Below are 72089 nucleotides of genomic sequence, written 5' to 3'. Positions count from 1 at the left end.
TCCCATACCTGGCAGCTTGGGGGAAAAACAAAAAAAACAACAAACAAACAAACAAAAAAGCAACTCTGCATGTGTGTGCACCCAAAACCCCAAGATAAGAACGGAGGAGAGAGGATTGTGGCATGACTATCCCCCTGCTAGGGTGCTTTCTCACCCTTTCTCTCTTTCTCTTTCTAGCAAGTGCATGTGCCTTATAGCAAAATTAAAAAAGAAAAAAAATAGTGAAAGAAAAAGGAAGAGAGGGAGTGTAATTAGTGTAATGGCAATGTCGCTGGACTCCCACGTAGTCGACCGCGGTTCAAGTCCTGGACCCGGCGGCTTAAACTCATGCCAGGCACATGTGTGTGCGTGCCCAAAATCCCAAGAGGAGAACAGAGGAGAAGGGATTGCGGTGTGGCCATCCCCCCTGGGGGTTGATTTCTCGCTTTCTATCTCTCTGTCTCTCTCTGTCTGGTGAGCGCACGCGCCCTGTAGCAAAAACCTCTCCAAAAAAAAAGAAAGAAAAAGAAAGAGAGAAAGTAAAAGAAAAGAAAGCAAAAAAGAAGGAATGAAAGAAGAAAGAGAAAGAAAAAAGAAATAAAGAAAGAAAGAAAAGAAAGAAAGAGAAAGGAAAAGAGAAAGAAAAAGAAAAAAAAAAAGAAAAAGAAAGAGAGAGACCATGCTCTGATAGCAGTGTGGAGAAGGGAAGGAAGAACAAGAAGGCTGAAAGAGGGAGAAAAAACCTAAGTAAGAGAAGAGGGGAGGCAAGTGTGCGAGCAAGGCAGAGAGGCAGGAGACCCCACTGTCACCTGAGAGCTGCCCACAGCTGAGGGCTGACATTCACTAGGGTGTCCTGGCAGCCTTTCCAGCAGGGGACGACTCAGGCTTACTTCTGCCTGCCTCTGTCTTCAAGTCCACAGAGCTGCTCATCACCCAGTGACTTCACAGTCATCTGTGTCACAGTTCTCAAGGGTTTTAGCTTCACCGGGACGGACTGCCTGTGTCTGCAGGCTGCAGTATGTGGCTTACTCAGAGTACACACCGCACACAGCACTAGGCGATGACACGTCCTTGAGAGCCAGGAGCAGGCTCCTTGGATAAATTGACAAATATCATTTCTGTAGGGACCTTGACCGTGTTCTGAGCTATGCTCTGGAGGCCCAGATCAAGACTCCTTTCTGTCTATTGAAAAGGCCTAGTAAGGCAGATAGAGCAACTCAGAGCACGTGAAATTGGAAAAAGGAAAAAAAAAAAAGAAAAAGCAACCCTTTAGAGAGTATACATCAGCAAGGTGACCACTTAAAAAGATAACTAAATGTACTGATGAGTATTTTTTTTTAAGTTTTTTTTTTTTTTTTTTTTTTTTTTTTGGTGGCTTTTTGCTGGGGGGCTTGGTTTTTGAGAGGTTTTTGCTATAGGGCGCGTGAGCTTGCTCGAAAGACAGAGACAGAGAGACAGAAAGTGAGAAATCAACCCCCGAGAGGGGATGGCCATGCCGTAATCCTTTCTCCTCCATTCTCCTCTTGGGATCTTGGGCACGCACGCACACGCGCCCAGTGTGAATTTTAAGCTACCGGGTCCGGGACGCGAACCACGATCAACCATGTGGGAGTCCAGCGACATAGCCATTACGCTAACTGCTGGTCCCCTGATGGGTATTTTGAAGGAAGATTTTAGGAGCACCCAATCATTCTCTTAAGAAAATAGTAATAACACGAGATAGTTAACAAAAATAAAAACATAAGAAAAAAATAAGGTTTTTAGTTTTTCTTCTTTTCCTTAATAGGAATAGAATAAGTATGTAACTTTCTAATGGTGTTTTCACAGTTTCATATAAAGCTAAATATGAATCAATTCCAAAATAGAAGTGAGAAGGAACCATTGAATTCTATCTTCCTCCCTCGTAGGATCCTGATTAAATAAGAATTAAGAGTAGAAAACATATGACGATCTTATCATTACGGTTTATTTCATAATATCTGTAAACCTGTAAAGCCCTGGAACTACTGAAAAACTTCTGAAAAATATTGCTTCTTATTAAATGAAGATGGCCATTTCTTTCTCTTCATTTTCTTTCTTTCTTTTTCTTTTTCTTTCTTTCTTTCTTTCTTTCTTTCTTTCTTTCTTTCTTTCTTTCTTTCTTTCTTTCTTTTTTTTTCTGTCTTTCTGTCTTTCTTTCTCTTTCTTTCTTTCTTGTTCTTCCTTTTTCTTTCTCTTTCTTTTTCTCTTTTTTGTCTTTTTCTTTCTTTTCTTTTTCTTTCTTCTTTTCTTTTTCTCTTTCTTTTTATTATTTTTATTTCTCGTTCTTTTTTAATTTTACTATAAAACACATGCACTTGCTAGAGAGAGAAAGAGAAAGTGAGAAATGGTCATTTATTATTCTAAACCACAAGGAACCACAGAATGACTTGTTCAAAATGCACTCCGTGGCTCCCCCTTGAACCTCCTGAATCAGAAACTCTCATCAGGGGAGGGTTTCAGCAATCTGGCTTCACAAGTCCCATGGGTGTTTCTGTTATCCACTGAAGTTTGAGGACCACTGCCCCAAGTCATGTTGACTTTTTTAAGCCTTTGTGTGTGAAAATTGTGCAAGATGGAAAGCCTGTGTCACAAACTAGATTTAGCGCACCTGTAATTTGGGCTTCCACGGGCTCCCTGATGCTGCGTGTGTTAAGAGCTGCAAAGTAGAGGATCAGGCTGACACGTTCTCATGGCAGAATGTTGGCATTTGAACAGTGATTCCCTAGGAAATTTTTCTAGGCACGAAGACAGCATGTGTGAAAAGCAAGAGGTGCCTGCACTGCCGAGCATTGTCCCATTGTCTGAAATCAAGATTTTTTAGGACTTTTTTCTAGGACTTCTCCATTGAGAAGTGGGATACAGGGGAGAGCATTTTAACCTAACATGAAGCAAAGGAATCTAAACCCATAGCACCACTGGCCAACAGCCTTGTGATTGGAAAAGATCTCATGGACTCGTGTTTGCCAAGTTGACGTTGAATATATTTATCAGTCTTTCTTATTTTTGACTTTTATACTTTTTCCATTAATTTGATGTCCATAAAGAGTTTGATCAACCTGAGAATTTCCTTTTCTTCCTCCACCCTGGTAATATCTAATATATTTAGTGTATTTTTAAAAAGCCAGCTCTATCGCCCAGTGGTTAAAGGAGCTGGATCCCATATGGGCAAACGTGGTTCAAATTCTGACCCCACAGCTAGAAACATACTGGGCATGTATGCCTGTGTGCCTAAAATCCCAACAGGATGGACAAATGAAGGAGAATGGATGGTATGATCACACTCCATCAGGGGTGCGTTTTCCTTCTCTCTCTCGGCCTCTGGTGAATGCATACACCCTCTATAAATTAAAAAAAGAAAAATAAGGGGATTGAGGAGCTGGATTCCACATGAAAGACTACTTGGTTGGAGTCCTGGGCCCAGCATCTTGGGAAACACAAAGGGTGCCTGTGTGTGCATGCCCAAATACTAAAGGAGGGAGAGATGGAGGAGAGGGAATTGCAGTGTGACCATGCTCTATGGGGATGCTTTTGTACTTTCCTTCTCTCTGTCTGGCAAGTGCACATGCCCTCTGGTATTTTTTTCTTTTTAGAGGGGAACAAAAATTTACACTTGGAGAGAACAATTGAATTTAACATCCTTTAAACATTGAGATATATTTCATATTGCATTAAATTATCTTTTAAAAATATCAATTCAGTGGATCTTATATTCACAAAATTGTGAGACCATCTCTACTACCCAGTCGTAGGCCTGGAAAATGCAGTGGTTGCCTTCTCTTTATTCCTGTGAAACGTGCTGCTTTTTCTCGGAGTCCTTGTGAGGAAGCTTCAGAGAGCAGAGAAAGTTTGTGTGGACTGTGGTAGCACCTCGGGTTAGAGTCACAGGAAACAGTGAAAAGATACAAAAAAACCCAACAGCATCGGGAGATGGGAACTTAAGTCACGCTTTGCTTTGCTTTTTACATCCCCTGGCATTTGAGCATATTAAGTCCAGTCCAGATGCATAAACTGTTGACCATATTTTCACTTCCCTTTTTGTATAGATCCTCAAAGATTTGGAGAAATTGGAAAAATGCTAATCTCCTACCCTTCGTGGAAACTACAGTGGAAATCAAAAGACCCCAAAGTTCCCTTTTCTTGTAGATGTTAGTTATCATAATCCCCAAGAGAAAATTCCTCCAAAAAAAAAAAAAAAAAAAAAAAAAAAAAAGAATATCTGATACTAAAAACAGCACTGGCTGTCGGGCAAAAAGGCTACAGAGGACCCAGAGCATCCTGTGAAGGGAAGTACCTGGGCACAAGAGTTGGTTCTGCAGGATGAGCAAGGGAGTCCAGTTGTCCTTCCTTCTTCCTGCTTCCTGCTCATCCCACGTCCTCCTGGAAGGTATGCTATGCATCCAGGCTTCCTTCTGTTTGGATTCAGATCTGGTATCCTGCCAAGGCTTATCTGACCAAGTTACTGGAAGCTTTGAGTCCTACACAAGTGAGTTGTAACCTCTTCTCTGAATCCAGATGAAGTAAGCGACTTGGCAGAATTCCACAAACACAGTCAAACTTCTGAGCACTTCCACAGTCCACCTGGAGAATATCCAGCCCGATAAGTGCTGTATATCCACTTGGGTGAACACGGCAAAGGGGTGATCCATTCTGATAAAACACAGAGCATGGGGAGTTTGATATCAACATAGCTAAATATGGGAAGCTGTAAACCATGGCAGACCCTAATGTCTAGCCTCTGAGGCATAATTCAGAGCAATTACTTCCCGTTGTTCGAGCCACACCCTGAGCTTTGTGGTCACCCTAGACATCAGTGAAGGCAGGGTTTCTGAGAGAGCCAGGGCCCCTGGCACCCAGAGCTTTGTTATGAGACCACGCAGAACCTTGCCTGCTGTGAGAGAGCTATGTGAGACACGTTCCATGCTTCTTTTGTGCAGGGAGCAAAAAATGAGAGCACTGAATTTGCACAACGCAGAGATGCTGAGGACACCCTGGGGACAAGAATCCTTCGTCCTCAAGGCAGAGGAGTTTCGAAGAAGCACGAATGACCAAGTTGGCTATCAATACCTGGCTAATAGCAGGGTTACTGCCAATTTCATAGTTTTCAAACTTAATGAAAGAGTAAAAATAACACAAATGAGAGGCTTGTATTTAAAACTCAAATTTATTTATCCTCTTTTGTTAGTTTGTTTTTAATTATCACAGGGCATGTATGCTTGCCAGAGAGAGGGAGAAACCACCCTCCAAGGGTCTGGTTACACCACAATTCCTCTTGCTCTATTTCTTCATCCTGTTAGGACTGAGGGCACACACCTTTCTCAAGCCACCAAGGGCCAGGATTTGATCCACAATTGACTGTGTGGGGTCTTCCTCCCTTCATCATTAGGCTTCAGAGCCGGCCTTGAAATTTATTTATTAGGAGTTTAATATAAGAGCTGGTAAACATTAATTACTTCCAAATTCATTTCTTTTTCTTTCTTTTTTTTTTCTTTCTTTCTTTTTTTTTTTTTTTTTTTCTTTTTTTTTTTTTTTTTTTTTTTTTTTTTTTTTTTTTTTTTTTTTTGAGAGGTTTTTGCTCTAGGGCATGTGCACTTGCCAGAAAGACAGAGAGAGACAGAGACAGAAAGTGAGAAATCACCCCCCAGGGGGAATGGCCACACCACAATCCCTTCTCCTCCATTCTCCTCTCGGGATCTTGAATATGCACACACATGCACCCACGGGTCCGGGACTTGAACCGTGATCAACTACATAGGAGTCCAGCTACATAGCCATTACACTAACTGCTGGTCCCCCAAATTCATATTTTAAAGATAAGATTTATTAAAATTCTGTTCAAAGATACACTTGCTTATATAATTTTTGTTATAGGAGAGAGAAGTCTTTTTCTAAGAAAAGAAAGGTATTTTTTGGACATTTCAGAAGTGTCATTAGGGTTCTCCGTTTATTTGTGCTCTCATTTACTTATCACATGTCTGTACTATGTCCTGCAGGCCTCTCAGATCCTCTGTCCTGTCCTGGTTGGTGGGGTGTGATGACACGTGGCTTTCTGTGTGAGGTGCCCGTGGGCAAGCTAGGAGGGAATCTCAGAGCCACTTCTGGGAAATGCAGGCTGAATCTGAAGTTCTTGTGACGGTCCTGGGGGGCTCGAGGCCTTCTCCTTCTATTTTCTGTCTACTGACTTCTCTCCCTCAAATGATTGACATATTAATTATTGACACCCTATGACAAAAGACAGCCATGATGAATCCATGTTTCTCTCTCAACCCAAGGAACCAATATATTTGGTATAAAAGCTCAATTTTTATTTAGAAGGAAAAATGATTGACTCAAAAAAATCTTTTCCCACAGCTTTACATTCTCAAATAATTTTTTTGAACCCATGAGAAAGGAGAAAATGATTTAAAGACTATTTGGAAAATAGATATGTCTTTTATTAACATCATTTTCAAGTTGTCAAACTTTAGATAAAAGAAGACTCTATTTTGCAACTTTAAGGATATAAGCCCAGACAATAATAAAAATGATGACTGTGGATATTCTCTACAAGGCTGCTAGACTTTGACAGCAGCAAAAACAATATGAACATTACAGTTAACACTTTCTTCTCTCATAAAGCTAAAGTTAAAATATGATTCAGTATCCTTGACTTTCAGTAGCTAACTTTCAACCTATGGTTTATCATATTTATCTATTTATTTATTTTTTGGAGAGGTTTTTGCTATAGGGCACATGTGCTCGCCAGACAGACAGAGAGAGACATAGAGACAGAAAGCGAGAAATCACCCCCCAGGGGGATGGTCACGCTGCAATCCCTTCTCCTCCATTCTCCTCTCGGGGATCTTGGGCACGCACGCACACACGCCTGGCGTGAGTTTTAAGCCACCGGGTCCGGGACACAAACCGTGGTCGACTACGTGGGAGTCCAGCGACATAGCCATTATGCTAACTGCTGGTTCCCATCATATTTATTTATGAAGAAAATGTGTAATGACACCTTTATGCTTTTATACTTAAATTTATGATTATGTGAAAATGTCCATGTCTGCCGAAGGACCACTGGAACTTTTACTATGGAACGAAGGTTCATAATAATAATAATAATAATAATAATAATAATAATGTAAGTGTCTCTCCAGCAGACGCTCTTTTTGCCATCAAAGTGATTCAGGCTGTTTGTACTGCTTGTATTGGATGTTTGTGCTGGAGCTCAGTAGCTCTTGTACAGGGCTGGTCTGTATTTGGATGAATTGTATGAATAGTGTGGGGACATTGCTCTTACTATTTAGCACTATTTTGGGTCATTTTGAATTTGTAATCTCATGGCCTTTGCCTTATGTCTTAAATTTTAAAGTCCACTAAACTTTGGTCCAGCAGGTGGCACAGTGGTTAAGACGCCAGACTCCCAAATGCTTTTACACTTAAATTTATGTTCAAGTCCTGGATTTGGTGGCTTGCTTTCTCACTTTCTCTCTCTCTCTTTTTTTCCTCTGGTGAGTCCACATGCCCTGTAGCTAATTAAAATAATACCAAAAAAAATCTCTAAATCAATCTTGAGGAAATAACAAAAATTACAACTGTTAACAGATTCATCCTGGATACTCCTTTGCATACCTATGTAACCGTGGAAGGCATTTCAGTGAGCCTGTTACCCAGCTCAGGCATGGGCCTGCATTGGGTATTGAGTCTGTGTGAAACCAGCTTTGACATCATGGTACTTTAACCATGAAAAATGTTATTCTGAGTTTCTTCTGAGATTTAATTAATGTAACGAACAATAGCTACATCACAAAAGAAAGGAACTCTTTGAAAAAGTAAAAATTTAATAGGAAACTTTATTAAAGACATCATTTTGATTTGCAACCTTATTATAAAATTTAAAAAATTCATAGTCTACATTTGAATTGTCCATATGTTTCCTTAATAAGTTGCAGTAAAAATAGAATATGGAAAGTATATAGACTCCCATCACTTTTATCCTTAATTTAATTAAACATCTCTGGCTTCGTAAATCATACTATTCCATTAATATTGATTCTGGAGGGCTCAGCAGATGGCGCCGTGGTTACGTTGCTGGAGTCCCACACGGTTGACCACAGTTTGACTCCTAGAGCCAGTGGCTTGAAACTCATGCTGGGGCACATGCTTGTGCGCTCAAGACCCTGGGAGGAGAATGGAAGAGAAGGTACTGTGGTGTGGCCTTTCCCCTTGGGGGGCGAATTCTCACTTTCCCTCTCACTGTCTCTGTCTCTAGAGAGTTCATACTGCATAAGGCAAAAACCTCTAAAAAAATTGATCCTGGAATGTCTGTTTTGTTCTTTGATACTTGTTGAATTTGATTGTTTTTCTAATATGCTTTCTTGTTACTTATGAGAAAATACTTCATTTTAGTTATATTTTAGACATTTTTATCATTTTATATCAATAAAAAGATTACTATGTAGATATTAGCAGGGAAATTTTATGTAGGTAAAATAGAGGAGGGTAATTTAAATAGAAGAGGATAATATAAATAGAAGACATAGTAGACACCCATTCTACACATCTGGTTCTGATCTCCAGGGTTTAGTAGTTGAGGGTGAGATAGGTTTGAGGTGGAGGTAGCCATCTGGTTGACCATGGTCTGCAGTGGGGGAGAAAAGGAAAACAGCACCATTTCATAATAATTCACAACACCTGATTCTTGTTTCTGACTTTACCTCCACCTAGAACAGCAGCAGGATATGCTTCTCTTTGGATTTAGGTTTGTCAAAATATTTTGTGAATAAAGCTGATGGCTTGAAAATTATGCTGGTGACATGTGCATGTGTGTGACCGAGATCTCAAGAGGAGAATATAGGTGAAGAGATGGCAGCATGGCCCTGCCCCCTGCGGTGTTTCTCACTTCTTGCCTTGCCCCCACCATCCCATCTTAAATCCTATAACAACTAAAAATATATATATTATATCTGAAAAACATAAAATATATAATATATAAAGTGTATATACAAATATATAAAAATTATAAATATATTTTTAAATATATGTATTTGTGATTAAATAATTTAATCCCTGTAGCTTTACTTTTCAGAATGTTTCTGTTTTTTTTTTTAATTATGGTGTGTATATGTGTGTGTATGTGTGTGTGTGTGTGTGTGTGTGTGTAAAAATGGATGAAATTCTTTGGGAGTTTATTTTCTTTTATACTTATACCCTCATTCACTTTACTCATATCTAGAAGCCATATAAGTTGAGGTAAGTAGCTTGTCAACATCTGTTTTTTTTTAACCTGAGCTATAAATTTAAATATTTTTTTAAAGAAGCATATAACAATATCAAGACTACTATTGTCCTCAAAGTGATTTTCTCATTTGCTTGTCTGGAGGTGGGGCAACATGGGGAGGGAGAGCTGGAGTTGGGAAGCTCTCAGCAGTCAGATGCCAAAAGCACAGTTAGGTTCTTTATTGCAGAAGTTTAGTGTGGATTTTTCTCATAAAACTCCATTTGTTGGTGGATGTTAAAATAAAAATACCCTTGGGCTAGCCTGTGTTATGGTGGTTAAGTAGCTGGATTTCATATGGCTGAGTATGCAGTTTGAGTCCTGACCTGGGGGCTTGAAAAACACTCTGGGCACATATGCATGCACACCCAAAATCCCAAAAGGAGGGAGAAGAGAATGCAGCATGACCGTTCCCCATAGGGGTGCTTTCTCACTTTCTCTCTCTCTCTCTCTTTCTCTCTCTCTCTCTCTTTTTCTCTCTGTATCTCTTTGGCAAGTACAAATGCCCTCTAGAAAAACTAAATACAAACAAAAATTATGTTTAGTCTAAACCTGTCCTACTTACTTTTTTCTAATGAGCAGATGTTATTATCACTTTTTTTTTTTTTGGAGAGATTTTCACTCTAGGGCACGTGCGCTCGCCAGCCAGACAGAGAGACATAGAGACAGAAAGCGAAAAATCACCCCCCAGGGGGGATGGTCATGCCGCAATCCCTTCTCTTCCATTCTCCTCTTGGGATCTTGGGGACGCACGCACACATGCCCGACATGAGTTTTAAGCCACCAGGTCCAGGACACGAACCGTGGTCTACTACGTGGGAGTCCAGCGACATAGCTAATTGCTGGTTCCCTATCATCACTTTTTAAAGAGAATTCTGTTGTGCCTTGGACACTCAGGTCAACATGCACAATGAATAGTTTTGGAGATGAGAATGTGAAGGAATGATTGGGGACCTAGACTGTAGACACTAATCTTACAGGAGTAATAATGTGAAAACTTCCCACAATTTCAATCTGTGAAAACCCATTATCTTTGATCTTGTGATATTGGTGTTGGTTAACATTCTGGAAAAGGGGCTGGGAACAAAATGGTTCTTTTGAATGACAGTAGCATTAACCATGCATAGAAAGGGGTACTTAAAACCAATCTTATTTTGCTATTTTGGCTATATATACTATATATCTATTTATAAAAGTAATAGGGGGCTTTTGACAAGCATTCACTATCACTTTGTGGACATTTTTTCATATGCAGTTCAAGTTAGACTTTAGGTGAAGGCCCTGTTTAAAGCATTACCTAGCGTTAAAAGAAAAATCAGGCACAAGTTAACCTAACAACCTTTAATTGAGAGATGGGTGCTAGAACTGAGTAACCAGATCCGAGTTACTTCAGAATATTCTGTCCCACCACATGTGTGGCCTAGGTTAATAGCCAGAAAAGAAAGTGACGTACGAAAAACAAGGCAGTGAAGTACCAAAACTGGACGGACTAAAGTTTGCATTTGCCTTATGTGATCATGGCCTGATCATGGGAGCGCATGCTCTTCAAGATTGACCTTCTCTCTCTCTCTTCTTTCTTCCTTTCTCTTTTTTTCTTTTTTCTCCTTCCTTTATCTTTCTTTTCCCTTCTTCTTTCTTTCTTGTCTCTTCTTTCTCTCTTTCTTTCTCTTCTTCCTTTCTTTATTCTCTTCTTCCTTTCTTTATTCTCTTCTTTCTTTCTTTCTCTGTCTTCTTTCTTCCTCCTCTCTCTTTCTCTTTCTCTTTCTTCTTCATTCTTTCATTTCTTTTTTATTTCTCCTCTTTCTTTTTTCCTTTTCTCTTTTTCTTCATTTTCTTTCTTCTTTTCTTTATCTTCCTTTTTCTTTCTTTCTCTCTCTCTTTTCTTCCTTTCTTTATTTTTTTCTTATTTGTAATTTTATCCTATCTTCTTTTATTCAGTCATCTTTAATTGAAAATCTGTAATCTGTTTTATTTTGATAATAATTTTGAGATCTGTTTTTGCTGATACCTTTAAAATATAGCATTGCACTGTGTAAATATATCTTAAGTTTCATAATACATTAGTAGACACTTACATGGTTTGTCTTTTGAGTTGTTATAAACAATGCTTCAATAAGTATGTTGTATACATGTACAAAACTTATGTAGTATAGAGAATGCCTAGGGAATACAAAATGAAGTTAACTTTACTAGGTATTATTGCTTATTTACCTCAGTAGTAGTTCCAACTTACACTCCTACCTACCCACATTTCCCTTTATTCCTATGAATGCTTCAAATTTTGCCCAAGTGGGCTGACCAGTGGCATGGTGGTTAAGGCATCTGGATTCTACATGGCACAATTGCAGTCCTTGATCCAGTGGCTTGAAAAACATGTTAGGCAACTGTGTATGTTTGTGCATGTGTGTGTCTTGGTGTCCAAAGCCCCCAAAGGAGGGAAAGATGGATAAGAAGGGATTGAAGTTTTCCATTTCCCATGAAAGGTGCTTTCTTACTTTCTCTCTCTCTTTGTTTCTCCCCAGCGAGCACACCCTTAAGACAAACACTGTATGTCCCTGCTCAGTATATACCAAATGTCTGCACTCTATGGCAGAAATGAAAAGATCCAAAGACTTAATAGCAGGGAGAACAAGAGTAGGTACCAGAGACTGTGTAGGAGAGGTTGGACAGTAGAAAGTGGGTAGGAGGAGCTCAAGGAAGAAATACTTAAAAGACATAAGGATGTAGAGTTCTCCATTGAAACTGATGTGTATGGTTTAACTTTGATTTGAGTGCCATAGACTGCATGCCTACTTTGAAAAACAATATTATGTGCTGCAGAGATGTACAACCATTAAATGTGGATAAGAAATCCTAAAATAAGAAAAAAAATATGGTAATGAATATTACAATCAAATTCAGGTATCCCTACTTCATTTTAGCATTCTTTCTTTTGTGGTATATACCTTGTTGATATTTATTTATCAGTTTATACAGTAAAGATATATGCAACATGTAAAATGTATATCAAGAACTATGTATTAGTCTTGGGATTCAAGTGTTTAAGAAACATCCCTATTTCAATTTCATGGTTAAGAAGTACATATGGAAACTGAAACAAATGAAATCAAAATTGACACACACCAGGGCCAACAACCACCAGAAATGGGACTTAAGCAGTAGGATTCAGGAAGGTCATTTTCTAGTGCAAGAGATGAAAAAATTAAATAAAACCATAACTGAGGCCATTGCAATAAATTTAATAAATATGTGTATTACACAGAGGTGAGCACAAATGGCTACCTAGGGCTTCAGAGAGAAAGTGAGATTTTTATCTGCTCTTATAAGCATGAAACAAATTTGTCAGGGAGATAAAAATAAATTCAAAGAGGCAAATGCTGTTCAAAATGCTTGGAGTGACCCAAGAGAACAAGACAGAGACTGGAAGTGTGAATGGTCTTGTTATGCAGGAGGAAAGGCTCTGCAAACATCCAATGTAACAACAAGAGATCCCTCAGTACCAGGAGATAAATCAAGCTCTTATGAACTTGGACTGTGGTCAGGAAGGGAATGCTTCAGGAGATGACTCAGAAACACAGCTCACTTATGGTGGAGTGAGGAAGGACTCAGGGATGATGTAGGGTTCTGGCTTGAGCAAGTGGGTCCTGCTAACAGGGACAAACAAAAGAGAGTTTAGAAGCTGCCGTTGCTTTACTGCTGGATATTTTGAATATGTTCACTCCACGTTGCTTGTGGAGCACGTCAGGGAAAGGGTCTAATAAATTTTAGCTAAGTAATAGCTTGACCATTTCTTACGTCCTTATCTCACTATATTATCAACTGCATTTGCTCTTTCATTTTCAACTATGCAGAAGGGACATTTATGTGAGAATGTGATTAAAATATCAAAAAACTAAAGATCCTCTACTATGCTCTTATTGAGTCTGAATGTTCCCTAGAGCTATTGCTATGGAATTAATTTGTGGAAATTGTAAGAGAACCTGTCTTTTTATTAAAGACATTTTTTTAAAAATCGCATTTTTTAATCACTTTTTTTTTTCCCAAAATTCAGGATAAGACTTTGGGGGTGGGGGTCAATTTTCAATAAAACTAATAAAAAGTGATGAATTGATGTACCTATTTCTTGTTTGTTTTTACATTTGAGTTTTAGCAGTATTGCTGACATACAATTTACATATCATATGATTCACTCATTTATGTACACAGTTCAGGTCTACTATGGTAGTGCAGAGGTAAAACAATGCTCTGTAATGTTAAAGCCATGAGGAAAGGTCCGGGTTTACATCCTGAGGTCTCTCTGTGCAGGCTGGGTCTGTGCACGTATGTCTGTGAGCCAGGCTGACGGAGGCTAGGGTGTGTTGAGGTGTGAAGACCCTGTTAGAGTGTCGGTCTCTCCTTCTGTCTCTCTTCATGAAATAAAGAAATAAACTTTAACATATACAAGGTATTGGTTTTTAACACATTCACAAACATGTAATCATCACAAAAATCTAATTTTGCAATATTTTCATCACACCAAAAGAAATTCTGAATTTATCAGTGGTCTACCAGGTTCTTTAATTTTCATTCCAACTATATTCATTACTGTAAGCATTTGTTACATTTCCAAAACATACATTTTAAGAATACAAAAGAAGGTATTTCTTCACTATTTTCAAGCACTTTTATTTTATGACTGTAATTTCTAGATATACCACAAAATCTAATTAAAAGTCAATGACAGGGTCAGCCCATGGTGTGGTGGTTATGGCTGCTGGACTCCACATGGGCAACTATGTGGTTTGAGTCCTGGACCTGGCACTAGAAAAATGCATGTTTGTACAGGCATATGCATGCCAAAAATCTCACAAAGTGGGAGAAGTGAAGTAGAAAAATTGTGATGTGAAAATTCATGTGGGGTACTTTCTCACTTTCTCGCTCTGTCTCTGGTGAGTGCATGCGTCCTCTGGAAAACAAAACAACAACAACAACAAAAACCTATGAAGAAGGTAAATAATAAAAAGATAATAAAATAGTAATAAAATAGCATATCAATAATTTCATTAAATATAAATAGTCTAAACACAAAAATTGTCTAAATAAACTACTGAAATAATTATGTAATATCTATAAGAAACGCATTCCTTGGATCAGTAGATGGCATGGAAACTAAGGTGGCTGGATAGCACATGGCTAATTATGTGGTTCTAGTCCTGGACCTGGCAGTTTGACAAATGAGCTGGGCACATGTGTATGCATGTGCATGTATGTGCAGGCCCCAAATCCTGAGAGGACAATGGAGAAGGGATTGCAGTGTGGACACAACCCCTGGAGGTTGCTTTCTCACTCTCCCTTTCTCTCTCTCTTTGTCTATCTCTTTCTGTCTTCAGCTAGCACATGTTCAAAAGGGAAAGGAATAAAAAAAAATGCCTTGCAAACACTAATCAAATAAAAATTGAAGTAACTATTTTACTACTTGACTAATGAGACTTCAGAGAAAAAAATAGTAGAGGAATGAAGAATAACATTAAATACTTTTCACCGAGAAGGTATAATAATATTACATGTGTAAGGACCAAACAACAGAGACTCAAAATTCCTGATGAAAAAGTGCTTCTTTGATATCTGTTGTTCAAGCTCAAAGAAACAGCCCGTAGAATGGTGGCTACTGGCTAAGGATTGAGAGAAATGGGGAGATACTGGTCAAACAGAACAAAGATACGGTTTAGATAGGAAAGAAAAAAATGTCAAGTATTTAAGGTCATGATCATGTTAGTTTCACTAGATTGCTCCACACTATGTACATCTAACGTAACATCCTGTGTACCTCATGATTATGTCATTTTATGTCATTATAATTTGTAAATACACACACAAACATGTGTGTGTGTGTGTATATATATATCAGAACTAAAGGAAAAAATAAATAAATTCACAAGTATGGTTGGACATATCAATAATGCCCCTCTGTGTAATTGATATAACTATTAGTTTTAAAATCAGAAATTATACAAAGAATTTATTTATTTTTTTTATTTCATTTTCTTTTATACATTCAATCACATTATTATTTGGCTTACAAAATGGATATTTAATAGCACCACCAATGAATGGAATCTAATTGAGATATAGATAACTTTTTAGTAAACAATGGCAGAATATACATTCTTTTCGAGTGCCCAAGATACATTTTATTAAGTCATAAGACAAATTTAAGCATGTTTAAAGTATAAGAAATTATAAAAGGATATTCTCTAACAATAGTGTAAATTTAATTGGACATCAATAACAGAAAACATTAGATTTCATTTCTTCTAGCATCTTTTTTTTCATTTTTGCAGGTACTTCATCAAAAAATTGGAAATTAACCCATATCTAATGAGCCACAAGCCAAGGAAGAAATCTCAAAGAACATACCAAAATATACTGAACTAAATGAAAATAAATGTGCAATGTATCTGAAAAACGTGAAATGCAAGTCAGTGGGGCTGAATAGGAAAGCCTTAGCACTGGCATTAAAACAGGTCTGAGACCAATAACATGACTTACTAGATCCAGAACAAAATAAACCAAAACGAAAACAGAAAAATATATAAAAGCAATCCTCAGTGAAAATGAACACAGGAAAATAAAACTTTGGTCCCTTGAAAAGAGCAGTGGAACTAATAAACCTCTTGCAAGACTGATAAAGAAAGCAAAGAGCACACCCAAGTTATACAATTTGGGATGAAGGAGAGCTATCACCAGTGACATTGCAGACAGATAAAGTAGATAAGACAAAGCTACAACTCTGTGCACATAAAATTGTCAGCTCAGATAAAATGGACAAATTCCCTGAACAATACCAAAGCTCATCCAAGATAGGGCAGATAATCTGAACAGTTTTATCACTATAAAAATTAAATGGTTAGTTTAAAGCTTTCAAAAAATGAACCATCTGGGTTATGATTTCACTTGTGGAGTCTACTAAACTTTAGAGAAAAATAATTACATAAACTTTTGCTGAAAACAGAAAAAATGCTTCCAAATTATCTGAGTCCAGAGTTTCCCTGATACTCAAATCAGGCTGTGACATTACTTTAAAAAAAAAAAAAAGGCATTTGAACGCTAGAAAAACGTTCATTTTTCATAAATCAAGCTACAATACAATATCACCTCACACTTGTTATTGATAGGATGGCTGTTATCCAAAAGAAAAGATAGTGGCGTTGGCAAGGGTGCTGAAAAGGCCTAATACTTCCACACTGTTGGGAGATGTGTAAACTGTAAATTTGCACAGCCGTGATGGAAACCCGTATCGACTTTCTTCAACATATGCAAACAATAGACCCACCATGTGATCTAGCAATCTGTCCTCTGGGTATACATCCAAAAGAAATAAAATCAGTGTCTCAAAGATCTATCTGCACTTCCATTTTTACTAGCATTATTCACGATAGCCAAGATATGGAACCAATCAAAGCGTCATCAATGGATGAGTGAGCAACAAAAAATTATGAGACATATGTACATATAAAGCAGTGGACTATCATTTAACCTTAAAAAAAGAAAATTTGGACAACAACACGGATAAACCTAGAGGACATTATGCTATGTGAAATAAGACAGATGCAGAAAGAAAAAGGCATAATTTCACTTACATGTAGAACCTAGAAAGAGATTGGATGTATAAAAGCAGAGAGAAGGGTACTTACCAGACTGGGCTGGAGGTACGAGTGTGAATGTGGAGATGTTGGTGAAAAGGTATATTTACATTTTTGCTCTGGGCCCCAAGTTATGTGGGGTTTTTTTTGGTTCCTAAGTGCACTAAATCCATAGAATATTATTTGCTCATGTTGAGTACATTTTCTTTTCCTTTTACAGGTATTTTTAAGCTGCTTAGCTGCCTCAACATTGCTAATGTGTTCTAGCTAATATTCTCTTTCAGATTAATTACTCTGAATGAATTACATAGGCTTATAAGATAAACAAGTTTAATGATTTGTAAACTTCGTCCAGACTGCTGTGTGCTTTACTGTTTCCAACTGAATCCATCGCTGTTTTATTTGTTTTTGTTTTCATCACATTTGTGAACACTTCTTCTCTGTGAACAGAGGCGTTTTAAGCCCGTCAGCCTGCAGTCAAGGTTACTTAATTCCCAATTTAAATATGAGCTTGCAGAAGAGTAGTGCTGGTTCTCCAGGTGCCATTCCAGCACCGGTTCCTTGGCAACCAAGATGGATTTGTCTCTGAAGTATGTGAGACAAGATACTAGAGAGAATAAATACTGCCTTAATACTGCCTATCTCTGCCCTGAAGGAGAGGCTGGTTGTGTGCTTACTAATGGTATCCCAGGCCTCTGTGGAACTTGAAACCTAGCACCATTGTTCCTTCAAACTAGAAGAAAATTTGTTACAGGTTGGACCAGCAGCCTACCTGTTATAGGATACCAGAGAGAAACGTTATGTCGAGGGTTCCACAACCAAACTTCCAATCCTGAATTCTGATGAATTACTTTAAAAAAAAATAATTATTAAATTTTATATATTTCATTTTAAAAATGTAAATTCAACCAGAGAGAGACAGAGAGAAAGCAAAAAAGCAAGCTGCCAGGTCCGGGACTTGAACCACAGTGGACCATGTGGGATTCCAAAGCCTTAACCACCATGCCATCTGCTGGCCCCCATACTATTTTTTTAAGTTTATTTTTTCCTGTCTTTCACACGAGAGAGAGAGACAAGAGAAACACTCTCAACAAAATTTCATGCCACGATCCACCCTCAGCCTTCCAGCTAGATAGCATCGTGGGTGCCAGTGGGCACACCCAGCATGTTTAGGTAGACCCAGGATCCAACCCCCCTTACTTTCCCATATGATTCCAGCATTGGGTAGTGGCGCCCCGCTTCCTGTGCCATCATGACTAGAGATACTGTTGTTATTTTATGAGAAGAGGAGAGATGTTCTACCATATGGTATGGGGATACTATCTCTGAGTGTAAGCTATATCATTGGAGAAGGAAGAGAGGTGTGAGAAGAGGAGAGATGTTCTACCATATGGTAACCTCCATAATTTTATATTCACTCCAACTCAAGCAGCTCAATAAACCTATGATGGAAAAAAAACTATAAAAGGGAATTTTCAGGAAAGCACCCTGGCTGCTCTCCTTCCATCCAGGCTGATGCTCTAAACTCTCTCTATTCTGAAATTCTAGAGTTTGCCCTGAGGAGACGGTTGAGGGAAGTGATGGAGACAGATGGTGCTATTCCCAGAGGGAGGACAAGGTTCCTGGTGTTCTGTGATGTGGACGATTATGGGGTCAGGTAAAGAGGAGAAAATTTGCTCCAGCATGGTGCCCTTCTGACAGTCCAGTGGAAATGGAGATCTCTATAGGATCCAACGTGTCCAACGTTGGTTGGACTTTCTCCCAGACCTGACCTGGCAGTCTGCTTACAATGATCTGTATTCTCCAAGAACAGAACTCTTACTCTGTTCTCTGCACTAGATGACTAAGTTCAGATTTTTAGCTGAAAGATGTCAGTGCTTTCCTTTGACTGTATATCTTACATAATTTATTATTTTTTTCTTTTTTTGGAGAACATAATTTATTTTTAACAAATCTCTCAAATCATCTCTTATTATCTTACTAAGCTTTGATTTATGATATAAGATATACGACAATATCTTTTACTCAGCTTCCTAAACTGACTATCAGGTCTTTTTTATGCTAATATGTTTAAAGCTCAGTTTTTGAATAGAGAAAATTTATTAGACATTCTCTAAACAGATGCAATGATTTTCCTACAAAAAGTTAAAACCGTGGGCCTGTATCCACCTTCAGTATTCTGCCCCAGGTAAGGCAGTAGCTCCTCTGGTCAATTGTGGTTAAGTACCTGCATACACACATTTGGGTTCTGTCCTGTCTTGCCAGCAGGACTGCCATAAGAGAGAACAAGGTGCCTTCAGCACAGCCTTGCTGCAAGGATTGTTGTATAGGCTCTCTGAGGTACAGCTCTTGTCCAATGTTGAGGCTGGATAGAAAAGTCCGTCTAAATGTAGAATTCAGTGAGCTCTCACATAAGCAACATCCTCCAATTTAGAATAAATCTATCTTTATAATGTACATATTCATGTATAATCCAATAATGTAAGTTCTATTTTGACCACCATTTTCAATTAAAATAAGTCCAACTTGTTCAGAGCTTGAGAGGATGGGCAAGTAGTAGGAGCCTATGGGACAGCCCGATGTGTGTTTTCAGTTAATATCATCAGTTGAATCCCACACACTCATATGACACACTTCAATGGTTTATTTCTGAGTCAAAGATAATTTGATCTCCAACTGCTCATGTTTTTTCAAAACTATTTAACCTGAAGTATAATTTACATACCTTCCAATAAACTCCAAAGGATGTTTTAAAGCATAATTCATGTTTGAAGTTGGGGACTAGCAGATGGTGTAGTGATTACATTGCTAAGTTTCCACATGGCCAACTATGGTTCAAGTCCTGGACCCGGTGGCTTAGAAAACACTTTGAGTGCACATGCATATGTGCCCAAGATCCCAGGAGGAGAATGGAAGAGAAGGTATTGCAGCATAGCCATCCCCCTGGAGAGTAATTACTCACTTTTCTTCTTACTATCTCACTGTCTCTGTCTTTCTCTGTTTCCAAAGAGCACAAGTGCTCTATGGAAAACAAAACAAAACAAAACAAAAACTAAAAACTCTTAAAAATATTTGAAGGTGAAGCATGGGATAGTGATTACTTCTGTACAATTTCATTATGGAAGGTGCATACCCAGAAGTCTTGTCTTTAGATCCTTCTTGCTTTCAGGGATTCTAGTAGAGAACTTCAATGAAGGACCTACTATCTGTAGACTGGCCATCCCTGGATTTAAGTGTGTGAGTTATCCCTGCTAGGAGGTGCTGCCACATGAAACTTGTCATTATTGACTTTCATTCATCCCAGCATTTCAGAATCAATGTAGGTCTCATCTAAATGCAAAATAGGTGATAGTGTCACAGATTGGTAGAACAAAAATAAAGGAAACAATGACCTTAGGAAAGAATAGGTCATGACAGAAAGCTTTTAATAAATTGTAGAGTCTTGGCAGTACCTTTATTATCAGGATCGACTAGGCACTTGGTGCTACACAGTTATGTTGTTTTTACTCAGAAAGTGTAGCTACAATTTGTTCCCTATGTTTGGGGGACTTCTAGATGTAGAAAAACTCATCTCTAAAACTGAAATAAGTAAAAACCTCTTTTTGTTGAAGGAATCATTCAATGGTAGGAAAAAAAAAAAACATTCCCTGAATTTCATTATTTATGCTAATAAAAATAGACCATCTTTAAGTTAGTCAGGAATACAAAGTGCCACTTAAAAATTTAGGGACCAGACCTGCAGTAGAGTAGTTAAGTCCTGCGCTTTGGAAACTAGATCTCACATGACCTAGCACAGTTTGAATGCAAAGCTCTGCAGCTTGAGGAATCCACTGTGTGTGTGTGTGTGTGTGTGTGTGATGATCATGATGACAAGGAGAAATGGAAGGAAAAAAAGGATTGTGGAATGGCCATGACTAATTAAGGTGTGGTTTTATTATCTCTCTTTCTTTCTCCCTCATGAGCATACAAACCCTCTGGCAATAGTAAATGAAGAAAAGAAATTAAAATAAAGCAAAAATCTATAGTGTTGCTATATTCGTTTTCTGTTGAGATGTAATCCATTACCACAAAACTTACCATAGTATACCTGGATCCTCTATGCTGGGTCTCACCAAGCTGCAATTACGGTATGTCTGGGCTGCATTCTTCTCTGTTGGCTTGATTAAGGAAGAACCCTTGTCAATCTTGTTCATGTTGCCAGAATTCACCTCTTTGGACTGTATGACAGGATCCTGTCTTCCGCTGGTTATTGGCTGGGGGTTGCCCTCAGTTCCCAGAGGTCACTCACAGTTCCGGCCATCTGGCTCTTTCTGTGGGCAGCCACGACATAGCAGTTTACTTCTTTTGGGCCAGCAAGAGAGCTTCTATTTTCTCATAAAAGATCTTAGTTCTTTATTTAAGAACTTTTACCTGACTAAGTAAGGCCCACTCAAGAAAATCTCTTTTTGTCTAATTAAAAAAAAATCAGTTTATGAAATGCATCTGTAAAATCCCATTACTTTTGCCTTAAAATGTAATTTAATGAAGTTAGTGAAATCTATTCTTTTTTTATTTCCCAAATAATCTAACAGAATCAAAGGCATGGCAGCCTACCTACCACATAATAAATCAAAATGCTTAAAATCTGAATGGATAGAACTTAAAACCACTTTGCTGAAACATCAACCTGGTCAGAAAAAAAAAAAAAAAAAGACGTGTAAAATTTTGTTACTTCTAGTCTGTATATGAACAAATAGGTCAACAAAAGAAAAAAAATAACTTTGATTAACTAGTGTTAATTGAAAAAAATAGGTTTGCTAAATATGTTAATTCATTATTTTAACATAAGCCTCACCTTTCATTTTAAAGGTCTCCATAGAATTTAGTGATTTTATCTTTCAGCCCTATGCTAGTTTTGTTTCTTTCCTCTTGCCAGCATGTGTAAAAAGGGAGCCCAACTCCAAGTGCAAATAATGTGGTATTCCTTTGTAACTCAAGTCTTGAAATGTTCTGTAGTGTTAAGCAAAGTCTCCTCTTGCTTGATACTAAATAAACTTTTGAAAGAAAACAAAACAAAACAGAGTTCTTACTCTGTTGGTAAGAACTAAGTCATAGCTTCTGCCACACTTACTGCCAGGGGATCACCCAGGACATGAATTCTGAAGATTCGGGGGGGAGAGTATGCTGCCACATTCTTAACAGTTCACCATATTTGCTATACTTTTTAATGTGGCTATTTGAACGGATTTTAGAAAAGGAAATTAAAATCCTCTAAGTTCATCTCAGTGAAATACAGATTTGATTCTAGGAATTTTACTGATTCCCTGGACAAATATCTGAAATTTTCTTGGAGTAGTGAAAGTATCCCTGAAGGAAGTCACATTTTATTCTAACCAGTGCTCACCAAACCACATTGTAATTTATATTTAGCTCTCAGGAGTGAACATTTCCATCACAAAAGGGTGTTTGTAAAAGGTACTAATACCACCAGCTCTAACTCTTTTATCAGTTATTAAATTGTCTTCCTGACTTCTCTCCATCCTAAGATTTTTCATGCTAGATCCACTGGGGAAGGGAATTGTTTTCCATAGAAATCTATATGGATTTTTTCCTGGGCCAGTTCTGCCTGCAGAGGTGGGTCTCTTCTTCGGCATCTATCTGTAGTACTCCCTTGTGCCTGGCATGAAATTTATGGTTGTTCTGTCAATACCAGTCCAGAACCCATATTCTTCTGCTGTTGTAATGGTCGCCCAACATGGGCTTTTCATAACTTGGTTTAAGATCAGCATGGACAGGTAGAATTGAATAGAATTGTTTATTTTCTCAGAATAAGATGGGATAGTTTTATTTCTAGGACCTGGAAATCAGACAGCTTTTTTTTTTTTCCTTGAGAGAGATTTTTGCTATAGGGTATATGCACTCACTGGAGAAACAGAGAGACAGAAAGTAGGAAATCACCCCTCCCCCAACCTGGGAGAGATGGCCACACTGTAATTCCTTCTCCTCCATTTTCCTCTCTGGATTTTGGGCACACATGCATATGTGCTTGGTGTGAGTTTTAAGCCGCCAGAACTGGGACTTAAACCATGGTCGATTACGTGGGAGTCCAGTGACATAAACATAACGTCATCTACTGCTCTTGGAAATCAAACTTTGATCTGTCCACACAAAATAATAGTCTTGGTAGTAGAAACAGGATACCTAATATCTAGTAGTCAGATTAGTTTTCCACTGAACTGAATGCAAAAGGTCAATTTTTACCTCTGTGATTATGTTTTTCTCCTCTATGTTTTATGACATTTCCACTTTTTAGAGTTAATGATTAAAAATAACAAAAGAACTGCAAAGGTAAAACCATTGTAGTTCATTTGCTAAGAGTGGGCAAGGAAGTTTTCCTCTCTAAGCCTTCATTTTTCCAATTGTAGAAGGGAATATATCACTTATTATTTAAAGAAATATTCTGTACACATTACTATTTATTTATAAATGTTTATTATTTATTACTAATTGTCACTTATTTTCATTATTACTGGGTAAAATAGTAGTCTACATGATTATAGCAAAAATAAATGAGGTAATACATGCAATATGCTCAGTGTCAGGAAGTGCACATAAAAGATAAAGTTAGTAGATATTACCTTTGAATGAGAAAATTAGTTTTGGGCTAATTACTATCAAATTCAGCCTTTAACATAAAAGTTTCTGGATAGTTACCTTGATTAATTTTCCCGCAGAGAACTACTTCTAAAATAGTTCTACCAATTTCCAAAAGATCAATCATCCTTTGTGGTCAACTTTGCATCTTGTTCATTTTGTTTATATTGTGGCATGTTCAAAGCTCTCTAGGAATTCCAGAGTTATAAACTCTTGCTAACATTGAAGAATTTTGGTTTTTGTACTGGCAGAGTTTATAACCAAGAACTTTAATATTATCTATCTTTAGATGTTCTCAGCAAATAATGTGTCCTATACACACACGAAGTACAAATGTTTTTATAAGTGCTGAGGACCTGAACAAAACTTACATTTTCCTCTATATTCTGACTCCCATAGGGGTCTTTTCCAATTGGAAATAATGATCATCTTCTTGAGTTAAAAACAACAGGGTAAAATCTTTGCACTCTGGCACCTCCTTCTACTTACACCTTGAGCACGAACATGGTGGGAACCATAATCAGAGCTTTGGGTCTGGATTAGGGACTCTGGGACAGAAAGCCTTGGTCCTGACCCCAACTAGGTAGGTCTCAATCAAATCTCCTTCTCATTTCGCTGGATACAAGGTCCCACCTGAATTCAGTTTGATTCAGACAGTAATTGGGATTTCAGAGCTCGTGGGGAACAAAGTCCAGCCCGGTACCGTGCTAGTACAAATTCACAGGATTACATTATTGCAAAACTTTTACAAAGGACTTTTTAGTGACAATTGGTAAGCATTTCTTAAATCCTGTAGAACTCATTAACTGCTGTATTGGAGAAGTCTGCTATTTTGAAAATATGTTAACAGTCACTGCAATATTCTGAGCCAATTCCAGTGGAGGTTGCCATCTCTGCACCACTGAGGAACCAGGCACTTCCTGATGCTGTCGGTAACAAACGTGTCCTGCCATTCTCAACTGCAGCCTTGCTTATTCTATATAAATAGGGCTTTTCTGGACATTTTCTCTCCTAAATAATACAAAATTTTAAGAGTCCAAACGTGTCCTGCCATTCTCAACTGCAGCCTTGCTTATTCTATATAAATAGGGCTTTTCTGGACATTCCCTCTCCTAAATAAAACAAAATTTTAAGAGTCAAGTAAAGAAAATCTATAGAGAAATAAAGGAAGTATTGCAATTTATAGTAAGGGGAAATGTATATACTTTTTCTAGTCCCATCAATTATTTTGCTTTCTTTTTCTAAGCTCTTAAGGTTTCAGCCATCTTCTTGGTGATATTCATGGTGCTGCTGTAGGTAGTCAGACAGTTTTGATCAGGTAGTCCCCATGTACAAACAAGGGGACATGTAACATATCAGTCACTGTTACCAAAGGTCACAACTAGACCCCCTGGCACCAGGAGAGGAGAGGCTATCTACTCGTATTGTTTCAACAGTCTGTCATTAAAGGACCTAGAGGTTACTGTCTCCCTGCCTGCACTTCCACATGCACACAGGCACTCTCCAGGGTACTTGGTCAACATCCCACTTCCCACTTATGGTAATAGGCTGATAGCTGCAAAAATCGTCCCTGTGCCCATGCTCACACCTTCCAAGTCCACACTGGGCACGCATGTGGGTTCCCCCATGGACGGTTCGGTTCCCTCACCTGACAGGACATACATAGGCACAATGGAAGTCCGTGGGTACAAACGGAAGAGGTGGTTGCAATGATAGACCTTCCCTCCTGCAGACTCACGACAAGACCCCTCAGTAAGAGAACACCTCACCCCATTCCTGGTGCAGCTGTCATCACACAACTCACCCTCTTGAACACCTTTCAGGTGTGGAGTGTACTTTTCTATTAAAATCTTCTCTTTATATTAAAAATTTCTTTTCATACTTTTCACATGGTTATGGCTTTGTTTGCATCTCAGGGGAGGCCTCTAATCTTAGTGATCTGGACCCCCCAAAACTGGGCATTTAACACAATGCTCCCCAACTCACACCCCAGCATCGTATCACAAATAGATGCTAAAATTATTCTTTGAGACCAAGAAAAACAAAATCACAAACTGTAGTCAAACTAATGCCTAGATAAATATTACTGATCCCTGGCTTGAACCTATAATCAAGTTATTTAAAAAAAACTTTAGCCTCTCACTATACTAGTAACCAGCAGTTTAGATCCCCCAGTCTGAACACACCTGTTATAGGTCACCTATTGTCTTTGGATTTTGTTTTTTAAATTGCAAATTGAGACAAGCTTCAAAGATGTTTTGTAGTTGTATAGTTTCATAGTGGAAAAATGTACATGACCCCAGTGAGCTATTCAACACATACTTATTAAGGATAAACTACTTAAAAGGTTGAAGCAACATAAAAATGAATAAAACATAGCTCCTGGCTTCTAAAGCTTGTAGCAGAGTGGTCTCTGTTGCGACTTATCATTGGAAACCATAGTTATTTTCTCAACTACTGCTCTTAGAATAAATTACTGTTTCCAACTCATTGTTACATAGATGAAATAAATTACTGTTTTGGCTTGCTTTGCCTAGGTTTGCCTATATCCACATTAATAAGTGCCATTTAAGGATGCTATTAATGTAAAATACCAGGCAACATAACCAGATAAGACATTATATTTTAGTGACTGCAAAATCTAAGATTTAGCATATTCCCTCTATTGCTGGAGGACTAATAAATAACCAAAGGGAATTTCTACCTGGAAGACTACATGCTGGAGTAGGAAAACAAGGAAGATCAACCATAAACGAGAAAGATAAACCATAAAGCAATGAATAAAATTTCATGCACAATATGATTTCACAAGGGAAATCTGCTCCACCGTGGGAAAGAAGGCCCAATTACACAAGCCAAACACACACCAAGGAGGAGAACTCCAAATTTGAGAAGTGGACCATAGCATATAGTGAATAGTCTTGCATGAATTTGTATTCTCTCCTTTCCCCTCTCCTATAGGCTGTTTCAGAAATGCCACAGTTTTCATACTGGTAGAGCTGAAGCCATTTTCAGAAGCAGATAAATTCTATTTCCTATACACTGCAAATTCATGCTGCTCACCTGCCCACTCAGGGTTTGGAGTACATTATGGTTTGGGAAATAGTTTGGACCCCAAAGTTTTGTTTTGGAATATGATACCAGGAGGCTGTGAGGCCTGGTGAATGGTAATTGGAACATGGTATCCACATCATGAAGGCGAGACTGTCATAGATAGTTTAACAATGTGCCTTGAGACCCAGTGTGTTCTAGCTCTCATGAGAAGTGAGTAGTTTTCACAAAAATTGGTTACTATAAAAGACAGAGCTGCCTACAGCTCCTGCTCTCACTACACACACCTGCCATCTTCTGTGCTTTCATCAGTGATCTCGTAGGCCAGCCCGATGACAGGCCTGTTTGCCTCTGGACTTTCCAGCCACCAGAACCGTGAGTCGACAGGACTCTCTTTCTTTATAAATCACCTAGCCTCAGGTGTTTCTGTTAGCACAACAAAAATGTGCTAAGATAGAGAGGGGCTGGAGGGGATATTCAGTACTACGTGAAATGTTACAATGTAAATTACTGCTAATGATAATTCCATTTCTTTCTTTTTTTAATCTAAATTTATTTATTTACATTCATTCACTATACATCATTACAACATACAAAATAAAATTTCCCATCTAGAATACACTGTATTTTGGCTCAATCAAGCACATCAACATACGTGTTATCATCAACAAATAATTTTCCATTTCTTGTTTCCTGTATATTTTGTTATTTTTGCCATCCTTGATTCCCTCTCTCTCACCGTCTGCCATCTCCCACCCTCCTCCCACAGTCTCTGGTATCCATGGTTGCCTTCTATGCCTTTCCCTCCATTTTATTTATCCACTAATGAACTTAATTAATCTAAATATTTCCAATAGCAAGCGCAGCTGATATGTACATATCCATGAACACAAGTCTGACTTTAGGCATAAACCTCAGTGAGTAGAATCAACATACTATAAAGTAGCACCTAGCTGGGACTATATAGCTTACTCCAGTCATTAAATATGCAGTTTTTTTTAATTTCAAGAAAAACAGTTTTCGTGTTTTTTTTTCCTCCTGAAACTTTAAAAACAATTAATTAATTTACATTTATCTCCTAATCATCATCACAGCATACACAATGTGGGTTCCCATCCCAAATATACTGCATAGTGGCTTAATCATGTATGTTATCATCAATAATTTTCCATTTCTAGTTTCATATATATGTATATGCATATTTACCCCTATGTCTGACCCTCTGCCCTTTCCCACCCTCTTCTCACACTATCTCTGGTGTCTACAGCTGTCTTCCATTCCTTTTCCCCCCACATCTTATTCATCACACAAAATAAAACAGATGGAACCAGCAGATGGTATAATGATTATGTAACTGAACTCCCATGTTGTCAGTTGCAGTTTGAGTCCCGGACCCAGCAACTGAACTCATGCTGGGCAATGTGCATGTGTGCCCAAAATCCTGAGAGGAGAATGGAGAAGAAGGGATTGCCACATTGCCATCCTCCTGAGGGATGATTTCTTGCTCTCTGTCTCTTTCTGTCTCTCTGGCAAGCATACAAGCCCCATAGCAAAAATCTCTCTCTAAAAAAAATAGAATACAATACAATAAAATAAAGTAAAACTGATAATAGACAATTATATACTTGTTCTTTTGAGGAAAAAGTCTAAACATCGCCTTGGCTGTTAATGACTTAAGAACAAAACAGAAGAGCAATGAGATCAATTTCATGCTGAGATTTTTCAATGTTAAGATGAATGATTGCATTTAATATTTTGTGAACACAATTGTTCATAAACTAACACTTGTAAACATGACTTGTTCTATATCTTGCATTTTGTTTTTTCTCTATATCTGTCCAATTCTTCTGAGATACTACTGAGAAATCAGAATCCATTCATCTCTTATATAAGGAGGACAGTTTACCTATATTCTCTAAGGCTGCCAAAGCAGTGTAAACTCCCAACCAAGGGAATAATATTGGTCGGGATGGTTAAGGATTAACATTGATATTATTGGGACCAGCAGTTGGCGTAATGGCTATGTTGCTGGACACCCATGACCATTGTTTGAGTCCCAGGCCCAGGGGATTAAACTCACTCCAGGTGCGTGTGCGTGCATGCCCAAGATCCCAAGAGGAGAAAGGAAGTGAAGGGATGGCAACATGGCCGTCCCCCCTGGGTGGTGATTTCTTGCTTTCTATCTCTCTGTCTCTCTCTGTCTTTCTGGTGAGTGCACACGCCCTATGGCAAAAATCTCTCCAAAAAAATAAATGATATTATTAATGATAATTGTGAATTATATTGATTTCACAAGATCTTGCTATAATGCAAGCAGTATTTTTTTACAACGTTAAGATCATAGAAGATGTTAAGTAGGTGTCTTTATACTTTGCTGTTGTGCATGATTTTCTCTATTAAGGGGAAGCATAAATTAGCTTTAAGCCTGCTTTCCTGGCAGAGCCATCCTTAGCGTTTTGCAGAAGAGGGTGTTTAGTGAATCCATGTTGAAGTTCACATGCGTCAACAAACCCCTGCTTCTTCATAGATCATGCAGTCTCACGTATTTCTGTTAACAACACAAAAAGCAATTAAGACAGAGAGCAACTGGAGGGAGGAAAGAGTATGTGAAATGTTTACAATCTCAGTTTCTACAAAGCATTTTTCCATTTCTTAAAAAACAAAACTGATAATACTTAATTATATTTGTTCTTTTGAGAAATAACTCTAGGCATTGCATTGGTTGTTAATGACATAACAACACAGATATTTGATACAATCAACTCCATGTGAGATTTTTGCAGCATGGGTGTGCACTTCATCTTCACAATATTAGTTAGTGGACAAAAAATATCACCCTTCTTTTTATTGGTCGAACAATGTAATTTGGAAATTTATAAAATTTAAATAAAGAAGTTGAAATAACAATAAATAATTTAAAGGCTGAAAGATACAATTATATGCAATCTGGAAATAATCCAGTAATTTTTGTTAAGAGTTTTTTGTCTTGGAGAATGAACCTACTTCTCAGTTCAAATATATGCTTTCCTTTCTTAATGTAATTTTTAAAATGTAGATTTGAATTTATGGAACATTTGTGAAGATAGTACACAGGGTTTCTATATGATCATACCCATCTCTTCTATTATTAGCATTTTACATGTTAGGAAGGAATTGTTATAATTCATAGACCAATATTGATTGCTTTGTTAACTGAAGTCTATATAGTGTTTGGGAATTCTTTGTTTTTTAACTAGTGCCCTTTTCTGCTTCAAAATTCCATCCAGAAAACCACGTTCCATTTAGTCACTTCTCAGGCTACCATTTGCTGTGACAGCATCTCAGCCGTTCTCATGACGCTCTGTCAGGATTCTGTCCCATCGCCATGTCTTACCATCATGGATGTTAATCTGGATCAACTGACTGGTCGTGCTCACCTGCAGAGATAGTTTCCTGTACTGCGAAGTCGGCTGCATCCCCTTTGCATACAGTACTCTTCGGATGGAAGTCACTATTTAAAGCCCACATTTAAGGAATGTAGCGTTACGTGCCACCTCCTTGAGGTTGAAGTATCTGCGCACAATATTTGGAATTTACTGCCCAGAAGTTTGCCTCTTCTCCAATGTTATTTTTTTATATAATCATGAATTTATGTCAGTACAAATTCACTGGTATTTAATTTATACTTTGGGTTTTAATACAATACTTTTTAAAAATTCATTTTGTCGCTTAATTGTTCCAGCCTTAGTCGGTGGGAGCTCTTTCAGTTGCCCCTATGTCTCTTTGAAATTAGGACTTAAAAGCCTTACTATTTCAGAAACACATTTCCTAAGGCTAGAACAGTCATACATAGTGGTTCCTCTGATGGACCAGAGCAAAGTCAATTGAAAACATTCTGGGAACCAGCAGTTAGCGTAATAGCTATGTCTCTGGACTCCCACGTAGTTGACCGCAGTTCGTGTCCCAGACCCGGTGGCTTAAAACTCACACCGGGTGCGTGTGCGTGCATGCCCAAGATCCTGAGAGGAGAATGGAGGAGAAGGGATTGTGGCGTGACCATTCCCCCTGGTGGTGATTTCTCGCTTTCTGTCTCTCTGTCTCTCTCTGTCTGGCGAGTGCATGCGCCCTATAGCAAAAAAAAAAAAAAACCTCTCAAAAAAGAAAGCATTCTGGAAAGGACTTACCATTCTATAAAAAAAAAAAACCTCTCAAAAAAGAAAACATTCTGGAAAGGACTTACCATTCTAGGTGACATTAAGAACATTTGTGATACATGGGGAACTAAAAATATCAGTATTAACAGGAGTTTAGAAGAATTTTATTTGACCTCTCTTGATGACATGAGGGGTTCAACACTTCAGTGGAGAAAGTAAATGAAAATACAGTGGAAATAGTGAGAGACCTAGAGTTAAAACAATGAAGTCCAGCACAAGCATGTGACGTGGTAGTTAAAGCACTGAATCCCATGTGGCTGACCAAGTGGATTGAATTCCGGACCTGGTAGCTTGAAAAACAGGCCAGGCACATGTGCAGGCACGCCCACAATCCCGAGAGCAGAGTGGAAGAAAAGGAATTGTGGTGTGGACATCCCCCAGGGAGAGGGAGCATGATTTTTCACTATCCCTCTCTTTCTCCTTTCTCTCTAGCAAGTACAGGCACACTATAGCAAAACAAAACAAAACAAAACAAAACACAAAACAAAACAAACGAGTTTTTAAAAAAAAGGAAGAACAAAACACAAAACAAAACAAACGAGTTTTTTTTAAAAAGGAAAGAAAAAGTGAAATATTACCAAAGATATTACTTAATTGCTCCAATCACATGAAAATTTAACAATTGAGGAATTATTCCCTATGAATAATTAAAGAAAATGGTTTATTGACATGAAATCTACTCCTGAAGACACTGTCTACCTGTAAAATGACAACAAATGATTGAAAGTATTCATAAACTTAGTTGAAACTATGGCAATGTTTGAGAGAACTGACTCTAATTTTGAAGTAAGTCCTACACTGGGTAAAACACTGTCAGACAACGTGGTATGTTGCAGAGAAATCTTCTGTGAAAGGAAGAGTTAATCAGTCCAGCAAACTTTATTGATACCTTATTTTCAAAATTTTCATGGCCACCCAACCTTCAGTAACCATGATCTCAATCAGTCAGCTGTCATTAACACTGAGGCAAGACCGTCCACCAGTGAGAAGGTTGCGACTTGTTGAAGACTCAGATGTTGTTAGAATATTTGGGTGATTGTTTGTACTGTTTTAACAATAATGTAATTAAAAAATTAAGTATGTACAATGCTTTATTTAGACATAACACAATTGTGCACTTAACAGAATATTTAATAGCCTAAGCTTATCTTTATTATGTACTGAAAAAACAAAACCTGCATGATTTGCTTTATTGCAATATTTGCTTTATTGCAGTGGTCTACAACCAAACCTGTGGTATTATCAAGGTAAAGGTAAAGGACTATCTCACTGTTATTTTTCTCTCTGTCTTTTCTTTTAGAGTTCATATGTGTGTGAGAGATGAGAGAAAGAGGAGCATCTTCCACATGGCTCAGCCACACTGTGCTCTCTTTCTCCCTGTGCTGCAGTTGGCCAGATCCTGGACAAGTGTGTGTGCACCTGTTGTGCCTTCAGGCTGGTACTGGAACTATGGCCAGCATGTGGCTTCCACCTCAGCAGTCTGGTAAGTGACTGGCTGTGCCTTATAGGTTGAGCGTCATCACTGTTTTAACTCACATTTCCCTAATTACAAATGATGTTGAACTTCTCTGTGTATGCTTATTTAACATCTGTATATTGTCATTAGTAAGGTGTTGGTTCATGTCTTTACTATGTTTAATGATGTCAATCTTTCTCATTGTTGAATTTTCAAAGTTATTTGTAGATTTGCAGCTCAGGTATCTGTTTTGTGAGCATTTGTTTTACATATATCTATTTTAAATCTTATCTCACAATCTGTAGGCTTATCCTTGTAGTTTTTGAACTTTTTTTTAGATTTTATTTCATTTTTTAATTTATTTATCTCATTATTATCATTATTTATACATTCAATCACTGTACATCATTTGCATCATAGAGAGACTTTAACCCAGCATGATATACACTTCAGTCTAGCTCAGTTGAGAATACCATACACATCATCATCAACAGGTGGTAAAAAGTATCCTATCCCACAGATTTCTTACCTCTCTTTATTTTCCCCCCAAATTTCCTTTCCTATGCTCTTCTTCTCTCCCACTCTCCTTCCACTTTGAAGATATTTTTGCTGAACAGATAGTGTTGATTTTAATGATATCCATCTTACCAAATTTATCATTCATAGTTAGGGTTCTGGTGTCATAGATAAAAACTACTCACCAAGACTAAAGTGACCTAGATTTCCTCCTGCAATTAGAAGTCCTGTAGTTTTATGCTTTTTGATTTTCGATTCATTATGAATTAAATGTTGTGTAATGTGGAAGGTCTGAATCTAGTTCATTTCTTTGCATATATCTGTCAAGAAATTCTCTTTTCTCCTTTGAATTGCCTTTGCAACTTTATCAAAAATCAGTTGACTACATTTGTATAGAGCTATTTATGAGAGCTCTATTTTATTCTTTTGATTTATATGTTTTTTTTTTCCAGTACCATACTATCTTAACTGCCATCTCTATATGTCAAGTCTTAAAACTGGATGTTTTGAGTCCTCCAACATTTTCAGTATCCTGTTTGTTGTGACCTCTAGATTTTCACCTCAACATATATTTTAGAATGAGTTTGTCAAATTGTACAAAATAGCTTGCTAGAAGTTTGATTTGGATCCTACTGAATCCACAGTTCAAATAGAAAATAATATACATCTCAACACTGTAAAATATGTTACCTGAAAACATGAAATATATCTAATTTAGATCTTCTTTTATCTCTTTAGTGTTTTCTAGTTTTCAACACATAGATTTTGCATTTATTCTGTCACAATTACACCTAAGTATTTTTTGCAAACTTGTAAGGAATATTGCTTTTTAAAATATTAGAATAGGGACCAGTGGATAGTGTAATGGTTATGTTGCTGAACTCCCATGTAGTCAACCATAGTTTGAGTCCTGGACCTTGCGACTTAAAATTCATGCATGTTCATGAGTACCCAAAAGCCCAAGGTGGGAATGGAGGAGAATTGCGACTTGGCCATTGCCCTCAAGGAGTGATTTCTTGCTTTCTGTCTCTTTGCCCTTAGGGAGTCATTTTTTGCTTTCTGTCTCTTTGTCTCTTTCTGCCTCTCTGGCAAGCACACTCACCCTATAGCAAAAATCTTCCTAAAAAAATTAAATAATAATAATTATTTAGTAATGGAAATCAATTGGCTTTTGCATATTAAATCCATATCCCATGAACTTTCTAACATTGCTGTGTCTCTATCTCAAAGGAGGTGCCTTGTTTCTCACTGTTAAGTACAATTTTCTGTGTTTGTTTTTTTGTAGTAACTCTTTGTCAAATTGAAGAAGCTCTCCTTTCTCCGGGTGTGCTGACAGTTTTTATCACATATAGACACGACATTTGTTATATGCTTTTACTGTTTCATCTGAATTTTATATTTTTAGAAATTCGTCTACCCTCTTTTGGTGTCTTTATATTATTCTATTAGAGTAATGCTAGAGTTACCAAATCAGGGGGTGTTTCCTCTGTGTTTTTTTTTCTTCTTCTTCTTATTTTTTTTTTTTTAGAAATTGTGTAAAGAATTTTTTTTCTTCTTCTTCTTCTTTTTTTTTTAGAAATTATGCAAAGATTATATTGTGTAACCTATTGCAAAGGCAAAAGTGCTCCTCTGGGGTACTTTTCTTGAATCTTTGAATGGGACACATTATTAGATTTGTTCTTGGAGCAGTTTCTCTTTTAACAGAAAAGGATCTTTCTTGGTTCTCATGATTTTCTGAAAGAATTTAAGGTTACTGGAAGAAAAGAAACATCACATTCTTGTAGGTTCTAGGTAAATATTTGTTTCAGAAAAAAACTCAGACAGATTAGTTTTATCTCCTGTCTGTAGTTTGGCAGAGAAAATAGAAAGCCAGAATTTCTTCCCAGCCGTTGATTTCCTGGCTGAGAGGCAGCAGTGGACACAGATCACGGCATCTTCTCAAGTCAGAATGGGATGAACTGTCGACCTGATTTGTCCAATCCAGCCTCATTGTGTCTATTTCCGACCAACTTGTCCAGTTTAGCATTTGTCCTGGATTTGCCACTCTTTCAAAAATGTGGTGAAGAAGAGTCTGAGAATAACTTGTGATGCTAGGTCCAACTCCCACTTTGCACGCCCAGCTTCTTTTCTCTTTGTTTTCACTTGGCCATGTAGATTATAAGCCTATATGTCCTACAGTGATCCTAAACCTCTTGTAAATAATGTTTTATGTTAAAAGTCAACTGGAAATGAATGGTGGGTAAAAGAACAGAAAAGTTTTTAAAGCGTCTAATGAATCTCAGTACTTGCACACAGAAAGGATTTATCACTACTAAAACAAGGGAGAAACTCAAATTTAGAATAGGAATTCAAGTGTACATAGTTTAATGTTTAAATTAATCATTGCTATTTGAAATACCTCATCTTGTGAGAACGATCTTTGTTAAAGTTCCCATTTTTAATTTAATGTATGAGGGACTTCAGAAGTTCACAGGAAAATGTAATTAAAGTGCGAGTTTATTTTGGTGCACACGACATTGAAACCCTTGCATAGGCTTTTCATAACATACATTTGGCACGACAGTTTTGAAGACCCCCTCATACTCATATTTAGTGCCACCACAGGGTGGTCTTGAAGAAGTGGTGAGTTTTCAGCATCTAGATCTGAAAACAAACAAATAAAACTCTCAAAAGGAACAATAGCGACAAAGATAAATATTCTGGATTACTCAATAGCATCAGCATGGGAATATTTATACATTTCATCTAATCTAACAGTATTTTATTTTGAGAATATTCTCCAGGCAGCAGACAGTACTCTCAGATCAGCAGCTACATGAGCACTTAGAGAAATACAGTATAAGCATGATTGTCTACCAACATCAATTAAAGTTAGCAATAATTTCAAACTTATTGGCCATAAGACTCAATTAGGAAAGTTAAAATTAATATGACCATGTTCTTCTCTCTCATATGACAAGTAAGTGCTGTTTGGCCCTACTACAGTGGGGAGGAGGCAGGGAGCTGCAAATGTCACCTGAGCCACATGGGGAGAGATGGGTTTGGCTCTCAGGTTGACCTGAACACACCAGGCACCATGCACCCGTGATCCTGGCTGGGAGCAGAAGTTTGTGGCATGGTGAGCCACTGACAAGGATGTCTCCTCACCCATGAAAATCAGTCAATCAATCAATCCTCCACCCATTTCTGCTCCCTAGAGAAGAGAAGATGCCAGTCATACGTGCCTTTTCGCAGGAGCTCACTACAGTTGGGGAAAATGGAATCAAAGTGATAAGTAAAGATTCCTAAATGCAAGGAGGTATTGACTCAAACTGAGGTGAGAATAACTGCATTACGGTGAAAATTCCTTGAATAACTTTATTTCCTTCTATTTTTTCTCCAGAATGAATGGTAGAAGGGTTAAAGATGGCAGTGGTGACATTTAAAACAGGACAAGGTCTCTAGTAATGATCATATTAGAATAAACCTATTCCATCTCCTATCTCACTAAATTTAGTATTTATCAGAAGAGATAACTGATGTATCTACCCACATTCTAATGCCAGATATTTCAGTGTCACCCTTTGCGGGCCCATCTTCTTGATCCCACTGCCTTCTGACTTCACTTCCTCCACGTCCTGGCTGTGCTGCTCTCGCATTCCGCCAGCATCACCCTGGCCCACCAACCGCGCTGCTCTCCAGATCAATGCCATTTCCTCTTACCTATTCCTCCATGGACACCCAAAATAACATTAAAGAGCAAAACAACAATCAACCTGATCCATTGATCTCGCTCTCATTTATTTTTATTAAGTGATTTGTTCAGAAATAAAACCCAGCCACATTTGTATCATCTAATTAGCCCTGCTAGCGGTATCTACCAGGTGTTTCAGTGTTAGCGTCCACCACTCAGTCATTGCCTGAATGTGGCCCAGCTGTACCTGTTTCTTTGTTTTTCTGAAAATCCAGCATTACTCCCCATCTTTCCATGTCTCCTGACCTGCCTCGTACCTGCATTGTTCCCGGGCCATGTTTCCCCTAGCTCACTCCTATTCGCCCTTCATGCATTAGGTAATGTCAGTTCCTTCATTGTCCTACACTCGAATTTCTCCCAGACCATCCTGGACTCTGGTAAAAGTTACTATTTTTCTTTATGAAACTAATTATGACTCTTATTAGATCTGTAGTGTACTTATGGTTTTTGTAACTCTTTTAACTCTAAATTTAGGGAAGCGTGAGAGAGGATAAGGGGAGAGACTTTGCCAGATGTGGTGACTGAACACTTGAAGACACCTGTACTACACTGAATTATCAAGATTGTAATTTGGTAATGAAAACTCCCAGTGTTTCAAGCGATGACTGAAGCAGTGTCCACTCAGTTTTCCAGGGAGCTCCCTCCTGCCCTAGTGGTTTCATCACTCCTTGAGTCATCTTTGGCAGTCTCTCTGGATCCTGACATAAGCTGACGGGATCATGAATCTAACTCAAGTAGAAAAATGACTCTGTAGACTGAACACAAATCTATACTCCAGAAGAGGAAGATTATATTCCTTGTTTTGTTATTAATTTTCTCTCTAGTCCTGAGCAAAGCACTAAGCATTTCTATGTTCAACTTTATCCCTTCAGTAAAATGCTGACTTTGCTCCTTAGAGAATTAAAGTATGTAATCCATTTTGTATTTTTTAAAAAACGGTATTGAAATGCTAAGCAATTACTTTCTTATGATGTAATATTGATCTCAATCCAGCTATCTTATTGACTGAACAACATATTAATTATTGATGGAAATTGTCTGTGTGAGATTCAAATTCAATTAAACATTATTCTCATTATCCTCACAGTAATGTCGCATTCATCATCAGGACAGATCATGGTCAGATAATGTGAATGCTCTCCTTGGTGTCTCTGAGTGGATTACTTCACAACTGAAATCAAGCCAAAGAAGAACAGGCTTAGTTTTGTTAGGAAGTACACCACACACTTAAATGCTTCACTAGATTTCTCCTAGTATGTTATGTATATAGCAAAATGTTAAGACATTAAAGTGATTTCTTCCAATTAAACCAAGAAAAACATTGCTCAAGACTGTCCTTCTCCTCCAAATTTTTACAGAGTTTTAAGGAAGTGTCATTACTTAGCCAGTATACTGCATTCTAAGTAGATCCATCTGGTAAACTGGACCACCTGTTTTTGTTAGTACTGTCTTATGTATCCAGCTTTGTCAACAGAAGATACACTGCTAGGACGTCATTGCTGAGATAGAAGAAAGCAAGACAATCTAATGGTTCCATGGATATATAATCAAATTTATGGTAAAAATATGTTTCTGGAGTTGCTCTCTCTTATCCATCATTGCAAATGACTTATTTAAATGTGTAGAAGAATCAGATTTGTCAACTTTGACAGTATGACTTATTCACAAAAATTGTGAAGAGCCACATAGTGGCTTAATAAAAAGGAAGACTAATGATTTGGGATGATCAGGGAATGATGTGGGCTGGCTTGTGTCACAGTGAATTCCTGGTTACTGAGGATATAGGCCTGAGAGTTACTGTCAAATAGAAATACGACATGAGGTAGAAGGTTGAAAAAGTACACTTGGGGCCAGCCCCATAGCCTAGTGGTTAAAGGAAATGGATCCCACATGGCTGATATCAGTTCAAATACCAGCCACAGTAGCTTCATAAACATGCTAGACTCTTGTATGTGTGTGCCCCAAATCCTTATGGGATGGAGAAACAAAGGAGAAGTGGTAGTAGTATGACCATGCCCCATTTGGGGTGCTTTCCCTCACCCTCTCTCTGTGTTACTCTGGTGAGTGTGTGTGCCCTTTGGCAATTTAAAAATGAGAGGAGGAGGAGATCTGATAGCACCTCTATCTTCAAAGTTCCAGACGTGGGTGGTCATGGTCATAAGTTCTGCTCCCAGATAGTATTCAAGCCTAGATCCCCTCCTCTTCTGTGATGTTAGTTATTCACTAGACAGTCCTGGTAAAGGTTCTCTTATGAGGCTAGAGTCAGATATTGCTTGGAGCTGCAGTTATCTGAGGCTTTAAATGGATAAAGGGTCCAATTATAAGAAGGCTGTCTCACGTGGATGGCAAGTTGGTGCTGGCTGTTGCCCAGGAAACCCAGTTCCTCTCAATGTGAACCTCACTGAAATATCTGAGTGTTCTTGTGACATGGTGCTTACCCCAGGGAAAATAATTCCAAGACCAAGGCAGAAGCCATAAGGCTGTTAATAACTCAGTCTCAAAAGTCACATATCACCACTTAAATAAAAGTGGGAGGAACCTGCACAAGGCCGTAAATATTAGCAATCAAGGCTCATTGGAAGACAACTTGGAGACTAGAGTCTGTTGTCTTCCTTCCCATCAGATTTTGTATGCCTGCGTATTCATCCCGCATGTTCTCTTTTTTTTTTCCTAATTTTCTGTTTTTTAAAAATATTACATTTCATTACATATCTTTACAGTGTATAACATTTCTTGTTCCAGCATGGTTACCATGCATATAAGTCAAGACAAAGACATTGTTATACTCATCATCAGCAGCAAATAACTTCATTTTTTTGTCAATTGAACATACATTTTTTTCTTTTTCTTCCCTGTTCCCCTCCCTTTCTCCCTCCACTACCTACCCTTGTATTACCCCTTTCCTTACTATCTCCAGTATCTACTATTGCCTCACCTTCCAAACTGTCAGTGTCTGCTATACAGCACAGGTAGATGGTATACACTGAATGGGGACATACAAAGTCTCTCATGGTCTAACTGGCTTCACTCGGCATTAAGTCTTCCATATCAGTCCACTTAGTGTAACATGCCAGTATTTCATTATTATTTATGGCTGAGTAGTATTCCATAGAGTACATATGCCACATTTTTTAATCCGATCATCTATTTTTGGACATTTTGGTTGATTCCATATCCTAGCAATTGTAAATAATACTACAATAAGCATGGATGTACAAGTGTTTTTCTGACAGAGGGTTTTCCTATCCTTTGGGTAAATACCTAAGAGTGGAATTACTGGGTCATATGGTAGTTCTATTTATAGACTTCTAAGGAATTTCCATATCATTCTCCAAAGTGATTTTGCTAGTTTACATTCCCACCTACAGTGTAGGAGAGTTCCCTAAAGGCTGCTAGTCCCACCATGCTTCAGTTTTTTTAAGGAAGCACAAACATTCAACAATAATGTTTATGAAATACTACTTGTAGTGTTCTTGGTTTTGTCTTTTCAATTTAACTTTCGTGGGCTGACCTCAAGCCCTAGTGGTTAAGAGAAGTAGATTCTGCATGACTGACCAGGTAGTTCACATCCTGGCCACATGAGCTTGAAAAACAAACCAGAAGTATACGTGTGCATACTCAAAATCCCAAGAGGAAGAGAAATGAAAGAGAAGGAATTGCAGTATGACCACACCCAGAAGTACTTTCTCTTTCTTTCTCTGTGCGTTTATCTCTCTCTCATGAGCATATGGAACCCCCTGGCAAAATTAAAAAGAACAAAGAAAAAAAAACTATGATTTCTTTCTGACATGCTGTGTAAGTCTGTGTGTGTTAATGTATACGTGCTTTAGAATATAGTGAGGTGGTGGTAGGTAACTTCCTGGCTTTGTATAGTAGGCACTAAACTTGACTCTCATATTTTGGAGATCTATTCAATTTAATTTTCAGCAATCCACAGGGCAGTAGATCACTCATAGAACTTGAAAGATCCCCTAGACACAAATAAAGTATTTCATTCTGTTCTCACAACCTTGAACAAAGATGTACCCCTGAGTAGTGTGTCCAGGGCATTGAGGAGAAAATGATCACCTCATCTAGTTCTATGATATACTGAATGCTAGTACAGATTTACCTTCTATAATGTAATCTACACTATTCTCCAGGTTAAAAAATGAGTAATCTTTCCTCCAAATCCAGTCTCCTGGTTACATTCTGTCTGCTAAGATCACTTTTATAAATTTGTTTGGGCAAGAGCTTTCGTTAATGATATAATTCCCCATATTAGTTCTACAAAATATTATTTTATTAGAGCATTAATAAGCATTAACCCCTGCATGTCAAACACTTTTGGAAAATTGTTTAAACAAAGCACTTATTAGTTTAGTTAGAAGACTTAATAATTTCATAGCCTTTCAACTTCAAAGAAGCAGCCAGTGATATTCGTGGTTTAGCCTATTCCCTGGACCTCCTTTCTTTGTGAAGCACCTTGTCAATCATTTCCTGTGGAATAAGATGAGAGAAAGATAAGAGAAAGGTTTCCCTAGTGAATGGCACCTGGGAGCCCATACCCTCATGTGGCAAGACCTTCTGCAAGGAGTGGTGGAGAGTGATCAACCCCTGTATAGCTTCCTGCTGTAAAATTGTTGACACTTGTTTCTCTAATGGTTGATGAGGCCCATCCTACTCAAATTAACGCCTTTCAGGTAGAATTTCATTCATAGGAAACTATCCGTGGGGAGAAGAATGGGCCCTGGAAGAGCATACCTGATCATTGTGCACACAGCAGAGACCCTTATGATTCAAGAGGGGTCATTGTTTGGAATCCCATTGTCCATCCCTTCCTCTGTGTTGTGTTTCCTTCTGCTTCCAGCAAACTTGGGAAATACAGAACCAAATCAGTCTTCCTTTGCTTTATGGCGCCAGTTTCTATTATAAACACAGTGACTTTGTTGGCAGAGTATCAGCCATGCTCCGCTCCTCTTCCAAATTCTTTCTGCTGTGTGCTCGAGCTCAGACTGGAAGGGCTATGGAGTACAACTGTTTTATGAGGCCAACGATCCAAGCAAGAGCAAAGGAGATTACCTTCATTTCTATAAATGAGCTGTTGCCATCTATATAACCAGCAGGACATATTTAAATGACAGAGATGAAGGTAGATTGGGTAAAACTTCCTGCATGGGGAGCAGAGCTGCACAGGCAGCTGAAGGACAAAGGGAGAAGCATTCATTGCAGAACCAGGGTCCCAGCAGGGCTATGGACCAGTCTGGCTATTTATTTAAAGAGTCTGTTTTTAAATAAATGATAAATACAAAACACTGAGAAATTTCCTGTAGGAGCCTCAGGCTTAGATTTCACTGAATTTTACAAGAGCTGAAATACTTTTCTTTTAGAATAAAATTTCCAGAGCAAGCGTTAGGTGGTTTACCACAAAGTACATTTTGTCTTGATCAACCTAAATATTGTAAAAGGGCAAAAATTTATGATTGTCATGATCATTTCCCAACTATTTAATGTATGTAGAAAGAGGATTAATTGAAATCAGCAAGTACAAAACTTGGACATTAATATTACAACCTAGGCAATCTTCTGGTTTCAGTTATCATAAAATTGCAGGCAATAAGTTAAAAGAGAAAAATGTAATTAGGACTGACGACGACATGACTTGGATTTTAAAATGACACTTGTACAAATATGCCAACAAGAAATCACACACTTATCAAGAACCACCTGCCACTAAAAACTATATTTAATATATTAAAATTCAAACCATATATAAGAGTCTAAATTTAAATGTTTTTGTGCATGTACTTAAACACCTGAATCGCCCATCACCCCAGCTGTCCCCAAAATCCTCTCTGGAGGTAACCACTTTAAATAAGTTTTAGTTTCCTAAGTCTTTACATGTCTGATATTATGACTTTAAATATCATAAAATGAATTAATATTTTATACTGACATATTTATATAGTTTTACATATTTATGGCAGATTGTTGTCTCCTTAGAACATAAACTATTTTTCATACTGGATAAGAAAGAAAAGGAGAGAGAGAGTCAGAGAGAGGGCATGCCTGTGCATATTATATGTGGATTTAGAACATTTTGAGCATTCCCCAGTGTGCTAGAATACACATACCAAATAAGTTATGAATTACAGTCACTATTCACTCTAATCTTTCTTAAATTAGGAATTTAACACAAAGCTAAACAAATATCCTTATTTGACTGAGAGAGTATGGTCCAGTTTGCAGGAAACCCAGAGCTTTCCTCCTTAAAGAAAATAAAAATATCATAAATCAAGGCCTAGAAGATTTAAAGTTACAAATTCACAAATGTAAATGCCCCACATCTCTGTTTTTTTGTTTTGCTTTTTCCTTTTCTTTTTAGCTGCAATGATGCGTTCTACAGAAATTCAGGATTGACACTGCCCTGTAAAAGCAGCTGCCAAGAATTACACTCTTGCCATCCGGCACCCATCTTGGGGTTAAGAAAATGTCAGGCTGAAAGCTGTCATCCGTTCTGGGTAAGATCACATGCATCCATTTCCTGCTTTACCCGTCAGTTGTTTCAGATGTAGCGGTTGATGGCAGTGCTGTCTGCGCTCTGGAGGATGCCACACACACTCTCAGGCTGGCTCCAGACTCGGCACCCATCCGCAGGCCCAGCAGCTACCCCTACTGTGATTCCAGAGCTCTGAAGAAGGGTGTGTTGCCTGTCCTCGCAGTCTACTGTTTCCTGAAGTCAGGGAATCCCTTACTGCTTTGGTTCTATAATCTTATAATTTACCAAAAGTTATTTTTGTGCAAATTATTTCCTAAAGTTAATGTAAGAACCAGCACTTTTTGTGAGTTTTAGTAGTTTGGTATTTCTCATCCCTTTAAGATCTGATGTTCAATAGGAGCAGAGATGAGACCAGCCAAACCCATGGCTAAAGAGTGTGTCAGAGAGGATGGGGCGAGCGGGTGGAGTGGAGTGAGAGTGGCCACAGGAAGTCACAGGACACACATTTTCCTCCTCAAATCTGCTCATAAACTATTCCAAAAGTTAATCTTCTCATCAGATTTAGAAAGGATTTAGGAGTTGATTTTCCTTCTCAGAAGCACATGTTTGGAGAGATTGGTCTCCAATATTCACCTTAAAGATACTCCTAATGGTATAAAGACAGTGGGCCATCACCTTTCTTGACAAGGCCTTTGGCTTTTTGGACTGAAGCTTGGTATTCTGTTTGTTTAGGGATCCTGGGTTTCTTTTCAGGAGAATCCAGCATATGCAAACAAGGCTGTGGATCAGAAAAAAACTGAAGTTTCTTTTCATTAATTCAGATTTAGAAATAATCAGAAAATGTCCTTCTCTTTTGTATTTAATGCTCTCTGATACTGCTAATGCCAATACTTGATAAAATTCTTCATGGGCAACTTTGATAGAATAATAATTATTATTTTTTTTTTTGAGAGGTTTTTGCTATAGGGCACGTGTGCTCGCCAGACAGACAGAGAGAGACAGAGAGATAGAAAGCAAGAAATCACCCCCCAGGGGAGATGGCCACGCCGCAATCCCTTCTCCTCCATTCTCCTCTCGGGATCTTGGACATGCACACACACACGTCCGGCGTGAGGTTAAGCCACCGGGTCCGGGACGTGAACCGTGGTCGACTACGTGGGAGTCCAGCAACATAGCCATTACGCTAACTGCTGGTTCCCTTGATAGAGTAATTATTATGACTGTTGGTCAGGATCGACATTAAGATGAAATTAAATGGAAAGAACAGAAACCCATTGGTAATTATGGTCTATGTTAAATGCCACTAAATAAATAAATAAATGGAAACAAGCAATATATTTGGTAAGAAATTTATAAAGAGTTTTTATTTACTTTATTTTAATTAACATTTGATCACATTTACCTTTACAATGTAAAACATTGTTTTTTCCAGCATGAATACCATGCATATCAGTCAAGATAAAGACGTTACTATATACATTATCATCAGCAAATAGCTTTTCATTTTTTTCAATTAAATGTACTTTTTTCTTTCTTCCCCATTCTCCTTGCCCCTATGACCCACCTCCATTTTACCGCATCCTTACTTTCTCTAGTATCTACTATGCCCTCCCTGCTTCTATACTTTCAGTCTTTCAGTTTCTGTTATATAGCACAGGTAATCAATACTTACTGAGGACATATGAAGTCTGTCTTTCATAGTCTAACTTGCTTCACTTAGAATTAAGTCTTTTATACTCATTCCTCTTTGTAGCAGGGTCTCACTGCTTTTTATGGCTGAGTAGTATTCCATAGAGTACATATGCCACATTTTTTCCATCCAATCATCTATTTTTTGGACATTAATATTTATTTCATGTCCTAGCAATGGTAAATAATACTACAATAAACATGGATGTGCAAGTGTTTTTCCAACTGAGGGTTTTTCTCTCCTTTGGGTAAATACCTAAGAGTGGAATTACTGGGTAATATGGTAGTTTTATTTGTAAGTTTCTGAGGACTCCCCATATCATTTCCAAAGTGGTTGTACTAATTTGCATTCCCACCAGCAGTATAGTAGAGTTCCCTAAAGGCTTTTATAAAGAACTTATTTATCTTTTTATTTTTTCCAAAAAGAGAGCAAGACAGTATCCTCAACTGTGTCTCAGCGCCATAATCCACCCCTATCCCTCAACCAACCCCAGATTATGGAGAAGGATATCCAACATAAGCAGGGAGGTCTCCAGAGGTACGCAGTGAACCTTACCCTGTAGGACTGCCTTCAAGTGTGGATTTTACCACCGTGCTACTCTCTGGTCTCCCATTTAGTAAGAGATTTTAATCTAAGTAGTTACAAATGACCTGTCCAAATTGTAGAACAATAATAACAATAATAAAAGACACTTGACAACCTCTGGAGACTACCCAGTCACAAGGTCTCTCATCCAACCCTACCTCCTGATTTTTTATATTGGGGGGATTTTATATAAATGTTTTTATTTTCTTAAACTTTCCTAAGTGGAAATTTCGGAGCTATTTTGACTATTTCTTTCTATTTCAATATGAGGCAATATTTTCTATGTTGCCACAGGATTTAATTTAGGTGGGTGTTTTCTTAAATCCATCGAAAGTACTGAGGTGGGGAACAAATTTAATTATTTTCTATTTGGGGAGAAGAGCACATGCTGTAATGGTAATTGGAAATGTTCCAGTTGGAGTGGTCCTTGTGCTCTCTACTGAAGGGATAACATTTTTGATAGCTGTTTTGCTATTGTCTAGAAAAGGCCACCCTCACATGAAACCCAGGCCAGAAGAGGGCTACTGCAACCAGAAAATCCCACCCAGCAGACAGTGGAAGTTCCAGAGGATAAACATTTAGTATCAAAGTCATCATCCTTGAGTTATAATTTCTTACTGCCAATAAATTTATTTATTTTTCTTACTGTTTCTGAAGTTCCATTTCATGCTTATGAAAGTGAACGAGGTGAATTCTATTCTCAACATCTATAAATTTTCCTCAGAGAATTTATATATCTCAAGGGAAAGACTCATAGCAACATTTTAGTTCTGCTTTAAAAAAAAAGAATTCAAGTTTCTATACATAGGATCCACTAAGCATACACTAAGAGGTTACAAATCCCTTATTTGTCAGGTGCTTTATTACATTTATTTGTTCCCCAGCACATTTTCCCAAATAGTAAGCAGAATATCTTTGGGAATTGCAGTTGCAAGTCCCAGAGAATTTGGGAGACAAATGGGTAGGCAGTTGGCCTGAAGACAGGACCGCAAGACATGCCGGAGGAGCTGAGCACAGCATGCATGACCCAGAGAGTTGGAGGTGATCAGCTCATGTAACCACAGGATGCAGACGCCACCGTCAACCCATGATAATCGGGTGAGAGAATGCGAATGAGTGCTAAAAAGCCATTGGTTATACACAATGTCAATCTCCTTGGTTGGTACAGAGAACTTTTAACTAAACTGATTAAACAGGAACCCTGAGTGAAGACAATAGTTACATATTCCTTGAGCTTTAATTTCTTGATATTTTATCTGGGTATATTTTTCTTTAGGAGTAATTCTTCAGAACTTAGGAATGGAGAATGTTGAAGTCATAAGATATATAATTACCTTGGTTGTGGTTTATAATTTAAAGTTAATTAAAATAAATGAATTTTTTTTCTTGTGGAAATAACATTTAACACTTAAAGAATTCCAGTATTTAAGTGTGTGGTGGAAGGTTTGGTACTCAGATTAATATGTGTTTCAAATGGACATAGAACATATTTTACTTAGACCAGTCATCTAGTAATAGATAATATGCAAAGTTTATTATTGTACTGTAAAGTAAGTTCTATAATTCAAAACAAATGTCTGAGTTTTATCCTGGTAGAGATAAAGATCCTCTCGAGGGACAGCAGACTAACAGTGTTGTAAAAGTAGCAATGCTTTTTATGGCTGAGTAGTATTCCATAGAGTACATATGCCACATTTTTTCCATCCAATCATCTATTTTTTGGACATTAATATTTATTTCATGTCCTAGCAATGGTAAATAATACTACAATAAACATGGATGTGCAAGTGTTTTTCCAACTGAGGGTTTTTCTCTCCTTTGGGTAAATACCTAAGAGTGGAATTACTGGGTAATATGGTAGTTTTATTTGTAAGTTTCTGAGGACTCCCCATATCATTTCCAAAGTGGTTGTACTAATTTGCATTCCCACCAGCAGTATAGTAGAGTTCCCTAAAGGCTTTTATAAAGAACTTATTTATCTTTTTATTTTTTCCAAAAAGAGAGCAAGACAGTATCCTCAACTGTGTCTCAGCGCCATAATCCACCCCTATCCCTCAACCAACCCCAGATTATGGAGAAGGATATCCAACATAAGCAGGGAGGTCTCCAGAGGTACGCAGTGAACCTTACCCTGTAGGACTGCCTTCAAGTGTGGATTTTACCACCGTGCTACTCTCTGGTCTCCCATTTAGTAAGAGATTTTAATCTAAGTAGTTACAAATGACCTGTCCAAATTGTAGAACAATAATAACAATAATAAAAGACACTTGACAACCTCTGGAGACTACCCAGTCACAAGGTCTCTCATCCAACCCTACCTCCTGATTTTTTATATTGGGGGGATTTTATATAAATGCTTTTATTTTCTTAAACTTTCCTAAGTGGAAATTTCGGAGCTATTTTGACTATTTCTTTCTATTTCAGTATAATGCAATATTTTCTCTGTTGCCACAGGATTTAATTTAGGTGGGTGTTTTCTTAAATCCATCGAAAGTACTGAGGTGGGGAACAAATTTAATTATTTTCTATTTGGGGAGAAGAGCACATGCTGTAATGGTAATTGGAAATGTTCCAGTTGGAGTGGTCCTTGTGCTCTCTACTGAAGGGATAACATTTTTGATAGCTGTTTTGCTATTGTCTAGAAAAGGCCACCCTCACATGAAACCCAGGCCAGAAGAGGGCTACTGCAACCAGAAAATCCCACCCAGCAGACAGTGGAAGTTCCAGAGGATAAACATTTAGTATCAAAGTCATCATCCTTGAGTTATAATTTCTTACTGCCAATAAATTTATTTATTTTTCTTACTGTTTCTGAAGTTCCATTTCATGCTTATGAAAGTGAACGAGGTGAATTCTATTCTCAACATCTATAAATTTTCCTCAGAGAATTTATATATCTCAAGGGAAAGACTCATAGCAACATTTTAGTGTTGTTCTGCTTTAAAAAAAAAGAATTCAAGTTTCTATACATAGGATCCACTAAGCATACACTAAGAGGTTACAAATCCCTTATTTGTCAGGTGCTTTATTACATTTATTTGTTCCCCAGCACATTTTCCCAAATAGTAAGCAGAATATCTTTGGGAATTGCAGTTGCAAGTCCCAGAGAATTTGGGAGACAAATGGGTAGGCAGTTGGCCTGAAGACAGGACCGCAAGACATGCCGGAGGAGCTGAGCACAGCATGCATGACCCAGAGAGTTGGAGGTGATCAGCTCATGTAACCACAGGATGCAGACGCCACCGTCAACCCATGATAATCGGGTGAGAGAATGCGAATGAGTGCTAAAAAGCCATTGGTTATACACAATGTCAATCTCCTTGGTTGGTACAGAGAACTTTTAACTAAACTGATTAAACAGGAACCCTGAGTGAAGACAATAGTTACATATTCCTTGAGCTTTAATTTCTTGATATTTTATCTGGGTATATTTTTCTTTAGGAGTAATTCTTCAGAACTTAGGAATGGAGAATGTTGAAGTCATAAGATATATAATTACCTTGGTTGTGGTTTATAATTTAAAGTTAATTAAAATAAATGAATTTTTTTTCTTGTGGAAATAACATTTAACACTTAAAGAATTCCAGTATTTAAGTGTGTGGTGGAAGGTTTGGTACTCAGATTAATATGTGTTTCAAATGGACATAGAACATATTTTACTTAGACCAGTCATCTAGTAATAGATAATATGCAAAGTTTATTATTGTACTGTAAAGTAAGTTCTATAATTCAAAACAAATGTCTGAGTTTTATCCTGGTAGAGATAAAGATCCTCTCGAGGGACAGCAGACTAACAGTGTTGTAAAAGTAGCAAGTGGCTCTAAGCCTACCCTGAGGAAGCAGGTCCTTCAGAGCAGGAAATGTCAGGCTGACTTCAGGTAAACCCACATTTGGAAGAGAGCTGCCTGGGAACCTCAGTTCGGCATGACAAAATGAAAGCAGTAACAGGTTGGAAAGGTTTCAGAGACACAAAGAACCTCACAAGAATCTTGAAGGTTAAAGACTTTGCAGAACAGAGTGTGGTTGATGGATTTGCTTCAGAGGAGACAAGCATTACAGGGGTCCCTGGAACCTCACTTATTTATTTATTTATTTAAAATCAACACAGGAGGGGCAGTGACAGGACTCTCCTCCAGAGTCCAAGGATGGTTTCAGGTAGTTCACCATTCCCCTGAAATTGATTGCAAAATTGTGTGTGTGAGTATATATGCATTTTTTCCTATGAGGCAGTCAACAATTTTCATTAACTTCTCAATAAAGCTGAAATCTCAGATTTTGTAAGTCTTAGGACAATGAGCAGAATTTTAAAAATGTTTTTATGCAACAAAATGGAAATGAACATTGGATTCCAACCAAATCTTAGGGATTTGTGTTCAGTAGGTTTAAGTTGGAGCTGGGACCTGCATTTCTTAGAAACTCCTTACAGATGTGGCTTCTTAGTCCATACTCTGTGTGCAGCTCATGCTTCTGGGGTAGTTGGGGAATGCAAGCCATGTTCTCATTGAAGGCGTTTATAGTCTACGTGTGGGCCTGACCCTCCTAGGCAGAGAGTATTTTCAAAGGTACTTAACTCTGCTTACTAAAAAATACTGCCATTCTATCTCACATCTCTGTCTACCTTGAGTACCATGTGAAGGTTCCTGGGCTAGCCTGGAGTCAGGATCCTGGACTACCCTAGAGTGGTGCCCTCCACATGCAGACACCAATGAAAATCTCTGAACACGTTCATCCTCGTGAATCTTTTCCTGTGCCCTAGGATGATCGGTCTCTATAGTTTGTAAATACTCCTCATTTAGGAGTAACTTTTTCTACCTCCATTTGTGATTCTGAAACTCCCCTGTTTTTGTTGCAGCCCTCTCATACTTGGTATTTACTACACTATTCCCAGCACACTTTGGGGGCAGGGTTTAGAGTTCTCCTTGCACTTCTGTGCTCCAGGGTGTGGCTCCATCTCAAGCTTTCTTAATCCCTGTGGCTGTGACCCACTGCTGGGTCCAGCTGATGGTACAGATGTTACAGTGATGGATCCAACATGCCCTCCTGTGCAGTTTGGATACTGGATCCCGCAGCACATGCTGTGGACACGCCTAAATTCCCTAGAGCAGAACGCAGAAGGAATTGTGACTTGGCCATTCCCCCAGGGGGTCACTTCTCATTCTCATTCTCTCTCTCTCTCTCTCTCTCTCTCTCCCTATAGCAAAAGCCAAAATAAAAAAAAATTTAAAAAAGAGAAAATAAAATAAAATAAAATAAATCTCACTACTACTTTTCTCTCCTCACTACTGTGTCCTAGTTATTCCTCCTTAACTGAAAATTTTGGCTCTTGACCCACCAGCTCCCTCCCTATCTTAATTCTGCCATCAACCCTGAATTTCAACACCCACATTGGCACACCACCTTCCATGATGCTCTTAATCCTCCCTGAACTTTTCCAAGTCCCACATCAGTCGTGCATTCCCGGGGTCTGCCATCAGACCTGTGCATCTTCTCTGTATAGCATTCTGCCATTCTACTTGTGTTTCATAGAGCATTTGTCCAATGACCCTTTACTGTAAAATTGTGAACCTAAATATAACTTAAGCTCACTGACTTTTACTTCCTTATCAACCACTTGGTCTCTTCCTTTTTTGTTTCATCATTAAAACATTTTAATTTCAATCAACTCACTTAGTTCACTTTTCTCACCTGTTGGAAAATTCCAAGCCTAAATAAGTTCATCCATATGCCTGGTGGTGCCTTCACTAGAGCAGTAGTTTCACTGAAGAGGATGCACTTTAATTTCATGATCTCTCTCCTTCTACTGAGACCAAGGCTGGTTAAATGTATTTAAATTTGTGCAGTCCTTCCTCTCCAGTCCATCCCATGAGGAGGTCCATTCTGATCACAACTTTGGAGGAAATGCTACCTAATTCAGGAATTCAATATTAGGAAGCCCATTATTATTGCATCTAAGATATCTTCCACAGTGCTCCTCACCCAACCTGGGCCAGGAGCAAGCTGCCTGCAGAGATGGTTGCTCACAATGATGGTTAGTCCACAGAGGTACATGGCAAAGTCCTCACGCACTTTGGTGGGGAGGGTTGCCAATGAAGTCTGATCTCAAAATCCCAGGTTTGCTTGATCAGCAGAGGTTCATACTCCCTACCTCCTACAAGTCATTGCACACATTGCGGCTTGCAATTAATCTAAAATGAGCCCCTTGCAAGTTTGGGTTTTGAGGGCTGGAAGAGTTCCTAGAATATTGAGCATATTATTCTGAGGAACATTATGGTTTCATGGAGGGAGAAATTAAAACTAATGTCATTATGTAGGAAAGCATAAGAGTTTAGAAAGAAATACCAATGGTTTTATATTAAATTGTTTCTATATAAAAGTGACTTAAAGACTGCAGAGAGCATCTGACATGAGAAATAAAAGGGAGGCATAATGCAGGTTAAAATAAGACGTTGGGTGTTTAGATTGCTTTTTTTGTTTTCTTATACAGCAGGTACAAGAAGTACTGAATCACGTGTTGAGAAAATTGCTGTGGAATTTGGTAATAAAGAGGTTTTGTTTCACTGAACTGCTTGGAGCTATTTGAGGCAATTTTTGCTGTAGTTCTTACCTGGAATCTGACTAAGGAGAATGAAGATCTTTGGAGTGCTACTTGGTGGCAGGTTGTGGTATCTCCCGGAAGGTGGTCACATTGCTGGACAGTTGTCCTGGTCAGGTGCTATAGAGATACAGGTTAGTGTGTGACAACTTTATCTCAGAGTGTAGAGACAAGAGCATTGCGGTAAACCATCCCTAGTTGCCCACTTTCCCATTCACCATAGCAGCAACAATAACATTGCTTACTCTATATGCGTTAATAATTAACCAATATTTGACAATCAATCCATTCTAATGACTCCACCTTCCAATTTTGGTGATTATATTGACAATCAATCCATTCTAATGACTCCACCTGCCAATTTTGGTGATTATTTGGTGATTATTCCACAATATACTCATGATTTGTTTTCTACTCTTCAGAAGTGTTTACATAATTTCAAATAAAGCCAGAGTAAACTATTCCAGCTTCTCTTTCAAGCTGACCCTCTGAAATCCCACCAGGAGGCAAATATTTTCTTTAGCAAGCACTACAAAGGACAGCACTGAGCCTAAAACCTTATATTAATTGAAGCCATCCCAGATCTCAGCAGCACCAGCTCCCCAGGTGCAGACTGACCCAAGTAGCCCCCAGCTCTGTGCTCAAGGTTTGGCCCAGGGAAGTGGGAGTCTAATGCCAATGACATTATTAGGCCCTGAGAGTATTTCCTTGAAATGAAGACACTGCCTTTCCCTGTGGTTCTCTAGATGATTCATTCTTTTGCCACTGCCTGAGGATAAACTAAAATGACTTGTGAAAAATGAAAGCAGCAATGTTTTCACTCTTCACTAACCACAGACTTTGACTAAGGATAGGAAAGGCATCCCAGCAGGCTCCCCTGATGAAAAAACCTTTTGAAATAAAGAGAATGCTAAGCAGAATTGCTTGTTTCAAATGTGCACAAATCATTGGTGAAGGTGAAAAAGAAGTTGAGAGCATTCTCATTAATTTCTACAAAGTAACAAAGTGAGAGGACCATTTAAAATGTATTGTAGGGACCAGCAGATGGCATAATGGTTATGTTACTGGACTTCCACATAGCCTATCATGGTTTGAGCCCCAGACCTGACAGCTTAAAACTCATGCTGGATGTGTGTGCATGTATGCCCAAAATCCTGAGAGGAGAATGGATAAAGGATTGCAGTGTGGCCATCCTCCTGGGTAGTGATTTCCTGCTTTCCATCTCTCTGTCTCTCCGGTAAGTATACACACCTTAGGCAAAAATCTCTCTAAAAAATGTATTATATATCCTATTTCATATTGGCCCTTGGTGCCAAAGTCTTTCTGCCCATGGAATATTTGATGTGCTACATTAGAAATAAGTCTGTAAGATACATCTCATTTGTGCTTACAGGGGAACAAATCTCTAAGGGGCAGCAGATTAAGAAGGTTCTATTTGTCTATTGGTTTCAGATCACCTGCATTGTGCAGGGATTTACTGAAACTGTAATGAGAGGAGATTTCCAAGAGAGTTTAAATCATGTGCATGGCTCACCCCAATGTCTGACACTAATGGGGTTCTGACATTTGGGTCCCACATGGATCAGTGAACTTCTCACAGATGCAGATTATGACGCACAGCCCAGAAGGCAGTGCAAGTGCAGCTAGTGCTTCCCAGAAATGCCTCCTCAGAGTGGCCAAGTTAGTGCCGCTTCTCCAATGCCACTTAATTAATAAGAAGAGAAGGAACAAGGCCTTGAATTGATGAGTTAGTAACTTTGTATATTTGTTCAATGATAACCTGGCTCAAGCTTTCACCGCAGAATGGCTCTGATGACAAACATGGTGCCAGTGTCCTCCATGTCTCCAGTTCTCAGTTCCCATCTGGATTCTTGGGAAAGGCGGGGTGTACCTGAGGTCTGTCAGTATCCTCTTCTAGGAGAAGTCTGAAAGTGGTGGTGGGTGCATTTTACTAAAAGGCATAAATACTTGGTTGTCAGAAAAGTCATGTTGTATTTTTCTATACAAAAATGCATCATGACTTTTTTAGGGACCAACAGTTAGTGTAATGGCTATGTCGCTGGACTCCCACGTAGTCGACCGCGGTTCGTGTCCCGGTGGCTTAAAACTCATGCCGGGTGTGTGTGCGTGCATGCCCAAGATCCCAAGAGGAGAATGGAGGAGAAGGGATTGCGGCGTGGCCATCCCCCCTGGAGGGGTGATTTATCACTTTCTGTCTCTCTGTCTCTCTCTGTCTTTCTAGCGAGCACACGCGCCCTATAGCAAAAACCTCTCCAAAAAAAAAAATGCATCATGACTTTTTTGATGACCCTATATCATTTCTTTACTGTTAGTAAATGGCATAAAGATGAGTCTGAGAAAACTCTCTCTCTCTCTCTCTCTCTCTCTCTCACACACACACACACACACACACACACACACACACTACTTATTCTACTGAAAATGAGGAATGTCTTTGGAGCCAGCATGGGTGTGGTTGTTAGGGTTCTGGACTCCCACATAGCTGACTGCATATCTATTCCCAGCTCACTTTCTCTCTCCCCTGTCCCTCCTCGTAGTGAATACATGTGCCCTATAACAAATTAAAATAATAATAATAAATAAATAAATGACTCTTTTATAAAATAAGGAATGCTGTAAAGAGAGGGTTTGGGCTCCATGGCATCCTCATTCGTAGCTGTTGCTGGATCCCCAGCTCTCACAGCATTGCACTGTCCAGCACTATCCATGATGCTGTGATGACCATGGTGGTAGGTAGGACCCTCCCGTCCTGGGGTGGACAGTGCCATGGAAACACAGCTTTCCTTTTAGACAGTGCTCTGGCTCTATTACACTCTATGCCCTAGTTCGTTAAGCTTCAGGCCCATTAACCTTTCTGTATGAGCCCTCAGTAGATTCATTTCCTTCCTGACCACCTGAAGCTCCACTCCCATCTGTTTAGACACATGGTTATCAACATTTTCATGACTCAAGACCCTAACTCTTTGGAGGTGACTCCCTGGCAACACTCCAACCTTAGAGGAGTCCCTTCCCTCTCCTAGCTCTGCTACTACTGACCATTCAGTAAGAAAACCCCATAGCTGGGTATAATAGTGTCATAGGACTATCCCCGCCACTGCAGGTAATTTACTAGGCAGTTTACACCAACTTTCTCACTCTTCCTCAGAGTGAATCTGTATCAGAACATCCATAATTTCCTCAAGTCCTTTATATCTCTATCCCCCTCACTCTCAGCCCAGAGAAGATGCTGAACATCATGTATGTCCTGCACTCAGCCTCACCTACACTTTTCCCTCCTGTCATAATGGGACACATGTATTTCCTTCCACCTCAAGACAGTCCTTCCTTTCAGACTCTCTAGCTCCCATAACCTCTTCCTTCCATAATAGGAATGTAGAGGAATGTAATATTTCTGAAACTTGCCAATAAGTTCTTAGAATACATTATTAATGTTTCTCATACATCTACTAATTTTGTTGAATGACAGTGAAAGCTCTAGGTAAAAGGTCAAGTTTAGCTCACACCAATTATGCCTGAGTGTACCTGTTTTCCTTACATACTCCTTGACTCATTCAGGTGCTGCAGTGTTAAAAAATAAATTTCCCTATCCAGTTAAGGGAATTGGTATTTCATTATTATAAATTTGAACCATTTTCAAATAGTAGATTAATTTTTTTCAACTGCTTATTGACTTTTATGTTATTTTTCTCTTCTGTCTTCATTTCTTTCTAGTCATTATCCTTTTTCCAGAACACTTCCAATTTACATATTGCTATCTATTATATTCTTTTAAGCAGATTAAAGACAAGTAAAATGTTAACAATTGTTCTGTGTTTACTTATGACTGAAGCAGAGCTGAGATCTGGCTATAGATATATATATATACACATATATATATATATATGCGTGTGTGTGTGTGTTACCTCATACTTATCAATATTTGCTCTTATGAGTTAATTTACAATAAATCTTTATTTGTTTCATGAACAAACAAGGTCAACTCTAATATTGGTATAGACTCTTACATGTAACTGCTGAAATCAATATGATTATTTTCTTGTCAACGTTCTTAAGCCTTGTGTTAAATAAAATACATAGGAAACCATTGGTTTGAACTGAGATCCTGCACTAAGTCCAATAGACCAAATCAAAATAGAGTTACTCAGACTAAAGTTTTACCTCATGAAGCCAAGACTAAGCTGCCTATCTGTCTTGCCAAGGAATCAGGAGAAAAGGAGAGATAATAGCTAAATCTCTTAGACCAGTTTTAGCTGGGATGAGAAGAAAGTCACTTTTGCTTTTGCTTTGTTTTAAATTTGTCAGAGGACACATGCACTCACTGGAAAAAAAACACACTCACACACACACACACACACACACACACACAGAGAGGAGAAAAGTGACAACACACCTCCGTGGGGAATTGTCATGCCACAATTCCTTCCCCATTCTCCCTGCTTTCAGAATTTGGGGCACATACACACATATACCCAATGTATTTCTCAAGCCTCCAGGTCTGGGACTTGAACTGCACAGTTGGCCATGTTGGGATCCAGCCATCTTACCCACCATGCCAGAGACTGGTCCACTCTCAGTTCTAACATTTACAAATATTAATAACTTTTTAACAACAACAGAAGAAGTGTATTTATTTCTTCCATGACTAAAAGGAATAGAGAAAGAGAGTGTTGGCGGGGATGTGGTGAAAAGGGAACCCTCCTACACTGTTGGTGGGAATATAAACTGGTTCAGCCACTGTGGAGAACAGTATGGAGGTTCCTCAAAGATCTACAAATAGAACTACCATTTGATCCAGCAACCCCACTCCTGGCTATCTATCCAAAGGACAGGAAAACGCTCAGTTGGAAAAGTGCTTGCACATCCATGTTTATTGCAGCATTAGTCACAATTGCTAAGACATGGAACCAACCTAAATGTCCACAAACTATTGAATGGATTGGAAAAGTGTGTATATATACTCTATGGAATACTACTCAGCCATAAAAAAAAAACAAGACCCTGGCATTTGATAGAAAGTGGTAAGATATGGAGGATCTATTGCTGTGAAGTAAGCCAGGCTATGAAAGAAAGATATTGTATGCATCCACATAATATATACCGACTATCTGCACTCTATGGTAGAAAGCAAAATATTGGAGGACATAAAAGCAGTGAAAGTACTTAATGAGAATAAGACAGTGGGGAATGGGGGGGATGAAGAGAAGATGATAGAGAAAGATAGCAAAAGAACAAATAGGCAAGACGTCAGTGGGAAACAGATATGGCTTATTACCTGTTGATGATGTGTATAATATTCTCAACTGGATTGGTCTGAGATGTATTTCATGATAGGTAAAGTCTTTTTACAAGCAAAATGAGAAATAGTGATTGTCTGTTTAAAAAATAATCATTAGAATAATAATAATAATGATTGGGAAAAACATTGAAAAGATATTGAATGATGAAATGAGGAGATTAATGTCTCTGTATTGACTGACATGCACGGCATTCTCTTTTGAAAAAGCAATGTAATACACTGTAAACTTATATGTAATCCAATGTAATATAAAGAAGATTATGATGATAATAAAAATAAAAAAAAGGAAAAAAATAATAAAATAAACCACTCCCAACAGGTTTGGTGTTGCAATCTTCCTGGGGTAGCCAGTTCCAGGTCACAGGGACATGCCCTGTCAACTCAGGGATGTCTCCAGACACACCCAGGAGCCTTCCCATGTGGTCAGTCTCAGAAAGTGCTTCTAGATCAATGTGCCACCACATGGTACAAAGAAAAGTCATGTTGAAATGACCAAGCTGCGTTTTGTCTTTTGCTTTCATTTTCTTCAACCCTTTTCTGCCTATAAAGTCCAACTCCTCTGCTTGGCTCTTTGGAGCTCTCATTTTACTTCATAGAATGAAATGTTGCCTGATTCCAGAATTACAAATGAAAGCCAGCTAAGATCTTCAAATATGCAATAAATTTGTCTGTGTACACTTTTCTCATCAGCTGAATGATTGTTCATGATTTAATTGATGTGAATGGAGTCACTCAACAAAAGTGTTTCCTTTTTCTTTTCAATAGGACAAAAGAAGCAAGTAGGTTTCTAAAACACACACACACACACACACACACACACACAAACCTTATAATCAAAAAGATGAAAATGTCCTAAATCATAGTCACTCCCTCCCATAGGAGTGCAACCCTTGTAGGGAATGTTGAGCTTTGCACATCTGTTGAAAGTAGCAGAGGTTCTGCTGTCTTCAGAGTGCTTAACAGTGTAGACAAGGCCAAAGATTCCATGTGTGTAAATGACAGTGTAAATCTAAAGTTCCTAATTGATTGCAGAGTTCTACATTGAAGGGCTCAAGCTTGGCAGTTTCCTATTTACCTCAGCCCAAGTGTATTGCTCTGATTGTGTTTCTGTTTCACCTGCAGCTTTCCCAGAACCGGAGAATGAAAACTGATTCTGTAATGGTTTTAGGTGAAACAGCAGCTGCTCAGGTTTCATGTGGCTTATGCAGGGAGAAGTGGGCAGGCAGAAGCCAGATGCATTTCTTGGCTTCTGTGGTCAGTCCCTGGAGTCTGGTCGGAGCCTTACCCTTCCCTGAAATGCCATTGGAACCAAGTTGTCCCCAGTCTGCAGCATCTGATGCCTGGGAGCCCACTCTGAGGTCCCTCCACAGAGAAGAAGTCGCTTGAGTTAGATATGGGAAAGGGCAAGGAGCTGGCCAGATGGAGCCAAATATCATAATGTGGGTCTTTGTCTCTGGCTTCATCGTTTCAGCCAAAGAGCACAGATGTCACCCAATTTATTTTAAATATTACAACCATACCCGCTGCCATTTTGATAAAGGATTTTAGTTGCATCAACCTTTACACATAATAACTTCACCAAATAAAGTTAGCTCATTTTTTTCTACAAAGTTCAGTTGTCAAATTCATCGCAGCTTTGAGTTTTTTAAATAGGCATTTTTTTTTAAAAAATGACTTTGTAGTTGTTTCTTCTTCCTATCTTTTGAAAATATTTCTTTCATGGAACCAACAAGTCCCCAGAGAGTCACTCTAGTTCAAGTTAGCATTGCTGTGTGAGATTGTTAAAGAATCGCAGGGGCCCTGGTTTCTGTGTGCCAGCCTGCTCCCTACCCTCAGCTTCTGGGCTGAATCACTTGGGGCCAGAACATATCGCTTCACAGCACACAGAGCCTACATTATTTGGAAGTCATGCATAAGAAACTACAAGTGAAATGACTATCCCCAACAGTGTTCATTACCATAACTGTCTAAGGGGGAGTGGGCTATTTTCTCAGCCTGTGTACGCTTGTTTAAACCTAACATAATAAAATAATTTGAATTTAGAAATAATTGCCCTTAGTCACTGAATAAATATTTATTGAACTCTTGCAATGTGCAGTCGTTTATGCTCGTGATGGAGACAGGACTCCTTTCTCCTGTTTCTGTTTCCCTCTGGGACCATTTATCCATCCATGTCCACAGCATGATGGGCTCCAGCCTATCCTGACCCCAGAGTAGACCAGCTCCCTGCAAGGCAGACATAATAAGAGCAATTGTGTCCTCGCTGAGTGCTGCATTAAACAGATATGCACAGTGCAATGAGAAGACAGGTGGAGCATGCACAGTGCTGGCATAATGGCTTTGGGTCTGATGCACCTGGGCTTAAATCCCAGCTCTAGCACAGACTGCATGCATTTCACATATTATCTGTGCCCAGTTCCCTCTTCTGTAAGAGGAGACAAACAATTGCCTTATCAGAGGACTTTTATAAGAATGAATGGGATAAATTAATGCAGCACTTAGCACCTGGAAGGGTAGACAACACAACAGGTGGTCCATGTTGTCACTGCCACTCAGTCTCTGTGCCAGTGAGATTGCCTGGGACTGCCTAGGACTTAGAAGGGAGGGAGGGATGGAGGGATATTGTCCATGTGGGAAAGAAAGCATTAGGCCAGTAGAGTAAGATCTGAAAACTTAGAAAATGGTTTTGTTCTTTGTTACCATTCTGAGTATTTATTCATTTGATAAAAACAACCCCATGGAGGATTTGATGTAAAACATAAGAAAGGAGAAATAATAGGTTAAAATTCAGTTTTAGGCTCTGCCTGGGGTTGCAGTTGGTGACAAAATGAACTGCAGCTCTGGGAGCCATATGGCCAACCTTAGGTTTGGCTCCCTGGCTTGGCTTAAAAAACACGACAGGTGTGTGCATACATGCACAGAATCCTGAAGAGCTAGAGGGCCAGGGAAATGGGATTGTGGTATGACAAAGCTTTGTTGAGGGTGTTTTCTCTATCCTGTAAAATAAATAAGCTTAAAAAAAAACTTTGTTTCATAACAAGCCATGTATATCACCACTGTCTGGTGATACTGTTTAAGGAAGACTTTTCATATTCCTGTGACATTCCTTAGGAATTTTAGAAATATTCTGGCATCACCCAGTCCATCTAACTCCTTTTTAGTTCAAAAACACATTCACAATTGCTCTCTACTTAAAAACAGTAAAACCATTATGGGGTGAAAGTCAAAACAGAAGTCCGTCCTTCTGTAGCTGGGGAAATCATGGGAAGGTGAGGGAGAAGGAACCTTGGTGTTACCTCTCCCATCCATGGCAAAGACCAGTTGAGGAATCTCCTCCTCTCAGCACAGGATATGAGAGCCCCACAGTGTCCCTCCGATTCCTGCCTGAGTGAGCTGTTTCTGAATGAATTCATTAAATTAAGGATAAGATGAAGACGTAGACTGTTCAGTCACACATATTTTTCCCCACCTACCTGCATGTCTTGAAAAAGGCTCAAGAGGATGAAGCTGGGTTAGGACTCAAATTCAGGGCTCAGGAGTGTGGCTAGTTGGGTTGCCCATCTATGATTCTGCTAAACCAGTAAACCCTCAAGCAGTGATAAGAACATCAGTGATCTACTGAAAACCTGTGATTCGTGCACCCAAATGCATGCTAAGTTGTGTTTATTTTTATTATATAACTTCCATTGGATCATTGCCCCCCAAAAGAATATGCTCTTATCACAATTTGTTTCTTGCTGACTGTTTTGCTTCACACTGCTGTTTCTGACACAATGTGCCTGGAAGCAGAGAACATGACAGAGAGTTCAGGGAAACACAGGCCATGAGAAGGAAGAGAAGATCCTTTTAGAAAGAGGATGGAGAGGGAAATCTCAGGAAAGCTCTGCTTGTCATTATCTTCTTATAAATAAGTCATAGCATAATGTGTTGTGAAATGCTGCTGGGTTCACTGTTTCATGGACTCAGTGAGTACTGGAGAGAGCTGGGGAAAAATTAGTGTGGGGACAGAAACCAGGACGTCCCGGTGCAGCCAGCACCTTGTTGATCCTGCTCTCAATCTTCGGTGTGCCCAGCACTGGTGTCACTGCGAGCCCTGCCGGCTTAGCTCCCAAAGGCTCACTACTGGTCGTGGTGCAAATGAAGCATCCTTCTGTTAAACAGATCAGATTATAGGTCCTTAATGACCTTGAGGCAAACGCATGGCCAGCTGGCCACAAGGTTGGCAGTTAATCACTAATGACCACAGAGCAGACAGGGAGGGATGGTGACCTGGACAACTCGACAGGTCTCATGGGCTTCCCTGACTTTCTTCTTCTACTGGCCTGAAATTTCCATGGTTAGAATAAGAATCAGCCGGACTCCAACCATACAAAGAAAAAAAAAAACAATCTCAGCACTGAAAATGGTAGGTATTTGGTTACTTGTGTAGAAGGTGAGAGGAGTCAGTAGGGGATAGTGAGGGTGCCCAAGACCCAAGGAGCAGGAGTGCCATACACGAGCCTGTGAACACAGAGAAGGAATGTGTTTCTGGAGCTCAGGAGCTGCGGTTACTTGGCGGAGGCTGAAAATGTGGCAAGTATGCCTATGCAGTCAGAGCTGGGAAGAAATTCCCACTACCTGGGGTGACTGGCGACAGGGGAAAGGGCGAGCAAGACTGTGAGATCTCCCTGCCTCCTGTTCTGCAGCTTCCTGCTTAGAAAACCACGGCAGAAGCCAGGAGCAAGGGACTGAGCAATACACACCTCCCAGGGCCAAAAGTTCAAATATTGGCTCAAACTGTCACTCTGGGTGAGTCATTTTTGCTGAAACCCTGGGGCGTGAGAAGAAAGAGCAGACAGACAAGTGACTGGCCCTGAACATCAGGCTGGGTCGCTTCAATTTACCTGTGAGGTGGTGACAAGACACTGAAGACTTCAGCAGAGGAGAGTTGTCAGTGCATTGTTGAAATAAACTGAATGTGGTTGAAAGTGGGTGCTCCCTAGGGAGGAGCCACAATTCCCCATGTCTCGTGGTAGACAAAAATGGCTGAGGTCAGTCTTATAGAAAGCCCGGGTATGGTAAAAGGTGGACCAAGAGGATGCCACAGGATGAGAGCAAACTATGGGTATGGTAAAGGAAGAACACAAGCTGGAGAAGGGAAGTTCACCTCAGGATATCTTCTGTAAAGTCCTCTCTTCTGTGGAATTGTGGAATTCCATGCAGACTTCCTGATCTGTAAAACGGGACTGATAAGACCTTCTTTCCTGGATGGCTGTGGAAGGATTAGATGAATTTGTGTACAAAGCCTAATGTAGTCCTGGTCATAGCAGACCTCAGACACCCAAGAGTTTTATTTTGCTTTGATAGAAGAATTGTAGAGCTACAGGTCTACTTCCTGAAGACAATGACGGGAAGGAGGTATAGGGTCTCTCCCTGTCTCAGGACCTGAAGTTGACTAAACACAGCTGTGAGGGGCAGCGTGCTCTGGATCAGGCCTGTTGATCCTGAAAGTTGTGCATGGCTGCATCCGTGGTAGGGTGTGAAGCTGGTGCTTCTACTAGATAGGGACTGAGGCAATCCTCTGGGGGGCGGGCCAGGAATGGTTACATGTGGGATCTGGATATGCCTCAGCCTCTTGGTCCTCACAGTCATGATCTCACAGCATAATCAAGACCATCAGGTGGCATAGGACGCCCCGATGTCTGTGAAGTGTCTGAAGGCACTTCATGTCCTCTTATACCTTGGACAGGCGCCATCATCCTAAAGGCATGTATTGTAATCTTGTGCTCCCTGAGATGGAGCAGTGGGGCTATCAGGGAGGGGATATGGTGTGGAAAATGTGGTCTCTCTCGGGGCTGGCAGGTGGCATGGTGGTTAAGAACGCTGGACTCCCACAGGGCTGACCACGGTTCTAGTCCTGGACCTGGAGGCTTGCTTTCTCACTTTCCCTCTTTCTCTGTCTCTCTCTCACTCTGTCCCTCTCTGGTCAAATTTAAATAAATAAATAAATAAAGTTAAATAAAGTAATTTTAAAAAATGTGGTCTCTCTCTTGCCCTATGGCTGTGGCAACATGATCTGAAAAATGTACGGGCCCAGTGAGTCCTAAAACACATCACTAGAAAAATCTAAATCTACAACTTAAATAGCTCAGCTTATATTTGAGTCTCATGTTTAGGGCAGAGGCCAGATATGCTTCATTAGCACATATTGGACAGCTTTCTGTGTCGTTCAAGAGTTTTTAATCTCTTTCAAGGGTTTCTTGGCTTTGCCTATCCACTGCCCACTGTCCCTGACTGACCACCTGTATTTGTAGGTCTCTGGGATGTTACTCCTACCACAGGCATTTAACTTCCAGAGTCCTGCCCCTAACACAGCAAGAGCTGATTGTTATCTGATCAATGCTAACTCTAGATAAGTTGGCAAAAGGATGTCCTTTTAATAGATGAGAAAACTGAGACAAAGACCTCAACTCCCATAACTAGTCAGTGACAGAACTGGAGACGCTTCTGTCATTTCCTACCCCCAGAGCACCTCTCTCCAGGTATGCTGAAGTTCTCCCCATCCAGGCTGCTGGACTCTGACTTCCCAGGATGGAATCATCTCTTGCTGCTGAGTAGATAGTAAGAGAATCCTGACTTCTTGTAAGCAAATGAAGCAAAACCTACTGCCCTGCTTTGCTCAGAACTAGCTTTTAAAATAAGTTGATTACAACCATCTGTATTTCTGGTATAGAATGAACAAAAGCTGTAGAAAGTTTTTATGATATATTAATACATAGCATCTATCTCAAAGACAACAATAAAGAATGGATATTTATTAGTTAAAAAGGTGCTTCCCAGTGTTGGAAGAGCCCATTGTACTCTGGTCCTGCTTCTGTGGCTCTGGCTTTAACATTAACTGTTGGAATATCAGGAACTAAATTATGTAGAAGAATTAATTAAACTGAGAATGATTTTAAATTACTGCATTTGAACAAAAAATCAGTTTATAATCAGCAAGTTATGAAAATTTACAAACAAATCATGCTTGACCAGGGCCAGTGCAAGTGCTCCAGGAACTGAGCTCCATCATCTTCCGAAGTATTTCTGAAAAGTCAAAGGAATCTGGAAATATAGTTTGAAGTTAAGGATAAAAATTTAGGGACAAGACAGCACAACAGTAAAATATGACACAATCCCACACGGGAAAGTTCTGGGTTCAAGTATAGAGATCTCCCTGAGTACCCAGGTACTAGCTGCCCATGGTTTGGGGCTGGCTGAAGGCAGGGGGTAAACTGAAGCAGCACCAAGACCCTGTAAGGGGAGCTGTGTCTCTCTGTCTCTCTCAACAATGTGCCTCTTTTATTCATGAAAAATAGAAACCAAGGGAACCAGCATTTAGCGTAATGGCTATGTCGCTGGACTCCCACGTAGTCGACTGTGTAACTCACTATAAGCAAATAAAAAGACAAATAATTGTAAGATATCTTAGATGATTAATAACTCTAATATAAAAATAACTCCTAGATTTGGAGAAAGGAACATCTAAATCAAAGAATAAGAACAGATAGTTCACCTTCTAAAAAAGTAATACAAAGGGTTGTTTACCACATGAAATTACAGTCAACTTTACTAATATGAGACAATGTAAATGAAAGAAAACTATATTGAGGGACCAGCAGTTAGCATAATGGCTATGTCGCTGGCCTCCCACGTAGTTGACCGCGGCTTGCGTCCCAGACCCGGTGGCTTAGAACTCACGCCGGGTGTATATGGGTGTGTGCCCAAGATCCCGAGAGGAGAATGGAGGAGAAGGGATTGCGGTGTGACCACCTCCCCTGGGGGGTGATTTCTCGCCTTCTGTCTCTATCTCTCTCTCTGTCTGTCTGGCAAGCACACACGCCCTATAGCGGAAAAACCTCTCAAAAAAAAAAAAAATAGAAACCAAAAAAAAAAAAAGAGGAAGAAACCTTAACTAAATAAAAATAAAATTTAAATTTACACTTTAAAATTTATTTTTAAATTTTTTTTTTCCATAGGGACCATGTGCTTGTGGTAAAGAGAGACAAAGAAGGAAGGTGAGAAATCACCCTTGAAATGGATGTCTATGTTGCAATCCATTCTCTAGTCTCCTCTCAGGATTTCGGGCACACATGCACAGGTGCCCAGCATGATTTTCAAGCTGTCAGGTCCGGGACTTGAACCAGGTTTGGCCATGTGAAAATCCAGTGCCTGAACCAGCACACCACCTACTGGCTCCAATGAATAGACTTTTGAGATAAAAAACTTAGGTCTTGTGACCAGCAGTTAGTGTAATGGCTATGACACTGGACTCCCATGTAGTCGACTGCGGTTCACATCCCGGACCTGGTGGCTTAAAACTCATGCCAGGGGCGTGTGCATGCGTGCCCAGGATCCCAAGAGGAGAATGGAGGAGAAGGGATTGCGGTGTGACCATCCCCCCTGGGGGGTGATTTCTCGCTTTCTGTCTCTCTGTCTCTCTGTCTGTCTGGCGAGCGCAAGCACACAAGCCTCTCAAAAAAAAACCAAAAAAAAAACCTTAGGTCTTCTACATAAATAATACATATAATATACAGAGTGATGTACACAAACCACTCATTCTCCTGTGTATAATTCTATGCACACAACGCCTTGCAAACATTCTCATGCTCTCCCTCTTTTTTGCCTTATGCACATGTACTCATTAGAGACAGAGAGAGAGAGGGCAGGAGAGAGAGAAAGCACTCCAGGGAGTATGGCCACGCTGCAGTTTCTTCTCCTCCATGCCCTTCTCAGGATTTTGAGCATGCACGAACACATGCCCAGTGTGTTTTTCAAGCTGCAGGATCAAGGACTTGAATCGTGCAGTCAGTCATGCAGGGTCTAGTCACCTGAACTACCACACTCTGGGCTTACCCTCTCACTCTCTCTTTTACACATACACAAAATCACGCACACACTCATCGGTTGGATATATACATACATGTACATGTAAAAACACTGTGTTCTTACTTGGTAGGCAAATATTATATGACAGCATTATAAGAAACTAAAAAGAAACTCAACAATAAAATCACAAATCTAACCACCAGCACATCATGGCTGAAGGTCTTGTGTGGCCTCCAAGCCCTTTGTGACATGGGTGGGCATGCACGTCGACCAGGCGGGCCTGTCTTCCCTGGGACACTCTCATACTGCTGTATCTATCTGTCAGCCCCTTTGGGGACTAATCACAGGTATTCTCTTTTCTTTCTTTTTCTTTTTATCTCCATTCTACATTTCACATTAGAAAATAATTCAGCCTAATGGTTGCCCAGGGGAAATATCTCTCTAGATTTATGTATTTACTGATAGAGTAGGTCAAATGGAAATTTAATCTAATATACATTTAAGTGGAAAGAATAAGAACAGGCACATTTATTACTTCTATGTATCCCCAAACCAGACAACCTAATGTTATTTTGAGATCGCTGCAACTGAATGTTTTTTTTTAAAATGAATATTAAGTAAAATGGAGCCTGCATCATAATTTAATGTTTCTGCTAATGTGCTTCTTGATTCTAATCTACTATAAATTCATTGCAATTATGTGGTGGAATTATTTAATGTGATTTTGCCTGTCTGACTCTATTATCATTTGTCCAGAGAAGCTGTCTGGCAAATACCAAGAATGTATATCACTGACATGCAAATCGATTTCCTTTCTCAGCACAGTATAATATGTAATTTAAATTTATTATCTGAGAATGTAAGATCCCATTAAACATATAGAAAATAATCTTTCTGGTCAGGATCAGTTACATTCCCACTATCAAAATGTATTATATCTCTACCATATTAACAGTTTCATTATCTTGAGAAACGGAAAGCAGAAAATGGCTATTATCAGATTCACTACCTTGTATTTGTCGAATTCCAGTTTGTCTCAATTTTGTTGACAATTCTTTAGCATTAAAACCAATCAAGCTGGCCACATGGCTCCTTCTTTCTGTAGCAGGGAGTCGTGATTTAAACCAAACAGAAAAAAGATACCCAAAGCAGGCTCCCATCACATTTCTTCAGGCAGAAAGCACTTACTGAGTGACAGTGTGCCGGGTGCTGAAACAGACTCAGGTGTGCAGGGTCGGTGTGGCCAGCACCGTCCTGCCCTCATAGTGGTGGAGGAAGGAGCAGGCTGCAAACTCGTGAGCAACTGTAACTGCAGATGTGCTAAGTTTTGGAGGAAGTAGTCAAGGCAAAGAGAGAAAGACCACCTAAGAAAGCTTTACCTTGGGTGGACCTTGGAACCAGGGAGGCAAACTCTGAGCTATAATCTGAAACATCGTAAGTTATCTAAACCCTAGTCACTTCTATTCTTGTCACTAAGTTCTTCCACTGCTGTCTCCACTAATAACATCAAAGCCCCAAGCTTGCTGGGGCCTCGGGGAGTCTTCTCTGCGAGTCTCAGTTCCAGGCTCTTCCCCAGAAATCACAAGCTGGATCCTCCTGTGTTGGCGCTCACGTTCCATGGACCTCTTGAGATGTGCAGACCCTTCTTTTTACTGTAAGTGGCCACTGGGTGTTTTCTACCACATCACCCTGTTTCCTTCACTGTTATTAGCAGCCCAGGAAAAAGTCATAAGGCCTCAATATCTTTTCTCTAACTTCTGTAACTTACAATTTTAATGTTTTATTTGAAATTGAATGAAGTAGAATTCAGTTAGAAAAAATATTTTTGGGGAAACTAGAAGTAGAAGCTACAAAAATTCAGTTTCAAGGAACATCGTAGACTAATCATATTTTTGCTTAAATGTTAAACCTATTTTTAAAAGTTTATTTATTCCTTTATTTCATGAGAAAGAGAGAAGAACAAAGAGAAATAGACAGAGAGAGAGGCAGGCACTCCCACAAGGTCTCCCTGCTGGGGCTTACGTCCATTCTCAGTTAGTCCAGCGCCCCCCATGTTCAGGAAGTTTCTGGGATACAAACCCAGGACCTTTCCCATGTGGATCCAGTTGTACTACTACTTTGCCACCACCTGGCCCCTAAACCTCTTTGTATATGAACTAAAGCCATTTTACAAGCTGCCACCTCATTACCAATGACTGGAAACAAATGAAAGATACAGGGACACCAAGTGATGGACAGCACCTGGAGAACCCCATCTATGGGGGTGCACAACCTCCAGAGTTAGGGCAGCAGCTTGTCCAACAGTTTGGCATTATCCACTCACAGTTAACGAGAGGCAAAGCCTGCCACAGAGCCACCTGTGCCCACAGAGATACTCTAGGAGACTTTGCACGCTCCAGGGACACATGCTCAACAAGTTTATATTGGCTTTAAGGAAGGAAAAACAATCATAGGAAATGGCCCAAATTATTACCAGTAAAAGAGAAAACTAAATTGTGTTGTTTTATTTCTTCATATGTGATCTTCTGTAGAAGAGTAATTATGGCTACAAACGTAAATATCAACAATCTCCCATATGTAATATGGACTGAATAAATCATTCCAGAAAAAAGATATGTGAATTTCAAAAACAATTCTTTAGCACATTTTGTTAGATATATAAACCTACACCGAAATGTCTATTATATAGTCATTATGCACTGATGACTTTAAAAATGGCAAGAAAAATACAAAATTCAGAATGATGGATCCCTTTTCCAGCAGAAAGGGAGTGGAACAGGGGTTTTCCAAGGTGTTGAAGGTTTTACATATTTCAGATTAAGTACATGCAGGTTAAATGTGAGTATTAGTTGTATTTTTTATTATTTTAATTTTTTATACATTTAATCACTATAAATCACTTTGTATGTAAGTTTAATTTACCCAACATGAATACAGTTCACACAATTTCAGTTGAGGATACAAAACACATTATCATCAATAGATAATAATCTTATAAATGTCTTGCCTCTCTACTTTTCTCCTTAATGTCTTTTCTTACACTCACAACTTTCTCCCACCCTCTTCGCACATTGTCTCCAGTATCCATAACCATTTTCAATGCTTCTATATCCTCTAGTCTTTCCGTTTACACCAGAGGGTGTGGAAAGTCAGTATATGTTAAGTGGAGACATACAATATCGCTCTTCTATTACCTGACTTGTTTCACATAGCAGTAAATCTTCCATACTCATCACCTTTCTATCAAATGCCAAGGTCTCATTGTTTCTTTATGGATGAGTAGTATTCCATAGAGTATATGTGCCACACTTTTCCAATCCACTCATCTGCTCATGAACATTTGGGTTGGTCCTATGTCTCAGCAATTGTGAATAGTGCTGTAATAAACAGATGTACAAGCACTTTTTCAAGTGAGCATTCTTCTGTCCTTTGGGTAGATATCCAGGAGTAGAATTGCTGGATCATAAAGATTTGTTGTATATTAATTGTATATGTAACTTATGTAAATTCTTTCATCTATAAAATTATTAAAAATGAAAGTAGATCCTGAAAAAAAGAAAAAAAAGAGAGAGAGCTTTCATAACACAAGAGAGAGAGCCATTAAATTTGTATATCCAGGATATATAAAGACTATGCATGTATCAGTTTCTACAACAAAATATATAAATTTCTTCTTTCTCTGTATCTTATTATTATAATGCTGAATTCCATCTAAATCAGAAAGGTAAAAAAGCTTTTCATAATATTGTAAATTTAATTTTAGTAGTTCTTTCTTTGAAAAAAACTTTCCAGAAGACATGTACACTCACTAGAGAGAGAGAGAGAGAGAGAGAGAGAGAGAGAGAGGAAAGAGAGAAATCATCCCCCATGGGGCATGGCACATCACAACTCCTTCTTTTCTCCATCCCATTGGGAATTTGAGGATACCCACACACATGCCACTGGTGTGTCTTTCAAGCTGCCAGATCCGGGATTGGAGCTGCACTGTCAGCTACGAGAAATCTGCTCCTTTAACCATTAGTCTGTAGCTGGTCAAGTAGTTCTAAAAGCTGTGTAAATCCTTTGGGTATTGGGGGAACCAGCAGTTAGTGTAATGGCTATGTCGCTGGACTCCCACATAGTCGACCGCAGTTTGCGTCCTGGACCTTGCGGCTTAAAACTCACGCCGGGCACGTGTGCATGCATGCCCAAGATCCTGAGAGGAGAATGGAGGAGAAGGGATTGCGGCGTGGCCATTCCCCCTGGGGGGTGATTTCTCGCTTTCTGTCTCTCTGTCTCTCTCTGTCTGGCGAGCGCACGCGCCCTATAGCAAAAAACCTCTCCAAAAAAAAAAAAAAAAAAGACTTAAGCTGTTGGCTTGTAACAATGCATGAAGTAAGTTTTTCAAAACTTTATTTTCAGAAAACTTTGTTCTTTTACATTTATGAACTGCTTGTATTATGGTTCACTTTGATCACCAAACTTATTAATTAGAGAGAATTACTTCTCCATTCTAGTTGAAATACATCTAACATGCTTACTAAATAGGTAAATATTTCTAAGTATTTATATCTCAGAAAGTTGTCCCTCAAAACCAAAAACTGGCTGTATCAGATTAATTGCAAAATGCAATGCTAACTCTTGATTACCTAGAGCTGTGATCCAATGTTTTCCCATTTGTCTATTTGCTTGTTTGATTTTTGCTTCCTTCCTCATAAAGAGAAAGTTTCATGAGAGATTTCTGTGATCGCATAACTCTTAGAATAATTTCTATTGGGTTGTTGAAAAAGTCATGATGCATTTTTTTTTTTTGCATAGAAAATCATAGAAAGATACATCATGGTTTTTCTGATGACCCAAAACTTCTTAGTGAGCTTGAATAAATATTTGTTGAATAAATGAGTGAAATTTTCATAGAAGAGTTCAGTGGCACTGGTCAAACATGGCAATGAGAGAAAAAAGCAAAGCCCAAATCTGAGTTTGCCATACACAGAAAGACTTCCGAAAATGACTACAAATCTAAAATTTAGGTGAATTCCCTGCTTCCTTTTAATGTCTCTTCTATGTATAGAGGACTATTTCTGTGATGTTCATAATTTGAGAAGCCATATTTTTTCTATCGACTCTAAATAGTTAATGACTGGTATCTTTGGAGCCAAATATGAAGCCCTGTGGTTTTAGACAGTGCTGCAGCAGTCCTAGTCTTTCAGGGATGACGTCTCACTTACTTTGTTAACACTTCCCCACACATTTCTATTGATTTTCCCTGAGGCGAATGTCTTCTGATTCTTCATTGGTAGCTCAAGGAAGACAGCACTAGCTCCTGAGTCACATGGGAGCTTGAATGGTCTACTTTGCTTCAATCCCCAGTCCTGATGCTGACTAATAACGGATGAGAGTTTGGAGAGAAAGAAACAGTAGCCATCAGAGGTACCAGAAATGACAGAAGACTGCTACAAGGCTGAGTCTGAGTGGCTGTTTGAAAATGCTTTTGCTGGACAAAATGGTGGGAGTTGGTAAATGAGCCAAGCACAGGAAGGGCCCTGAGTCTTTGGAATGATTAAAACAATAAATGGGCGGGGTGAGGATGAAGATTTTTGGAGCATGGAAAGGGCTGAGCTGTTATTTTAGCAGATGTAGAAGGGTCAAGATGAGAAAGCAGATGAAGGAGGGCAGCACGTCACCACACTGGCTAGGGTTTTCTAACGCAGAGAACATCCAGGAGGGGCAAAGCAGGTCTCATGGCATGAAGATGACTAGGTAATTCACAAGATGAATTAAAGTAAGATTTGACAATTTTTTTAAATAATTATTTTTTTATTTAACTTTATTTATTTACTTATATATTTTAATTTCACCAGAGAGGGATAGAGTGAGAGAGACAGAGAGAGAGAGAGAAAGTGAGAAAGCAAGCTGCCAGGTCCAGGACTTGAACTACAGTCAGCCATGAGGAAGTCGTGCACCCTTAACCACCATACCACCTGCCAGTCCTGTGATTTGATAATTTCAAAAGAAACATAAAAGAATTGCGAAGTATCAGAGTAAAACACTGTGTTTTACAGCTAAATATGGGAATAACAGCCAAGAATGGGAGACTTTTAAGGGTGAACAGCATCTAGATAGCATTTAGTGTTATTTTCA

Source organism: Tupaia chinensis, unplaced genomic scaffold (genome assembly GCF_000334495.1).
Source record: "Tupaia chinensis unplaced genomic scaffold, TupChi_1.0 Scaffold000096_1, whole genome shotgun sequence".
Taxonomy (NCBI): domain Eukaryota; kingdom Metazoa; phylum Chordata; class Mammalia; order Scandentia; family Tupaiidae; genus Tupaia; species Tupaia belangeri.
Note: the sequence above shows the minus strand (reverse complement) of the source record.